General features: G+C 45.7%; 2 protein-coding genes across 2 annotated transcripts; both read left to right on the forward strand.

Moving 5' to 3' along the window:
* Positions 1-43,795: 43,795 nt before the first annotated feature.
* LOC147701105 (chemerin-like receptor 1) lies at positions 43,796-44,872 on the forward strand. The gene has a single exon (XM_086928575.1). It carries the CDS (start codon positions 43,796-43,798, stop codon positions 44,870-44,872), a length of 1,077 nt encoding a protein of 358 aa, XP_086784701.1.
* A 15,934-nt stretch (positions 44,873-60,806) lies between these two features.
* On the forward strand, positions 60,807-61,658 carry LOC147701106 (chemerin-like receptor 1). The gene has a single exon (XM_086929305.1). It carries the CDS (start codon positions 60,807-60,809, stop codon positions 61,656-61,658), a length of 852 nt encoding a protein of 283 aa, XP_086785431.1.
* The last annotated feature ends 10,431 nt before the right edge of the window (positions 61,659-72,089 follow it).

A 72,089-nucleotide genomic window follows, 5' to 3' on the forward strand; every position in this document is an offset into this window, starting at 1 on the left:
TTGCTATGTTAAAAACATATTTAGATTTATTTTGGGAGTTTAAGATTTTTGCTGAAAAATAGTCCGTTTTGTTTTTTAAAATAATCTTTGAAGTCCTCATCTTAGGTAAATCCCCCTCTGCATGGGACGACTCCTGGTGGCCGGAAGCCCTCGGAAATGCACCCATCCCGACAGACCACGCACGGAACCTTGGCGTCATCCTGGATTCTTCACTCTCAATGAACAAACAAGTCAGCGCCGTATCCTCTTCCTGCTTTAACATTCTTCGCATGCTCAGAAAAACATTTCGCTGGATCCCCTCCGAAACAAGGAAAACAGTTACCCACGCTCTAGTCACGAGCCGACTGGACTACGGAAACACCCTCTACGCAGGTACCACCGCTAAACTCCAGAAGAAACTACAACGAATCCAAAACGCTTCAGCCAGGCTCATATTAGACATCCCACGCAACGAACACATCTCTGGTCACCTTAAAGACCTCCACTGGCTACCCGTCAATAAGAGGATTACTTTCCGACTGCTTACCCACGCACACAAATCACTCTACGACATCGGACCAGATTGCCTCAACTCTCGACTGTCCTTTTACACCCCCTCCCGACAACTTCGCTCTTCCAGCCAAGCCTTCGCCACTGTACCTCGCATCAACAAGACCACCATGGGAGGCAGATCCTTCTCATACCTGGCTGCCAAAACATGGAACTCACTCCCCGCTTACCTTCGCCTCACCCAGAATCACCTAGCGTTCAGAAAGCAGCTTAAAACGTGGATATTTGACAAATAATCCTCCTCCCCTTCCTAAGCGCCTTGAAACCCTCTGGGTATGTAGTGCGCTATATAAATGTTATGACTTGACTGACTTGACTTGACTTGGTAATTACTTCGAGCCAAGATAAATTCCTCCTTATCTTGTGGTAAGCATTTAGTTCTCCACTTTCTTTCTTTTTGTCGAAGTTCAAGTTTTAGGTTCTTTAAATATGGGGTAAACCATTTTTGGGCATCCCTGCTACGTGTACGTGAACATTTCACTTAATGTGAATAGTTATCTGTGGATTTTAAAAGCCATTCCGAGATCCTCTCTTCCATAAGATCTACATCTCTACATATTATCGGCGGATTAGCTGCCAAAGTATGAAGGAAGTCTGGGGTGTCAATAGCTTTCCACTTTCTTTTTTCTCCACCAGCTTGAGATGATGATTTGATATGGCCATTTATGGTGATTGTAAACTGTATTATAAAGTGATCAGGCCAGATGCAGGGTGTGATAGAAGGGGGGGACAGTGAAAGATTATGAGACCAAATTTGGTCCAGGCTGTGACCTTTTTCATGCGTGGGGGATTGGATGTGCTGAGTCAAATTGATGTTTAATAAAAGGTCTTGAAGTTCCAAAGCCTTAGTATCGCTAGCAGTGTTGTCAAACCAATAATTTAAATCACCTATTAAAAGTATTTTCGAAAAATCCGTCACCAGTGCAGCTAACTGTTCTGTCAAAGATATCGGGAATGTGCTCATGGTATGAGGAGGATGGTAGAGCAGGACGAATACTAGAGCCCCGCTATTGGAGTCGATCTTAATGACTATGTTCTCAGTGTCAGTTAAGGTCAATGAGGGAAGTCTCAGAAACTTATGATCTTTATGAATGATAGCTGCTACCCCCGCCCATTCTGCTAGTAGGGTGGTTAGCTGCAATTATATAGTATTCAGAATATCTGGTAGTGAGTCTTGGGTGAGCCAAGATTCCGTGACCATAAGTATATCCGGTTTTTCCATGGCAAGTAATAGAAATATGCAAATTTGTAGTTTGGTCAGAGAGCGAGTGTTCGGGTATATGCAGCGTAATATCCGTTGGGACCTATTTGAGGGTAGATAGTGGGGGGTATGATGTTGCTATGTGCAGCAGTTTGATCTGGTGGTGTGTCATGAGCAATACCATGTATTGCAATACGCCTTAAGACGTGAGGGGCCAGTGTAGGAGAAAGATAGTTAGGGGTGCGCAAAGCAAGTAGCCTATCCATCAAATAATTCCTATTTTGACCAGGTTCTGTGGCCCCTGGTCCCGGTAGGGCGCGGACGGGCGCAGAGGGGCTTGCCTTTGGCGCGCCTTCGGTGCGCCACCAGTGCGCCCGCTGCGCGTACAAGTCATGTTATTTTTGTAGGTAAATGCTAGAGACCACTAGATCGCCACCCTGCCACAATGGCCGCTCTTCGTGTCCGCACCAGGAAGTGAGTAAATGGATGCCTCCCTCCACACAAACAGCACGAGGTTGCTGCGGTGGAACGGGGATGGCAAACAAATAATTACAAAACAGAGAATGCCCAAAGTTAAAAGAACAGTTTACAGTTATTTGAAAATCATACACAGCGAGTATCCGGCCAAGGGAGCTAGCGCGAGGAGATGTATTTTATGAGCCTCAAGCGCGTCAGCCCGGCTAAGCCTTTTATCCCCTGTGGGTGGAAACCACTAGAGCGCCACCCTGCCACAATAGCCACTCTTTGTGGACGCACCAGGAAGTGAGTAAATGGATGCCTCCCTCCACACAAACAGCACGAGGTTGCTGCGGTGGAACGGAGATGGCAAACAAATAATTACAAAACAGAGAATCCCCAAAGTTAAAAGAACAGTTTACAGTTATTTAAAAATCATACACAGCGAGTATCCGGCCAAGGGAGCTAGTGCGAGGAGATGTATTTTATGAGCCTCAAGAGCGTCAGCCCGGCTAAGCCTTTTATCCCCTGTGGGTGGAAAACACTGGAGCGCCACCCTGCCACAATGGCCGCTCTTCGTGGCCGCACCAGGAAGTGAGTAAATGGATGCCTCCCTCCACACAAACAGCACGAGGTTGCTGCGGTGGAACGGGGATAGCAAACAAATAAGTACAAAACAGAGAATGCCCAAAGTTAAAAGAACAGTTTACATTTATTTGAAAATCATACACAGCGAGTTTACGGCCAAGGGAGCTAGCGCGAGGAGATGTATTTTATGAGCCTCAAGCGTGTCAGCCCGTCTAAGCCTTTTATCCCCTGTGGGTGCAAACCACTAGAGCGCCACCCTGCCACAATGGCTGCTCTTCGTGGCCGCACCAGGAAGTGAGTAAATGTATGCCTCCCTCTACACAAACAGCACGAGGTTGCTGCGGTGGAACGGGGATGGCAAACAAATAATTACAAAACAGAGAATGCCAAAAGTTAAAAGAACAGTTTACAGTTAATTAAAAATCATACACTGCGAGTATCCAGCCAAGGGAGCTAGCGCGAGGTGATGTATTTTATGAGCCTCAAGCTCGTCAGGCTAAGCCTTTTATCCCCTGTGGTTGGAAACCACTAGAGCGCCACCCTGCCACAATGGCCGCTCTTCGTGGCCGCACCAGGAAGTGAGTAAATGGATGCCTCCCTCCACACAAACAGCATGAGGTTGCTCCGGTGGAATGGGGATAGCAAACAAATAATTACAAAACGGAGAATGCCCAAAGTTAAAAGAACAGTTTACAGTTATTTAAAAATCATATACAGCGAGTATCCGTCCAAGGGAGCTAGCGCAAGGAGATGTATTTTATGAGCCTAGGGTTAGGGATACATCTTGCATATCATAACCATTTAGAGAATGAGGTAGGTAGGTATAAAGTTATGTAGTAAAACGATTCATAATGATATGCGGTGGGTAAGTATACGATTGTAAAGCATTTTATCATAACAATGTACAATGGCGCAGTGTTGGACCTGCGATGGGCAAGCCCAGCACAAAGGGGGTAGCTTGGCTCAAGTGTCAAGGCAAGTGAAGGCTATCGTGTTAAGCCGGCTTTGACCCAATAATATCTCCTTGTACAACCACCAAAAAGAAGGACACCACACCACTGTTGTAGAAAAATACGATTCCTTTATGTAAAAATTCTCTGTTGTGAATGGGGATCAATTAGGAAAGCACATACACATTTATTTTGGCCACAATTTGCTGGGTTTCGATTCCGGGTTAAATACAATAAATGAGCTCAGGAATAAATATCATCAATAAATAGAATAAATATCAGGAATAAATATCATCAATAAATAGAATAGATATCACTTCTTGTTTAGCAGAATAAATTCTAGTTCATTTAAATAAACAAACACATGTTCATTCTGGTATCGCTGCCACCAATTAAATACTTCAGGAACATTAACTTGCAATACGTTTCAGGATGGAAAGATTACTCTTACAGTTTATGATGACTTCACTGATAATGAATACAGGCTTCTCTGTGCACAAAAGGAGTGTTGGGACTCTTTAAGAATCACTCGGGGGATATGTGCGTGTATCTAAAAGGCAAGGAAACACAGTGAACACTTCATTTACACTCGGCTGCCACCGGGTTGAGATCTCTGTTTGCCGGTGGGGTCTAAGCGCGCCTAGGGGCTTTATCACCGCTAGCACTCAGGCGGCACCAGTTCAAAGTCTTTAGACTGATGAACGGGGCTGCCGAAGAGGTCACACAATCTTCGCACTCAGTCAAATAAATGCCGGTTCACAGTTCCTTTATATCACCGCTTCCCACCTGAAGAAACGGGCCCACCTCACATTGGCTGCAATCGAAAAGCGATTCAGTTGGGTTCAGCACTTCTCTCGCCAGCGACGGGTTTTCAGGGGATCCACGGACCTCCCTCCGACTTCCTCAAACAGGGATGGCTCCCGCCCACAGCTACAGCCGCTGATTCACTGGGGAGGGGCAGAGACAGTAGTCCCGCCCAACGAAGGCCGGCCTTTCTCCGCCCCGGCGCACCACCTCACCTCAGTCTGCGCAGGAACCACTCTACGCCGGTGGAGCTCGGAGACGTCCGAGCTCCTCGCTGGAGGCGCTAGTCACAAAAGGGGCACAGAAGACGCTCGCGGTCGCGGCGAACTTGCTCTCGTCTTGCGACCCGAGTCTGTCGTAATTCACCACCGGGGGGCGGGGAAGGCACACGAAAACGGCCACAGTCTCTTGGGGGCGACGACCACTCGCTGGGCAGGAGCTGTAGGCGCGAGGTCACCGCACACACAGCTGACTGGAACGCCAGTCAGGATCCACGCCAGTGACCCTTGCTTGCTCTACTGCCCGCGCTACCAGCCGCCTCAGGGGTCAACAGGGCAGGTGTCAATCTGGTGTCAAGTCTGCAATCTCCTTCTTTACCTAGATCTGGAACATCATTATCCTATCTAGTCTTCTGGTCATCTAAAATGGCCGCCAGGGACTGGCCCTGAGGTGCTGGCTCATGCCTGTAGGTTCTAGAACCTTCTTTGGGCTAGGCCAATGACATGGCACTTCTGAGAGGTATTTGGGACCCTAACAGCCACCATACTGGGGTTCTAGAGCAGCCATTTTGTGTACCTGAGGAAAATAAAGTAATTCCTGTCAGGAATGCGCGCCAAGTAAAAGGGCGCCAAAACCTTGAAAGGTCAAGGCTCATGGAGGCTCCAAGGGGAGTCACTCACATGAGGAAAAGGGACGGCCACCATTTAGAGGTCATTCATACAGGTTGCCAATCCCAGTCTATAATGTCACAGATTTCGCCAGGTGCCTTGTAAATAGGTGCCCAAAACCTTGTGAACAACTGGGCGTCAGGGAACATCTAGCCCCATGAAACAGCACACAAAAGGTCCTGGTAGACAAAGAAAAGCGACAAATTTTGGGAGGTACAGGGGAACAAAAGAAATCATAGTGGTGAGGGGACACTCAGAAGCAGACGGGTCTAAAACGCAGTATATTAAACTACAACTTGCCATCCGCATGTGCATATTCCAATATAATTTCAGCCGGTGTCTGTCATCAAGGTTATCATACATGATATTCTATTTGCCTACAGTACTGTAAATTGTAGTACAATAACAATGGGACCACTAGTCTTTATCTGTGCATTTTTCCTTCAGATTCTGGGTAAGTATAGCGCCTCTAGGTATTTCCCAGTGCGATTAGAGACTTTCTATTTACTTCCCTTTGTAGTTCTGCTTTGGCCCAACAATGTCGCGGCAGCTATGATGTCTCTTCTTGCCTAAGTGAGGAACTTACTCATTAGGAAAATCTTAGCTTCCCTCTTAAAATGTTGCTGTGTTAGTAATTTTCCTAACATTTGGAGGGAGTGAGTTCCAGATTCTAGGCGCTGCCCCTGAAAAAGCACAGTGCCATCCACGCCGAGATAGAAAAGGACAAAGTCTTTTGCCATTTCTACAGCAAAGTCTTTAAGCATAGAACTAGCACCGGGCTGTCCTTGCCGAGCTGTAAAATTACAAAAGCCATTTATCACTTCAGGCACAATATTAAAGCTTTGAATTGGTAAAATAGCAACTCAAGCCAACCTGAAATGAGTTAAAGCAACCCCTGACACAGTGTTTCGCTCTAATTAGAGCTCTACAGAGAGGTATAGCTTTGTCCAGACACAAGGGAGCACCCAGTATAAGTCAAAACAAAACCCATTCAGGCATAGAGTGATGCATAAATTATGCAAATAAGGAGAGAGCTTTGGGTAGTTTTTGAGTTTAGGTGGAAAGCAGCTCCTGTTAGAGCACTCGCAACACCAGCGACCCTCTAGTTCTGCTCAGCTCAAATGTCTGTTTTTCTATGAAAGTCTTTAAGCATAGGATTAGCACAGTGCCATCCACACCGAGATACAAAAGGACAAAGTCTTTTGCCATTTCTACAGCAAAGTCTCTAAGCATTGGACAAGGACAGTGCTATCCTTGCCGAGCTGTAAAATGACAAAAGCCATTTATCACGCCAGGCACAATATTACAACTGTGAATTGGTAAAATACCAACTATTGCCAACCTGAAATGACTAGAAGCAACCCTTAACACAGTGTTTCACTCTAATTAGAGCTCTTCAGAGAGGTATAGCTTTGTCCAGACACAACGGAGCATCCAGTATAAGTCAAAACAAAACCAATCCAGGCATAGAGTGACACAAAAATTATGAAAAAAATAAGAAAACTCTGGGTAGTACTCGAGTTTAGGTGGAAAGCAGCTCCTGTTAGAGCACTCTCAACACCATCGACACTCTAGATATGTTCACCTCAAATGTCTGCTTTTCTATCCAAGTCTTTAAGAATAGGATTAGCACAGTTCCATCCACGCCGAGATAGAAAAGGACAAAGTCTTTTGCCATTTCTACAGCAAAGTCTTTAAGCATAGGACTAGCACAGTGTTGTCCTTGCTGAGCTGTAAAATGACAAAAGTCATTAATCACTCCAAGCTAAGCATGGGCGAATTTAGCGGAATGGTTACTAATGATGAGTTTGAACTTTTGCACTTGCTGAGTGCTTTCAGTTTTGCAAAACTCGTTTTTCTGCAGAAAAGCAACTGTAATGCCCCAAACAAACATAGGCAACTGAACTCTGGAGGGGCCCCTCAGGAAGTACTACAGGGAATGGTTACTAATGATGAGTGAACTTTTGCACCTGCTGAGTGCTTTCAGTTATGCAAAACTCGTTTTTCTGCAGAACAGCAACTGTAATGCCCCAAACAAACTTACTTGTGAAAGTTGATTTCTAATCCAAAAGTGATCCAAAGAAAGTCAAAAGGCCTCAAATCCAAAAAAGTGCAGGCAAATTTCAACCTGAGGAGTTATTCTGATAAAAATCATCATTTTCAGAAGGTCTATGCTGCTTGCTAGTGGATTTCTTGTGCAGAATTGCAAATTTTGTAATTTCGCGAGTGCGAGATTGTTGCTGCCCGCCGCACCTACATGTTCGCAATTGCGAACTCTCGCGATGCGTCGCCAAACTCCCGCGGGATCCCGCAGCAAGATCCAAAATGGTGCAGCACTCGCAAAATATCGAGAAAAACAACTCGGCAAACGCTGAATGACGGTAAGTGAACGCCGCATGCCTCAAAATTGTATCACCAAGAAAAAAAAATCTGCTGCGTGCGAATTTGCGGATTTTCAGTAAATTCGCGAGCGTTCGCGGATTGCGAATTTACCAAAAATCTGCAAAATCCGCGAGCGGAACGGATTTTCCGCCCATGTTTACTCCAGGCACAATATTCCAGCTTTGAACTGGTAAAATACCAACTCAAGCCAACCTGAAATGACTAAAAGCAACCCCTGACACAGTGTTTTGCTCTAATTAGAGCTCTTTAGAGAAGTATAGCTTTGTCCAGACACAATAAATCAAAACAAAACCCTTTCAGGCATAGAGTGACGTATAAATTATGCAAAAAAGAAGGATAGAACTATGGGTAGTTTTCAAGTGTACGTGGAAAGCAGATCCTGTTAGAGCACTCTCAACACCAGCTACACTCTAGATCTGCTCACCTCAAAAGTCTGTTTTTCTATCAAAGTCTTTAAGCATAGGATTAGCACAGTGCCATCCACACCGGGATAGGAAAGGACAAAGTCTTTTGCCATTTCTACAGCAAAGTCCTTAAGCATAGGACTAGCACCGTGCTGTCCTTGCCGAGCTGTAAAATGACAAAAAGGAAGCATATTTACAAGTCCAATGAAACCATTACACTATCTCTATACAAGCATTGAATCCAAGCATGAAAAACAATTTAAAAAGAAGTCTACCATAGAAGCTAAAAGATACAAACTGTAAGCACACACAGCTAACATTATGGAAAAAGATGAAAATATAATTCCTTAATTCACATACACACACAGTGTGACCCTTGTGAAAAATATTATAGCCACACATTTCAGCAAAAATCATTTTGCATGGTAAATCGATTTAGACACAGAACGCAGCCCATTTCAATATGCACTACATTACATTGCTGAAACCTAACTCAATTCAAAATGTCATTTCTAATATGCACCATTCATCTTTTGAATGACTAGGCTTGTAAATATGCCTCTCTTTTTTGTATATTCTATCTCAATTTATGCCATTAGTAAAATCCTTTACACATCTCTCACAGCATTTCATATTCTTGTCTGTGTGCCAATTTTATTACTCTGCATGCATGTTCTGCTTGCACCCATGTAAAACATTGCGCAAGAGGCTTGTAAACATGCCTCTCTTTTTTGTATATTCTATCTCAATTTATACCAGTAGTAAAATCCTTTACGCATCTCTCACAGCATTTCATATTCTTGTCTGCGTGCCAATTTTTTTACTCTGCATGCATTTTCTGCTTGCACCCATTTCAAACATTGTGCAAGGGGCTTGTAAATATGCCTCTCTTTTTTGTATATTCTATCTCAATTTATGCCATTAGTAAAATCCTTTACGCATCTCTCACAGCATTTCATATTCTTGTCTATGTGCCAATTTTATTACTCTGCATGCATTGTCTGCTTGCACCCATGTCAAACAATGCACAAGGGGCTTGTAAATATGCCTCCCTTTTTTGTATATTCTATCTCAATTTATGCCATTAGTAAAAGCCTATACGCATCTCTCACAGCATTTCATATTGTTTTCTATCTGCTATTCCTATCCCTCTCCATACATTCACTGCTTGCACCCATGATAAAGGTTGCACAGGGCGCTTCTAAATAAGGAGCACATTTACAAGTCCAATGAAACCATTACACTATCTCTATACCAGCATTGAATCCAAGCATGAAAAACAATTTAAAAAGAAGTCTACTCTATTAGCTAAAAGATAACAAACTGTAAGCACACACATCTAACATTATGGAAAAAGATGAAAATATAATTCCTTAATTCACATAAACACACAGTAGGACGCTTGTGAAAAATATTATAGCCACACATTTCAGCAAAAATCATTTAGCATGGTAAATCGATTTAGACACAGACCACAGCCCATTTCAATATGCACTACATTACATTGCTGAAACCTAACTCATTTCAAAATGTCATTTCTAATATGCACCATTCATCTTTTGAATGACTAGGCTTGTAAATATGCCTCTCTTTTTTGTATATTCTATCTCTATTTATGCCATTAGTAAAATCCTTTACACATCTCTCACAGCATTTCATACTCTTGTCTGTGTGCCAATTTTATTACTCTGCATGCATTTTCTGCTAGCACCCATTTCAAACATTGTGCAAGGGGCTTGTAAATATGCCTCTCTTTTTTGTATATTCTATCTCAATTTATACCATTAGTAAAATCCTTTACGCATCTCTCACTGCATTTCATATTCTTGTCTGCGTGCCAATTTTATTACTCTGCATGCATTTCCTGCCTGCACCCATGTCAAACATTGCGCAAGGGGCTTGTAAATATGCCCCTCTTTTTTGTATATTCTATCTCAATTTATACAATTAGTAAAATCCTTTACGCATCTCTCACAGCATTTCATATTCTTATCTGCGTGCCAATGTTTTTACTTTGCATGCATTTTCTGCTTGCACCCATGTCAAACATTGTGCAAGGGACTTGTAAATATGCCTCTCTTTTTTGTATATTCTATCTCAATTTATGCCATTAGTAAAATCCTTTACGCATCTCTCACAGCATTTCATATTCTTGTCTATGTGCCAATTCTATTACTCTTCATGCATTTTCTGCTTGCACCCATGTCAAACATTGCACAAGGGGCTTGTAAATATGCCTCCTTTTTTGTATATTCTATCTCAATTTATGCCATTAGTATAAGCCTATACGCATCTCTCACAGCATTTCATATTGTTTTCTATCTGCTATTCCTATCCCTCTCCATACATTCACTGCTTGCACCCATGTTAAAGGTTGCACAAGGCGCTTCTAAATAAGGGGCATGTTTACAAGTCCAATGAAACCATTACACTATCTCTATACCAGCATTGAATCCAAGCATGAAAAACAATTTAAAAATAACTCTACCCTATAAGCTAAAAGATAACAAACTGTAAGCACACACAGCTAACATTATGGAAAAAGATGAAAATATAATTCCTTAATTCACATACACACACAGTGTGACCCTTGTGAAAAATATTATAGCCACACATTTCAGCAAAAATCATTTTGCATGGTAAATCGATTTAGACACAGAACGCAGCCCATTTCAATATGCACTACATTACATTGCTGAAACCTAACTCAATTCAAAATGTCATTTCTAATATGCACCATTCATCTTTTGAATGACTAGGCTTGTAAATATGCCTCTCTTTTTTGTATATTCTATCTCAATTTATGCCATTAGTAAAATCCTTTACACATCTCTCACAGCATTTCATATTCTTGTCTGTGTGCCAATTTTATTACTCTGCATGCATGTTCTGCTTGCACCCATGTAAAACATTGCGCAAGAGGCTTGTAAATATGCCTCTCTTTTTGTATATTCTATCTCAATTTATACCAGTAGTAAAATCCTTTACGCATCTCTCACAGCATTTCATATTCTTGTCTGCGTGCCAATTTTTTTACTCTGCATGCATTTTCTGCTTGCACCCATTTCAAAGATTGTGCAAGGGGCTTGTAAATATGCCTCTCTTTTTTGTATATTCTATCTCAATTTATGCCATTAGTAAAATCCTTTACGCATCTCTCACAGCATTTCATATTCTTGTCTATGTGCCAATTTTATTACTCTGCATGCATTGTCTGCTTGCACCCATGTCAAACAATGCACAAGGGGCTTGTAAATATGCCTCCCTTTTTTGTATATTCTATCTCAATTTATGCCATTAGTAAAAGCCTATACGCATCTCTCACAGCATTTCATATTGTTTTCTATCTGCTATTCCTATCCCTCTCCATACATTCACTGCTTGCACCCATGATAAAGGTTGCACAGGGCGCTTCTAAATAAGGAGCACATTTACAAGTCCAATGAAACCATTACACTATCTCTATACCAGCATTGAATCCAAGCATGAAAAACAATTTAAAAAGAAGTCTACCCTATTAGCTAAAAGATAACAAACTGTAAGCACACACATCTAACATTATGGAAAAAGATGAAAATATAATTCCTTAATTCACATAAACACACAGTAGGACCCTTGTGAAAAATATTATAGCCACACATTTCAGCAAAAATCATTTAGCATGGTAAATCGATTTAGACACAGACCACAGCCCATTTCAATATGCACTACATTACATTGCTGAAACCTAACTCATTTCAAAATGTCATTTCTAATATGCACCATTCATCTTTTGAATGACTAGGCTTGTAAATATGCCTCTCTTTTTTGTATATTCTATCTCTATTTATGCCATTAGTAAAATCCTTTACACATCTCTCAAAGCATTTCATATTCTAGTCTGTGTGCCAATTTTATTACTCTGCATGCATTTTCTGCTAGCACCCATTTCAAACATTGTGCAAGGGGCTTGTAAATACGCCTCTCTTTTTTGTATATTCTATCTCAATTTATACCATTAGTAAAATCCTTTACGCATCTCTCACTGCATTTCATATTCTTGTCTGCGTGCCAATTTTATTACTCTGCATGCATTTCCTGCCTGCACCCATGTCAAACATTGCGCAAGGGGCTTGTAAATATGCCCCTCTTTTTTGTATATTCTATCTCAATTTATACAATTAGTAAAATACTTTACGCATCTCTCACAGCATTTCATATTCTTATCTGCGTGCCAATGTTTTTACTTTGCATGCATTTTCTGCTTGCACCCATGTCAAACATTGTGCAAGGGACTTGTAAATATGCCTCTCTTTTTTGTATATTCTATCTCAATTTATGCCATTAGTAAAATCCTTTACGCATCTCTCACAGCATTTCATATTCTTGTCTATGTGCCAATTCTATTACTCTTCATGCATTTTCTGCTTGCACCCATGTCAAACATTGCACAAGGGGCTTGTAAATATGCCTCCTTTTTTGTATATTCTATCTCAATTTATGCCATTAGTATAAGCCTACACGCATCTCTCACAGCATTTCATATGGTTTTCTATCTGCTATTCCTATCCCTCTCCATACATTCACTGCTTGCACCCATGTTAAAGGTTGCACAAGGCGCTTCTAAATAAGGAGCATGTTAACAAGTCCAATGAAACCATTACACTATCTCTATACCAGCATTGAATCCAAGCATGAAAAACAATTTAAAAATAACTCTACCCTATAAGCTAAAAGATAACAAACTGTAAGCACACACAGCTAACATTATGGAAAACGATGAAAATATAATTCCTTAATTCACATAAACACACAGTAGGACCCTTGTGAAAAATATTATAGCCACACATTTCAGCAAAAATCCTTTAGCATGGTAAATCGATTTAGACACAGAACACAGCCCATTTCAATGTGCACTACATTACATTGCTGAAACCTAACTCATTTCAAAATGTCATTTCTAATATGCACCATTCATCTTTTGAATGACTAGGCTTGAAAATATGCCTCTCAATTTTTGTATATTCCATCTCAATTTATACCATTAGTAAAATCCTTTACGCATCTCTCACTGCATTTCATATTCTTGCCTGCGTGCCAATTTTATTACTCTGCATGCATTTTGTGCTTGCACCCATGTCAAACATTGCGCAAGGGGCTTGTAAATATGCCTCTCTTTTTTGTATATTCTATCTCAATTTATGCCATTAGTAAAATCCTTTACGCATCTCTCACAGCATTTCATATTCTTGTCTATGAGCCAATTTTATTACTCTGCATGCCTTTTCTGCTTGCACCCATGTCAAACATTGCACAAGGAGCCTGTAAATATGCCTCTCTTTTTTGTAAATTCTATCTCAATTTATGCCATTAGTAAAATCCTTTACGCATCTCTCATACCAATTCATATTCTTATCAGTGTGCCAATTTTATTACTCTGCATGCATTTTCTGCTTGCACCCATATCAAACATTGCGCAAGGTGCTTGTAAATATGCCTCTCTTTTTTGTATATTCTATCTCAATTGATGCCATTAGTAAAATACTTTATGCATCTCTCACAGCATTTCATATTCTTGTCTGTGTGCCAATTTTATTACTCTGCATGCATTTTCTGCTTGCACCCATGTCAAACATTGCGCAAGGGGCTTGTAAATATGCCCCTCTTTATCTTATATTCCATCTCAATTGAAGCCATTAGTGAAATCCTTTATGCATCTCCCACACCATTTCATATTGTTTTCTATCTGCTATTCCTATCCCTCTCCATACATTCACTGCTTGCACCCATGTTAAAGGTTGCGCAAGGCGCTTCTAAAAAAGGAGCATATTTACAAGTCCAATGAAACCATTACACTATCTCTATACCAGCATTGGAATCCAAGCATGAAAAACAATTTAAAAAGAAGTCTACCCTATAAGCTAAAAGATACAAACTGTAAGCACACACAGCTAACATTATGGAAAAAAATAAAAATATAATTCCTTAATTCACATACACACACAGTGTGACCCTTGTGAAAAATATTATAGCCACACATTTCAGCAAAAATCATTTAGCATGGTAAATCGATTTAGACACAGAACACATCCCATTTCAATATGCAATACATTACATTGCTCAAACCTAACTCATTTCAAAATGTCATTTCTAATATGCACCATTAATTTTTCCCAGCATTACATACTAACATAAGACACAATCCAAATTAAAACAATACCCTATAAGCTAAGAGATGCAAACTGTCAGAAAATACAGTTAACATTATGGAAAAAGGTGAAAATATATTTCCTTAATTCACACAAACACTCACTGTGATCCTTGTCAAAAATCTTTAAGCCACACATTTTATCAAAAAGCTAATCATGTGCAATGTTCCTTTCAATGACCTTTTCTGAACCATTAGAATTGCTTCCTTAAAAAACAAAACTATGCACCCTAATATGCTGTGCTGCATTTTCAAAAAGCACCAATCATTTCTTAAATTTCAAGTGCAGTGAATATCATCCTCTTTTTTTTCTAAACTGCAAGCTTTACAAATGCCATTTCATTTACAGCCCTCATCTGAGTACAACCAGATCTACCTTAGTACTCCTTACAAATTAACAACTCACCTTCTAGAAAACTGTTGAACTGAAAATTCTGTGTCAATCTCATACCTCAGAAGTATACCTCAAACACTAAAATCTCAACATGACTGTGTTTCCCTCTCATTTCTCATACATATTCACATACTAAGCCAATCACATTTTATCACACACAAAATCAAAACCAAAGTAACATTTTAATTGGTTCAAATTATCAACACTTTCAAACTAACATAATCTTCAACCTACCCCCAATGCTCTCTACCAATTACCATACTAACTCTCCACAAAACACCTACCTAAACCCAAAGGTGAAAGAGTCATCACTCAATGTTGCACTCAACCAACATCTTACCACTGAAACTTGTTATTTTAATGTATTTCTTTTTTGTTTTTTGAGCCGAAGTCCGCACAAGGACCCCGCTATTTTTTATATTTTTTTTTAAAAAAATGTCAACCTTCGGGGTCCTTTACAGACCCCATGACAAAACCTAGGGGTCTCAGGAATCTCTACCCTGCCTCCTTGTCAACTATTACACTTCTGTTTACAACCACTATCATCTGCCACAAAAACAAGATGGCAGACAACACTTCATCATTTCCACTGACTGGAATGTTGACAGACGTCCAACAACCAATCAGAATTAGGCGCGCACACGCTAAGGTCCGCGCACGTGCAAGAACAGTGTAAGGACGGTGCAAGCACCTGGTCGCACAGTGTCCCGCCTATAGATATATAATTTGAAAAAAGTCGATTTTATCAACAATTACTGAAAGGATTTTCACTAAATATACAAAAAGCACTTCTGCATACCAGGCTCTACTATTTTGCCAAGTTTGCAGTAATTCCATTCAGCCGTTCGGGCTGTAGCTGTGTCTAAAGGTCCTATGGAAAATAGCATTGGACTCAATTTCAAAGTCAATTTTCTCCAAAACTACTGGAGGGATTTACACCAAACATACAAAAAGCACTGCTGCATACCAGTCCCTACCATTTTGCCAAATCTGGTGTAATTCCGTTCAGCCGTTCGAGCTGTAGCCTTGTCAGAATGTCCCTATGGAAATGAACATGGGGAAAACAAGTTTTGGGACCCCCCTTTTCTCTCGGCCCCTGCTTGACGAATCCCCCCGAAACTTTCGGGGAAGGAGCGGAGCGCAGCGAGGCAAATTTAAGGAAAAGTACAGGCAGATCCCTCAATCGGCGCCAAAGTTATTCCCAATAGAATGTCCAGAATTTCCTATGGTAACTAGGTCCTAACTATATATACCTACTGGCGACCGCCAGTAGGTGATAAATAAATATATATATATAATAACAAATCCTGTCGGCAAACTCCAATAGCCCACATGGGGCGAGGAAAGGTACAGGTACGGACGACAGCAGCTTGAAGAATAAGGTGCGTTTATTTTCAATTAGACCACCATAGCATGATGCGTTTCGACCGGGTCGCCCCGGTCTTGATCACATGACGTGCTTGTCGCAGGCGTGTCATTAACTAGTGATTAACATGATGCCACACCCAATGATAAAGTAGTTATCTACAACATACTTTTAAATAAGATTCAGTGCAAAAGGTTATGCAAGTAAATATTGACAAGTCCTAGCATACAATTAATAGCTCTAAAATCCAACCCAATATTAAACCAGACTATTCATGTATAATACAACACAACAGAATAGTGTTATATACATAATTTAAAATACAAAAAACATTCTAGAATAAATTAAAACATTAAACAATTAAAACATAATTTAACTTAAAATGCCCAATACAATCAATGCAACAGTTAGTGTTGGATAGCAAAATAATTACATTTTCTATTCCAACTCCAGTGAGTTCAACAGTAGGGAAAATGTTGAATAGCAGAGGGGTCAAAATTACTATTCCCACTCCCAAGTTTGCAACAGTAGGATAAGTGCTGGATAGCGGAGGGGTGAAAATTACTATTCACACTCCAGTGAGTGTAACAGTAGGATAAGTGTTGGATAGCGGAGAGGTAAAAGTTACTATTCCCACTCCAGTGAGTGCAACAGTAGGGAAAGTGCTGGATAGCAGAGGGGTAAAAATGACTGTTCCAACTCCAGTGAGTGCAACAGTAGGGAAAATGTTGGGTAGCGGAGGGGTCAAATATACTATTCCCACTCTAGGGAGAGCAACAGTAGGGAAAGAGTTGGAAAGCAGAGGTGCAAACATTACAATTACCACTCCAAAGAATGCAACAGTAGGGAAAATATTGGATAGTGGAGGGATTACTATTCTGACTCCAGAGAGTCCAACAGTTGGGAAATTGTTGGATAGCGGAAAGGTAAAACTTACTATTTCAAAAGTGCAGGATACAATAAAAAAAAAATGTATTTATTACCCACCCTTTACCCCTTTTAAAGTTAAAACAACAGACACAAAAAATGAACATTTACCCAAAATACATTTCAAATAATTAACATGAATTAACAACAATATATTAATTACTTAACCACAAATTATTTCCTATCCATTACTCTTATAAGCATCACAACACACACCTAAAGTTAAGTACACAATTACCATAATTAAATATCAATTATTTAAAATAATTAACAACCAATTATTAATTAATCAATAAACAATTAATTACTTCCCACCCTTTACACCTATAAAAACTACAACACACAAATAACATTAATTAAACAATTACCAAAATGTACTACAAATTAATTAATTAAAATCAATTAACAACCAATTATTAATTCATAAATTAAAAATAAATGTCTTCCCACCATTTACACCTATAAACACCACAACATACACCTAAAATGTATAACTCAATAGCCATAATTAGTTACTAATTAATTACTTAAAAATAATTAGCAACCAATTATTAATTTATTAAAAATGACTCTACACATTTAACACAATAACATCTCAATAAATGTAATATAATTAAAGTACTTCCCACCCTATTTCCCTATAAACCCACAACCCGCTACAAAACTAAAAGCGCAAAATAAACAAATTTAAAAAATTTAACACATATATTAGATATACAACCAAATCTGATACAAAAACAAACATCACATACATATAATATATATACTAAAATACATCACAATAATAAAAAACTATATTTTTAACAACTATGGGGCTAATTACAATGGCAGCGAAACTGCCACCAGCAGCCTGCCAGTGGGGTTTTCACCGCCATCGCTAAGCACTTCTCCTCCTGCGCGGGCAGTGTGCTGGTGGACGCAAAATCTGTCCGCCATGGGTCAGCCACAGGCAATCAGAATGATTGCCTGGCAGACCTGGCCAGCATACCTAGAATAGTGGCGGTGCCTGGCAGGCACCATACGCCACATTAGGATGCTGCTTCAAGCCAGCCTTACAATGGCTGTTCAACCAGCATTCAAAGGCTGGCGGAGATGTGCTTTGGAGGCCCATTGTGGGCCCCCCTTGTGCAGAGGCATGGGGATTGTGCCCTCAGGGGGCACCTATGGTGCCCCGCTACAGTTCCCTGCTCAGGGTGGCAGGCACCGCGTGGTGCCAGCCACGTAGTGCAGGGAAATACACAAATTGCCTTTTTGTCATTGAGGCAGGTGCTGCAGCTAGCAGCACCCGCTGCAATGGTAAACATGCCCAAAGCAACTGCCACAATGGTGGTTACATCATAATTGCATATGACCCCACCGAACTCAAAAACTACCGCCCTATCTCACTCCTTCCATTCCCGGCCAAAGTCATCGAGAAAGCGGTCAACAACCAGCTCGCCGCATTCCTCGAAACCAACAAATCCCTCGACTCCTCACAATCCGGCTTCCGAGCCAAGCACAGCACTGAAACCGCCCTCATCGCAGCAACAGACGACATTCAAACTCTACTGGACAATGGAGACACAGTCGCCCTCATCCTCCTCGACCTCTCCGCAGCCTTCGACACGGTATGTCATAGCACCCTTTTACAACGCCTCAGAAACGTCGGAATCCAAGGGAAAGCACTGGAATGGATCACTTCGTTCCTCACCGGAAGAACCCAGAAAGTCCGCTTTCCACCATTCAAGTCAGAGGCCACTGAAGTCATCTGCGGCGTACCACAAGGATCTTCACTCAGCCCCACCCTCTTCAACGTTTACATGAGCCCCCTCGCGGTCATCGCACGCCAAAACAACCTCAACATCATCTCCTACGCCGATGACACTCAACTGATCCTATCTCTCACCAGAGACCCTAACACTGCCAAAACCAACCTGCATGAAGGAATGAAAGAAGTAGCCGACTGGATGAAGCACAGCCGTCTGAAACTGAACTCAGACAAAACAGAAGTCCTCATCCTAGGCACCTCCCCCTCCGCCTGGGATGACTCTTGGTGGCCGGAGGCCCTTGGAAAAGCACCCATCCCGACGGACCACGCACGGAACCTGGGCGTCATCCTGGATTCCTCACTCTCGATGAACAGACAAGTCAACGCCGTTTCTTCATCTTGCTTCAACATTCTTCGCATGCTCAAAAAAACATTTCGTTGGATCCCCACCGAAACTAGAAAAACGGTCACCCACGCTCTGGTCACGAGCCGACTGGACTACGGAAACACCCTCTACGCCGGTACCACAGCAAAACTCCAGAAAAAACTCCAACGCATCCAGAACGCTTCAGCCAGGCTCATATTAGACATCCCGCGTAAAGAACACATCTCTGGTCACCTGAAAAACCTCCACTGGCTCCCCGTCAATAAGAGGATTACTTTCCGGCTCCTAACCCACGCACACAAAGCACTCTACGAAATCGGACCCGAATGCCTCAACACACGACTGTCCTTCTACACCCCCTCCCGCCAGCTACGATCCTCCAACCAAGCCCTTGCCACTGTACCTCGCATCAACAAAACCACCATGGTAGGTAGATCCTTTTCCTACCTGGCAGCTAAAACCTGGAACTCACTTCCCACTTACCATCGCCTTACTCAGAACCACCTAGCATTCAGAAAGCAGCTTAAAACGTGGATATTTGACAAGTAATTCCCCACCCTCTTCAAGCGCCTTGAGACCCTCTGGGTATGTAGCGCGCTATATAAATTTACTGACTTCACTTGACTTGACTTGCAGTCCCGATTCCCGGGATGGTGGGGGATGGTCTTAAGTATGTCCACCATCACAATCACCCCCTATATTTTTGCAAACAATATTAAACACTTCAATATTTTTAAAATCAATATTATTTACCTTAATTCAATATTCTTGACCATGATATTCTTGCTGTCGATATTTCTGACCCACGATACTAATGAATCAATATTTGTGCAACTCAATACATTGTACTCGATATTCTGTCTCTGCAGCGGTTGGTGCTGTTAAATGCTTTAGCTAAGTTCCTTTGTCAAGCCTTGTTGCTCGAAGTCATAGCTACCCAAGGTTGAGCTTAAGGTTTACAAATGAGCCTGACTGGACCTAGACAGTTTTTGCGAGTATACTACACGATAAGGACCCCCAGCCATATCATGGAATACACTCACATCTTCCCAGTTAGGTAATCTGGCCGTTAGTCTTTTTTTTGGGAAGTTGAAAGTCTCCAGTGGGATAGAGCTAGAGGCTGTAGATAACAAGAGTTCCAGGAGGCCAGATACCCTTCTGCCAAAAGATTGCTGAACAGGATTTGCGGCTGCAAAGAAGATCGTAGCTGTAGCAGCAGTAAAGTCAGGCTGACGGGCGATGCACCTTGTGTGGATAGACAAGTAAGTTGGTCCCAGTCTAATAGAGCAGTTTTTAGCCCAAAAATGTTTATGGACTGGATAGAAACCACCTGGGGGGTTAAAACTCACTCAGGCTCCAAGCTGGCTATATTAACAATGAAAGCGTGACAAGTCCTTTGAGTGAAAGTAGAGCCGAGCCTATTCAGTTGCAAACAGTTGCAGCTCCTCCGATAAGGCGGAGGAGCATCTACCCACTTGCAAAAAGGGAAAATAAAATTATAATAATGCAATCTTTTTAGTGCTGGGTGGGGTGGGGCTGGACTGCATCATTGGGAGAAGGGGTTAATACGCTATAAGTGGGCATGTTCGTTTGGCCAACTGTCTTGGGCCAGCCATACCATCATGTGGACTTAAGTATTTCTCCACTCTGCTGTGTTGTCCAGCAAGTTGGTGAATTGTCCCAGGCTCCTTGTCCCTTTCCGAGCTTAAAACCAGGCTGCTTAGAACAATCACAGAGCTGCTGTCAGGCTGGTGCCAGCAGGGTCGTGATTGGCTAGGGGAGTCTGTGAGCCTGTGTGCTTCCTGCTTTCATGTGTCATGGACAGGAGGACGGGGGAGAGGCGACCTCGGGGAGGTAAGTGAAATTGTATTTTTTTAATCCCCCATGCCTCTCTCCACCCATGGTAGTCAGTAGCAGCCACCACGGGTTGCAAGTGGTGGGGCTGTGCCCAGCACCACATCCACATCCTGCCAGTTGATGGACCATCCAAGCCCACCTGATCCCTCTGTTGTATGGCTGTCTGGGAGTAATAAACAAAGTCCAAGTCTCGGCTACACCCAGGCATGTGTCCAGGAGCAAGCCGCAGGCACCAAATAGTTAGGGCAGGAGAATGTAAATTTTCTAATAGTGGCATTTTCAAAATTGTAACTTAAAATATGGCTTTAGCATTAAAGAGAATTTTTAATTATTATTTGTCAGTCATCAAACGGGAAAAGCCTTCCTGTTTCCAATCAAACATTAGGATTTATTAAATGTAATAAGGCGTACCAATGTGCTCCTTTGAGAGATGTAGGCCTCACAGTAGTAAAAAACTAATTTAGGATTTTCTCACTACCAGAACAAATAAAACTTAAGAGTATATTTTTAACTGTTTAATTACAATGTACCCTGCCCAATTGGGCTACCTTTGTGGGGCACTGAAAGGGAATTTAAAGCTTGGCAAGGCAGTTATATTGATAAGTCAAATTTTCAATTTCAAAGCGCTTATAGGTTGCAATAAGGGGGTACTTAAGCGGGTGGCACAATGAGTAGGTGCTACAAAAGTTAGATGGAATGCTGAATGATTCAAACATTCTCCATCAGTCAAGATGTCTGGGTTAAATCCATCATTCTTTTGCCCACTACGCCAACCCAGTTTGGACCCAGCCATATACAAATCAGTCTTGATCCTGTGCCTCATAGGAAGAGCCCAGACAGAACTGCCAAGCCAGGTCCTCTCTGGACTAGAAACAAGCATCCCGGGACTGGTTTCAGGGTATGTCACCCTTCATCAGCCAGCCTAGGTTGAATTAAGTTGCACAGTGAGCAATGGACCCACGTCTGGGTATACCCATTCCACTTAGGGCGAAAAGTGTAACTGCAACAAATGATGGACATTGCATAGATAAAGTGTTTAAAACTTACTCAAGTCTGTGGTTATTTATAAAGGTAAATGTTACTATCTACCTATTATTCTAACTTCCTAGATCCCTAGGACTTAGAGTACAGGTGACAAGGATTTGGTAAGTCATGGTGTACAGGTATAAGTCCTAAAAGTATATACCTTCCTATATTACACAAACATAGTCCATGTACCGCCAGAAGTGTCTAACATGGGAATCCCTAACATTTTTGTGAAATGCCCTGAGGACAGGATCCTCCCACCAGCCCACATGAAGACATGCGTAGCTAGGGGAGAAGCTTGTCCCTATCGCCACCCCTCTTAATTGCTAGTTGACCTCTCTATTGACAGAATTTTTTTTTTGTTAAGGCACAGTAAATCATCTTTGGGATCATATAGTTGTGTTCATATAAATGAATTCATTTTGCCTCAAGAAAGTGTTTAGCAGCAGCCATTCCATCAATATGATGGATACTTGTGTAAAGCAATGTAATGCCCATTACAATCAACAGATTGTCTTGATACCACTTAACTTCGCAGATTTTTCTTATGAAGTCATTGATAAAGGAAGGTAACCTGGGTACATGTTCTTGCAGAAAATAGCCCACATATTTAGACATGGATTCCATGATGCTTTTTCTCACTGAGATGATAGGTCTACCGGGAATGGGTGAAACATTTTTGTGCACTTTAGGTATAAGTAAGGGACAGGAGTGATAGGATGTTCAATCTTTAGGAAGTTAAATTAATTTTTTCTTAACAATCGTTTCTGTCTCCATTGTGAAAGATGTTGAAACACATTGTCCTTTACTTTCTTAAGATCTTGTACTGAGGCTTTCCTATAACATGTAGTATCAGACAAATGTATGTTGTTGGCCCCCTTTAGGTACTGTTTTTTTGGCCACAAAATGTTTTTACCGCCCTTGGATATCGGACATAAAGTACTGCTGGCAGCTTTGCCGATGTTGATGCCCACCTCAGATAGATCTTGCTGTGTGAAATTTAGGGAATCATTTTCATCGTAAGCTATTGAAAATGTAGATGTAAAAGCCTGAGAGTGGTGATATCTTCAGCCTGTAAAATACTGTCAACCTCTCCAGATGTACTGTTGTCACCAGAACTCGTAGTGTTGTTGAGTTGATAGAATTTCATACACTTTAATTTGTGAATAAATTTGAAAACCGCTATTCTGGATTGATTATATGCGCCCCCACTGCTAGGCTTGTGCTCCTCTGTAGATGTTGCTGCTTGTTTTTCCTCCTGCTCGCACTCCTGCATTTGTTCCTCCTTCGCCTTGTTTTGTTTGAGGATTCCGGGGGCGCAAGTTCTGCCTCCGGTCCTGACGTAAAAAATGAAGGGGCATATTATCAAGGACCGGTGTTAAAATTATCGCTGTTTTATCGGCAGGAAACTGCTGATAAAACAGCAATAATGGGCTTGATAATACGCCCTTATTAATTCCCACAGAAGCCCATGTTGTGGTGTTAACATGGGCTGATAAAACAGCTATAATTTTTCTACACAAACCGCTGACGGAAGCACACGTGTCTCGAGCCACTGAGTGATAAAACGCGGGTGCTGTACCTTTAACTGACGTCACTCCCGTTGAACACAAACATCTGAATCATAGAGTGGAGAGTGAAAAAGAGCGAAAAGTTTGTAGCCATCCTCTTTTCTCATGCAAGCGAAACGGAGGATTGGCTACAAACCACACCTACAATGGAGGCAGGCTCCCGAATAAGCCCGTTTGTATTTGACACTGGTGCAACTAACCAACCTATAGATCGTTTTTCTTTCCCTTTTGGAAAACCATCACTTAGCAAAGGTGATTAACTATAGTAGCAACAACGCATTGTAGTGGCGAAATGAAGGAGAACGCTTGAAGTTCCCTTTTTAAAACCGGCGAGAATTAGATGAAGGTAGAAGCGAGATAGGAGCAGTGAATACTGTTAAAACAGATATCACATGCCTACTCCAAATACTGAAGGAAAGGTGCCTCACTCCCTTCATCAGCTTATCTGAATGGTTTATATCAAAATTTGTTTTTAGAAAAAGTGGCTGAATATTCATTTGTCCTGATGAAGACAAAAGACATTGTCGAAACGCGTTGACATACACAGCCCAATTCTTCATAATCAGAGATAATGTTTTATCGTTAATTGTTACGATTTCTTATGATGTGTTAAAGAAAGGTCACACTAAGAATCAATAGCTTTTATTGTGTATATCTTTTATAGAGATCTATGTGTATTTATTCATTTTTTAATATCGGAATAAAAAATTATTTTTGATATCATTACAGTCCATTGCACTAATTTCTTGATTGATGTTTATATAATGTGTTTTCTTAATAGCCAGTTTCTTGTGTTGTAAGTCTGCCTGGGCATATACCTTTACATAAAAAAGGTACTGTTTTTTTGGCCACAAAATGTTTTTACCGCCCTTGGATATCGGACGTAAAGTACTGCTGGCAGCTTTGCCGATGTTGATGCCCACCTCAGATAGATCTTGCTGTGTGGAATTTAGGGAATCATTTTCATCGTAAGCTATTGAAAATGTAGATGTAAAAGCCTGAGAGTGGTGATATCTTTAGCCTGTAAAATACTGTCAACCTCTCCAGATGTACTGTTGTCACCAGAACTCGTAGTGTTGTTGAGTTGATAGAATTTCATACACTTTAATTTGTGAATAAATTTGAAAACCGCTATTCTGGATTGATTATATGCAAAATTACTCTCAGGACAGTATGTCAGGCCTAAGGATAAAAATTGTGATTCTGCAGTCGTTATCTGTGCACTATCTGCCAAATTGATTACGGTGTTATCATTTGGTTTGTTAGCGCCCCCACTGCTTGGCTTGTGCTCCTCTGTAGATGTTGCTGCTTGTTTTTCCTCCTGCTCGCACTCCTGCATTTGTTCCTCCTTCGCCTTGTTTTGTTTGAGTATTCCGGGGGCGCAAGTTCTGCCTCCGGTCCTGACGTAAAAAATGAAGGGGCATATTATCAAGGACCGGTGTTAAAATTATCGCTGTTTTATCGGCAGGAAACTGCTGATAAAACAGCAATAATGGGCTTGATAATACGCCCTTGTTAATTCCAATAGAAGCCCATGTTGTGGTGTTAACATGGGCTGATAAAACAGCTATAATTCTAACACCGGTCCTTGATAATATGCCCCCAAGTTCTTCCGCAGGTGTTAAATTAATTGCCCCCAATTCTTGTAGACCTGATGTTGTTGGTCTATAGTCATCAGGATCACTATTAGTGGTGAATGAACTCGCATAAGAACCCCCTATTGGCTGTGGCATTGCCTCCTAGTGATGTGGGTTGGACTTCATTTTTTTAATTTTTTAAACCTTTTGTATTTCAGCATGTGAGTCCTCAGACTTTGATCACAGGTTGTTCTGCAATCATCACTGTCAATGCATTTGTTTTCTGTCACCACCCATTTTTGCTAATTTCGGAAAGTGTGCTGGTTATTGTAGTCCAATTTGAATTTACACTTTTTTAGAGCAAAAAGTACAATTTGTATCAAGATACCAATTAATGATTCTGTAATAGCGATTTTTAAGAAATCGCTATTTCAGAATCGCTAATTGGTATGTATCAAGAAAATCGCAATATTTTAGCGATTTCTTGATATTCCTTAATTGTGAATTCGCAGATTGCGAATTCACAATTAAGGAATACTTTCTCATTTATTTCTATAGGCCTCCTGGCCCATAGGAAGGGATGGGAATTCGCAATTTGCTAATCACAAATTTAGAATAATTTCAAGGGTGCAGGGATGTTCAAAGGACACCCTGTTGCACCCCTGAAATAAGTATGGGTGCACATGTGGTGCACATACATTCCATAAGGGCATGTATGTGCGTCACATGGCACTTTGAAAAATGCTGCAATGTGCATTTTTCAAATCGCAACTTACCACCAACTAGAAGTTGGTGGTAATTTGCGATTCCTTAAGGGCATTTTGGAATTTTTTTTTGCTTAATACATTGCATTTAAGGAATCGCAAAATTTGCGATTCCTTAAATGCAATCGCAAAAAAAGGATTCAGAAATTTTGCGATTCCTTATTTTGCACCCAAATTCTTTCATACATACCATTTTGCAAAAATGAGTTCGGAAACGCTGAAATTCTGCGAATTTCGGCGTTTGCGAACCCATTTGGCCTTGATACATATGGCCCAAAGTGCCTATTATTGCAACTGCACAAAATGCTTATAATTTAATATAAAGAGTGCAAATTTCATTAAAATTGGGAGGAATAAATATCCTTGTGTTTCAAACATTTCTTTCTTGCAATTTTCATTTTTTTGATTCTTTGATCAGTTATTTGCATTTTGAATCAGAGCGTGTTCTTTCATGGGCGCTAGTGGGCAACCTTCATCAGTCCTGGCTCATCCTCTCTTGACACAAACAAATCAGTTTTAATTGAGGGTTGTTATGCTTCTCAAAGTTTTTGTTTTATGTACTCTGATTCATTTACCTTTACTCTCCAATTGTTCCACTCATCATTTAATGATTGGTTGTTATTCGCAGATTGTTTGATGTTCAGATTTTTCTTTATGATAGTTGTATTCTCTAGCATTTAAGATGCACATAAAGCTTTTCATAATGGTTCAGACCCATCAGATTTAAAGTTCTTAATGCCAGAATGTTTTTCGATTCCCTTTGTCGTAACAATTTATATAAGGCTTTACCATAGATCCAATTTTTGAGAAGGCGCTTAACTACAATATTTCGAAGGCCACACTAAGGCCCATGATAATTGCTTTTTATTGGCATTAATCGCACAGCTTTGATTAAAGCAAACATCAAAATGTAGATTCTGAGGGGGCACTAAAGAGCTGGCAAGAGCTGGCAAGCAAGATGGCCACACTTGAGTGAGGCTCCTGCTGCCTGGCATAATCCTGCATCGGCGGTGCCCCCAGTTGCCAAAAATGACACGCCTGTTGTTCCTGATATGCTCTGCAGTAACAGCTGCGACGGGAGGCTACTGGAGGAGTGTACAGATGGATAGGGTGAAAGGGTGAATGGCTGGATAATGGATGGATAAGTGAAAGGGTGGGTTGATGAGTGAAATGATAGATGGAAGGATACATGATGGATAGATTTGCACAAGGTTGAATATGTGTGAATATGGATGGGCTTACTTATAAATACTATTGCACAATCTCCTCTCAAGTGTCTGTAAAATGTGCACCAATGCCAGTTGGTCACCCTACTCACTACCATCAATTACCAATGCCCCTCAAGTCTCCTTAACCGGTTTCACAAATTCATTTATTTTTATAGCGCCTCTCATACGAGTGAGAGGTGTCGGAGCACTTTACATCATACACATATTTGACGGAGACAATTACACGTGTAAATCAGTGTTTAGGAAATGTTACATAAGACAGAGGATTACAAGATGTAAGAGTCACATTTCATCCATACTGGTAGGCTGTGTAGTTTAAGAGTCCTTGGTCTGGAAAAGCACAAATTTAGAATTTAAAAAATAACACTAATTGTTAGGGGTTCTCTTTAATAACAATAATAATAATTTCTACCCAAATGAACCCTTTTTGCAAGATTAGGTTAAGGATAGACCAGGCAAAAAAACATTTAGGTGTTATATACGCCTGCAGTTTGCATGCAGCTCTTTGATGACAGTTAATAGCTCATTGTTCTATATTAGGATTTTAACTTATAAACTGCAAGTAAAAAAAAGATCTCTCTGACAAAAACAGTAACCCTTTGACCTATTAACATTATATACACTATGTGATCTGCATGGCACACGTTCTCAGCAGCAGCCATAATAAGCCTCTGAGCTACTTTATGATGAGTCAAACTTTCACTAGACAAAACGCTGTTTCTCTCCAGGAAGAACATTAATCACCAGAGTTATCCTGATGTTTTTATTGATGTCGGAAAATTGCTGGAAGCAAGGAACTGGTAGCAGGTGATTCTCAAGCTATAATATGTTTGCAAACATGGTGCCCCCGCCCCAAGTCTATGCCTGGTCCGGTGGCACCGATCGCACCGCCCTAGAGTCGGCCCTGGGCGCGCTGGTTGCGGGCCTCTTACCAGATACTGTGGCCGGTCGGGGGAGCTTGCTGCACTGGCGCCATGGGCGTCCGCAGGGGAGGGCAAGGGGGGGCACTTGCCCCCCCCTGGAACACCGGTCCGTCACTATTGACAGCCCCGACAGTGGTGTTTGTCTGCAGGGCCGTCAATTTTAAAAGCGTGAGAAAACGCTTAATGACTGCCCTGCTAGATGAGCGGGAAAACTACTGCTGATGGGCAAGAGAGGAGGTCCAGGCCTGGCTGCTCCTACAGCTTGAAGCAGAGGCCACCTAGAGTCAAATTTCGGGGGGGGGGGGGGTCACATTTTGCAAGCTAAGGCAGAGTGGAGCTGCAGCCAGGGGCCCTAGGAAGGGGTGAAAACCATCAAAGCCTCATTAGCGCTGGCACAGAATTACACAATTCGCCCAGAGATGCAATGGGTGTGTCTGCCTGTTTTTTTGCGAGATCAATTGGAAAGTCCTTTTGTGCACTCGTGATTTATTCGTACTCAAGCTATTTTGTTGGTGCTACTACATCCTGGTACCTAGTCTTTAGGTGCCCTTTCGTATACCATATCGTGTGTGGTGCAGACACTTCTGTTCCGATGGATGTGTGCACTTTTCAGAACATTAAAGTTTCATCAATTTCTTTTCCATGGTAATAATCAGTTTTAACTCTTTTTCAGTTGTCAACAAAATATTTTAATTCATATTTTGGTTTCCATTATTTCTAAAATAAAATAATGGATATATTGAAAAACATTTAACAGTGGAAACCAAAATATGAATTAAAATATTTTGTTGACAACTGAAAAAGAGTTAAAACTGAACAGAAGTGTCTGCACCACACACGATAGCCTGTTTTTTTGCACCATAAGCACTAGTATTACAGAAGGGTCTGCAGATGAGATGGATTAAAGAGGTTACGCCTTGAGCTCCAAAGGGGAAGTCCCTCATGTTCATTGCAGCATGGAGTGTAGCCCCTGGACATCTGTCTGTACTCACTGTCGCCTGCCATGATTCACGAAGGGAAAGCTGCCCCACAGAGACAACTTTTCTTTTCTGAATCATGTACCAACTGCCGCTCAGTGTTGGTATCAGATCAAAGGTTTGCGACTGCCATTGCGTTTGAAATCCATGGATATATGTCATTGTAAGTTGCAATTTGAAGATAGCACCCTTTCCACTGCCCCTCCAAATTCCAATATGGAGTAAGATGCTGAACCCCTTTTGTCAATCATGAAGGTTATACACAACTCTAAAAAGGGGGTTTGGAGTAGCAACCACTGTGATGCTGCAAATTGTAAGCTTTATGACCACAACATCCTTTTGTATTTGAGGGCCCTAGTTATTTAGGTAAAGCTGGATGTGCAATGAAAGGAATGACGTAACAAATGAGTAGTGCCTTTAATGCTCTGGAAATCTCTCTCTACCTTTCTCTCTACCTCTACCTCTCTGTCTACCTCTCTACCTCTCTCTCTCTACCTCTCTCCCTACGTCTTTCTCTCTACGTCTCTCTTTACCTCTACCTCTACCTACCTCTCTACACCTCTCTACCTCTTGCTATCTCTTCCTCTCTCTCTCTCTACCTCTCTCTCTACCTCTCTCTCTCTCTACCTCTCTCTCTCTACCTCTCCCTCTCTACCTCTCCCTCTCTATGTTCTCTCACTCTCTACCTCTCTCTCTACCTCTCTACCTCTACCTCTCTACCTATACCTCTCTCTCTCTCTCTCTCTCTACCTCTCTCTCCCTACCTCTCTCTCTCTCTACCTCTACCTCTCTCTCTACCTCTCTCTCTACCTCTCTCACTACCTCTCTCTCTCCCTACCTCTACCTCTCTCTCTCTACCTCTCTCTCTACCACTCTCTCTCTCTACCGCTCTCGCTCTCGTTCTCTCTCTCTCAACCTCTACCTCTCTACCTCTCTCTCAACCTCTACCTCTCTACCTCTCTCTCTACCTCTCTCTCTCTACCTCTCTCTCTACCTCTCTCTCTACCTCTCTCTCTACTTCTACCTCTCTCTCTACTTCTACCTCTCTACCTCTCTCTCTACCTCTCTCTCTACTTCTACCTCTCTCTCTACCTCTCTCTCTACCTCTCTCTCTACCTCTCTCTCTCTACCTCTCTCTCTCTACCTCTCTCTCTCTACCTCTCTCTCTCTCTCTCTCTCTCTCTCTCTCTCTCTCTCTACCTCTCTCTCTACCTCTCTCTCTACCTCTCTCTCTACCTCTCTCTCTACCTCTCTCTCTACCTCTCTCTCTCTACCTCTCTCTCTACCTCTCTCTCTACCTCTCTCTCTACCTCTCTCTCTACCTCTCTCTCTCTCCCTACCTCTCTCTCTACCTCTCTCTCTCTCCCTACCTCTCTCTCTCTACCGCTCTCTCTACCGCTCTCTCTCTCGACCTCTCTACCGCTCTCTCGACCTCTCTACCTCTCTCTCTACCTCTCTACCTCTCTCTCTACCGCTCTCTCTCTTGCTACCTCTCTCTCTCTCTGCCTCTCTCTCTCTCTACCTCTCTCTCTCTCTACCTCTCTCTCTCTCTACCTCTCTCTCTCTCTACCTCTCTCTCTCTATCTCTCTCAACCTCTCACTCTACCCCTCTCTACTTTTCTCTACCTTTCTCTCTTCCTCTCTCTCTCTACCTCTCTTTCTACCTCTCTCTCTACTGCTACCTCTCTACCTCTCTCTCTACCTCTCTCTCTACTTCTACCTCTCTCTCTACTTCTACCTCTCTACCTCTCTCTCTACCTCTCTCTCTACTTCTACCTCTCTCTCTACCTCTCTCTCTACCTCTCTCTCTAACTCTCTCTCTAACTCTCTCTCTCTACCTCTCTCTCTCTGCCTCTCTCTATCTCTCTACCTCTCTCTCTCTCTCTCTACCTCTCTCTACCTCTCTCTACCTCTCTCTCTCTACCTCTCTCTCTACCTCTCTCTCTACCTCTCTCTCTACCTCTCTCTCTCTACCTCTCTCTCTCTCTCTACCTCTCTCTACCTCTCTCTCTCTACCTCTCTCTCTACCTCTCTCTCTCTCTCTCTCTCTCTCTCTCTACCTCTCTCTCTACCTCTCTCTACCTCTCTCTCTCTCCCTACCTCTCTCTCTACCTCTCTCTCTCTCCCTACCTCTCTCTCTCTACCGCTCTCTCCTGACCTCTATCTCTCTCTCTCTACCGCTCTCTCTACCGCTCTCTCTCTCGACCTCTCTACCGCTCTCTCGACCTCTCTACCTCTCTCTCTACCTCTCTACCTCTCTCTCTACCGCTCTCTCTCTTGCTACCTCTCTCTCTCTCTGCCTCTCTCTCTCTCTACCTCTCTCTCTCTCTACCTCTCTCTCTCTCTACCTCTCTCTCTCTCTACCTCTCTCTCTCTATCTCTCTCAACCTCTCACTCTACCCCTCTCTACTTTTCTCTACCTTTCTCTCTTCTTCTCTCTCTCTACCTCTCTCTTTCTACCTCTCTCTCTACTGCTACCTCTCTACCTCTCTCTCTACCTCTCTCTCTACTTCTACCTCTCTCTCTACTTCTACCTCTCTACCTCTCTCTCTACCTCTCTCTCTACTTCTACCTCTCTCTCTACCTCTCTCTCTACCTCTCTCTCTACCTCTCTCTCTAACTCTCTCTCTACCTCTCTCTCTCTACCTCTCTCTCTCTACCTCTCTCTATCTCTCTACCTCTCTCTCTCTCTCTACCTCTCTCTACCTCTCTCTCTCTACCTCTCTCTCTACCTCTCTCTCTACCTCTCTCTCTACCTCTCTCTCTCTACCTCTCTCTCTCTCTCTCTCTACCTCTCTCTCTACCTCTCTCTCTACCTCTCTCTCTCTCTCCCTACCTCTCTCTCTACCTCTCTCTCTCTCCCTACCTCTCTCTCTCTACCGCTCTCTCCCGACCTCTATCTCTCTCTCTCTACCGCTCTCTCTACCGCTCTCTCTCTCGACCTCTCTACCGCTCTCTCGACATCTCTACCTCTCTCTCTACCTCTCTACCTCTCTCTCTACCGCTCTCTCTCTTGCTACCTCTCTCTCTCTCTGCCTCTCTCTCTCTCTACCTCTCTCTCTCTCTACCTCTCTCTCTCTCTACCTCTCTCTCTCTCTACCTCTCTCTCTCTATCTCTCTCAACCTCTCACTCTACCCCTCTCTACTTTTCTCTACCTTTCTCTCTTCCTCTCTCTCTCTACCTCTCTCTTTCTACCTCTCTCTCTACTGCTACCTCTCTACCTCTACCTCTCTATCTACCTCTCTCCCTCTACCTCTCTCTCTCCCTCTCTCTACCTTTCTCTCTCTACCTCTCCCTCTACCTTTACACCTCTACCTCTCTCTCTACCTCTCGCTCTCCCCCTACCTCTACCTCTTTCTACCTACCTCTACCTCTCTACCTCTCTCTCTCTCTACCTCTCTCTCTCTCTACCTCTCTCTCTACCTCTATCTACCTCTGTCTCTCTACCTCTCCTCACCTCTCTCTCCACCTCTCTCTACCTCTCTACACCTGTCCACTTCTCAACCAGTTGAATTCCGGGACGCCCAAACCATCAGTATTTCAAATCTGCGCATGAAACGTGGGTAGGATGAGCCGTGCAGCTCAGAAAGAGATGTTCTTTTTACATAATTTGTATTTAATAGAATTGGGAAGCAGGAGAGCAGTCTCACAGTTGAGATAGGGATTAACATACACTGGTGACAGCTTTTGAATTGGCTTTAAAACCATTCAAAGATGGCTGCAGCATCTACGTGGGATGTGGTGGACTAAGTGGCAGCCAGAGCCATATAGCACTGCTTGTCATTTAAAAAAAAAACACCATTGACATAGCCAATAAGTCTCCCCTTTGGGACCTTATAAGTGTTTAGTTGTCTAGGACAATATCCTTGGTGCAACAACATCAAGTGTTGCATGGCTAAACACGTATAAGGTCCCAAAGGCGAGACCTATTGGCTATGCCAATGCTTGTTTGTTTTTTTCCTCTGTTTCATTGTGGTTGCCAGGTAATCTGCTGTGAAGCCTCACATGATTTTCCTCCCACCCCATGGGTTTCTTTTTTTATTTAAGCTCTTTGTCTTATTAGATTTTTTATTTGTTTATTTAATACTTGTGCTCAATCATGTCGGAGGATGGTGATTAAGTAAAAATGTTGCCCCCCCCTGGAAAAATTTCTGCGGACGCCCATGACTGGCGCAGTTTTCTTGCAGAGTACCGGGCTTCTGAAGACACTGCGCTGATGAGAGCGCCACCACCCCATTCTGCATAGACCCGCAGTGAGTATGCCAACACTCCTGGCAGTGGGTATGCCAGCACGAGGCAAAGCGTGGCCGTACCGGCAGCGGGGATGCCAATCACACGTCTTCTACCATACAGTTGCATAAATAACCCCTGGCCTACACCTGGACTTTTATAGAACCCACTGCAGATTTATTAAACAGGGGCCACCCGCCGGGTGTGCTGCAGGCACATTGAGGACTCCATACATTCACCACGGGACCCCATTGCTCTACAGAAAAGCAAGCCCCCTCATTGATGGTTCTGATGTGAGGAAAGCTGCTGAAGGATAAATACCAGCATCGGAGTCAGAGCAGAAGGGAGTAGGCTCCTTTTTTCTATTGCAGCAACTACCGCAGATGCTGCAAATTGTGGGTCTCAACCTGCCCTATCTTTCACCTACAGCAGGGCACAAGTCCTAAAAAAGAAGTGGGGGGTGCCGACGTCACAATAGGAAGTGACGTCACGAAAGGTAGCGTGCACTCAGTTGAAGTTTATAGTTATCGAGCTCCCGGTAAAAAAAGTGGGGGACACCGTCTACCTGCCTGGTACCCCGACTCGAGCCCTGACCTACAGGGAACCCACCCTGCCGAACTGAGGCAACTGGTGGCTGGAAGCTCCTCTCACGCGACTCAGCTGGGACAATGGACATGATGGAAGCGAACAGGCTAAGCTGTCCTCCAAACCATAAAAGTCTGCACGAGCCAGGTCGGGGATACAGAACCCAACATGACAGAGGGGCATAAATTGACAACACAACCTGAAGACACAGACATGAGATCTCTGTTACTAGCCATGCGCCAAAGCCTAACATATATTGAGGCCAAAATGGACTCCATGAGTATACCTATGGATTTTATAATGCATCGCCTAGAGAAATACATTGGTCATATGAGTAAGGATGAGCACAGAATATCGAACCTGGAGGATCAGTCCTGAACAGGAGAGGAGCGAATGCAAATTTTGAAGCGTCTGCTGAAAGTCATCTCTAAAAGCATTTGTGATTTGGAGGCACAATCGCGCAGAAATAATATACAAATCCTAGGAATTCTTGAATTTACAGCTGTGGGCGCATGGAGGATTATGTGGAGCGTATGTTGATAGAGCTGTGTGGGGTCACATCCCTCTCCAAACTACTGGTGGTGGAAAGGGGTCACCAATCATTAGCCTTCAGGCCCCATCCAGGTGCCTCTCCCAGACCCATCATTGATCGTCTTCTTAACTACCAAGATCGGGATGCAGCCTTGTGTCTGTCAACCGAAAAGCATGATCTAGACTTTGAGGGGACCTCTGATTTTACTTTGGCAGTGCAAGAGGCAGGCAAGATAGTTGTTCCTGTGAAAAGAAAGCTACAACAAGCGAACATTCCTGAAGCAATGTTGTACCCCGCCAGACTCCACATGTCCTATCAAAAAAAGTCACACATATTAAACGCTCCACAACAAGCCCAGGACTTTTTGAAAAAAATATCCCGCTGCACACCCCAAACTGGCGAAGCTGACCGCAGCCCTAGATCACCATCTCCACTCTCAGAGGTGAGGTAGAGTGGGTATCCGCAGTCCTTACAACCTTAAGCGGCCAGCATTCAACAGTCCTGCACTACCAGAGCGAGATCACTTGCTAGAGCAGACCACAAGGCCAGACTTTGCCTCCTCTCCCCTTGGCTTATTTTTCTATCCTAGGTTCCTACTGATACCAGAGCTGACGCCGGCTTCCATCCTGCTCCTGGGTACCCTCGTTCATGCAAGGTGAACTGTCAGACTCAACGACGTACACCCCCCACGGCAATTCCCTGGACAATGTCATGGTTTGAGTTGTTATTTTTGTCTTTCTCTTCTACCTACCCTTGGCATCTATCTTATCTTGCTCTTTACTAAATTCCCCTTTTCATTCCCACCCCTTCCACAAAGTCACTTTCTCTCTTTTCCTTGTACTGTAGTCTGTTCCGCGTATTAATATAGCTGGTGCCCACCACTTCACAGGATGCATCGTTTGCTACTCTCTGAAAAGTGTTTAGTTTGTTCTTGTCATTGTTGGGCACTATGAGCGGCAGGCATTCCCCTATGGGATTGGGCCTTGGGTGAGGGTGGGGGAGCAGGGAAGATTCTGTTGTTGGTTACGGTAGCACAACACATCGTTGTTCACAGATATGCAAATACATGACTATCCAAAAGCACCAGATTAAATTCCTTAGGATGCATACAAACATTGAGAAGATGCCACCGAATAAGCATACACATTGGCACGTCTAAGCCCACAAACGGCTCTACCTGGAATGTGCACGGCCTGCATGGTCTCAGGCACCGAGTGCATGATTACGATGCCTCTGCTATCAGCGCTGCCAAAACTGATTTCTGTTGCATGATTAATATGCTCTTTTAAAATCGCCGCTTTTTAAAATACCTTACTGTCAATTATATTGCGCTTTCAAACTTTTTACTTGTTTACTCGCCTCCTTACCTGCTCAGCGCTTCCTCTGCCCAGTGCCCCGTTCCACCGCGGGTGTTCCCGTTTGTGTGGAGGGGGCGTCGGCAAACAGCTGGTGTCCCCGCTCCCATTGGTTGCACTAGGTCAGGCGGGGCTCCAAACTTGGGCTCAACCCTATTTAGGTGGGGCGACTAGAATTCTCTGTTGGTCTCAGGCACCGAGTGCATGATTACGATGCCTCTGCTATTAGCGCTGCCAAAACTGATTTCTGTTGCATGATTAATATGCTCTTTTAACCCCTTCACTGCGGCAGCTATTCCACCGCAGTGCTAAGGGGGGCGGGGTGGAAATGCTGTGGGCGCATGCTGGTGACGGAACCGCTCCGTCACCAGCGTCGGTTGCGCTGTGCTTATGAAGGAGCGGTTCCGTCATGGCCCCGCCCGCTCAATAGAACGCTCAGCGCAGGCGTGGAATTCGCGCCGCGCATGAGCATTAGGCGGGACATGACGGAACCGCTCCGTCATCAGCACAGCGCCACCGCGGCTGATGATGGAGCGGTTCCGTCATCAGCAGGGGAGGGGTTAAAATCGCCGCTTTTTAAAATACCTTACTGTCAATTATATTGTGCTTTCAGACTTTTTACTTGTTTACTCACCTCCTTACCTGCTCGCCGCTTCCTCTGCCCAGTGCCCCGTTCCACCGCAGGTGTTCCCGTTTGTGTGGAGGGAGCGTCGGCAAACAGCTGGTGTTTCCTGCTCCCATTGGTTGCACTAGGTCAGGCGGGGCTCCAGACTTGGGCTCAACCCTATTTAGGTGGGATGACTTTCTCTGCGCACAGCGGTCGCGCACAGCGTGAGCGCGCCGAAGTGGCGCCAAAGTTAAGCACGTCTGCGCCCGTCAGCGCTGAGTGCGCACCAGGGGCCAGGTGGGCTGGGCCTCGCTACTCCCTTCAGGCTGACCGTGAGTTGTATTCCCTTTCTACCCTGCTCTCCGTACGAACTCCTCCTAAGTTATGTCATCATACCATAGCTCCCGACAATCTTCTAACCATGCATTGCTGTAGGGGTGCTTTAAGACCAGTTCGGATTCGGCACTTCATAAGAAACCGGGCTCGTCCTGGGCTAGTTAAGTCCACTGAAAATCTTATAAAGGAGGCTGGCCTACTTAAAAACGCCAGATCATTGGTCAGAAATAATGTGGCCTTTAGTGACCTTGTTTTGCAAAGGAAACCCACATGGGTTTTTATAACTGAAACCTGGGGATCGGATTCCTCAGGCCCGGATCTGGTGGATGCCAGGATGGACAGAACCGGTCGCAGGGGTGGTGGGCTGGGAATTCTATTCAGAGATTCCTTTCTCTGCCGCACTGAGCCCCTCTCTTCTCCCTCTGATAATTTTGAGGCAATGTACTTCTCGATAAATTTTACCCCCACAGCCTCCTTTTTAGGCATTCTCTGCTATAGACCCCCTGGCCCTAGAACCACTTTTCCCCAAGACATGATGAAACTTTTAGAACCTTTTATTAATAGGCCCAATCTAACCCTTCTTGGCGACTTCAATTTTCATTTAGAGGTCGCAGATGCTCGAGATACGGTGTCATTAGTAGAAGGCCTGACTGCATGCGGTCTAATCCAACTGGTTGTGGGCCCCACGCATTCAGCTGGCCACACGCTGGATGGCATCTTTTCTAACGATGCCAGACTAACGACCGGAATACCCATCCTGCTGACCTGGTCTGACCATCGAGCTGTACCTTTTTATTTGAATGCTACTTCCACTGTCCCCAACCAATCCAAGAGTAATCAATGGGAAACCAGAAGGAATTACAAAAAGGTCAAAAGTTCGACTCTTGCACCTTTTATGGATGCCCTTAGCTCTCTCTCTCTGTCAGACCCTAACACAGCAGCACTAAGTCTGTCTAACACTCTAACCAATGCGATAAACACACTAGCACCTGCCAAGCAACACTACTCTGCCCGGAAAAGTCCCTTGTTGCCCTGGTACTCCGACCGTCTTAGGCTTCTAGGACAGAAGTGTAGACAAAAGGAAAGGTCCTGGCACGCCCATCCTGATTCCCTGGGAAAAACCCAACACAAATTATTGTTGAGGGACTACAAGAAAGCTATAGTGGAGGAAAAAAGAGCTACTATACTAATCTTACCGCCTCTTTAAAATCCTCTAGAGACCTCTTTAAAATCATTGACACGTTATTGGCACCCAAATCAGCTGACCCTACAGTCGAGACACAGGAGCTCTGCGACGACATCGCAAACCTTTTTCACTCAAAAATTGCTGATATCCATAGCTCACTTGAAACTCTCAAATTGGAGCTGAAGACTAACTCTGCATCCTTATCTCCTCTGCCCTCTCCTTCTCAGGATGAGGCTCTCGAACCCAGCTCTAAACCGTGCTTCACTGGTTTCCCTCACCTGACCCTGGAAGAACTAAATCGCCTTCTTGATGATACCAAGTCATGCTCGCCTCTGGACCCCTGTACTTTGAAAATTCTGAAGGTCTGTAGAGAAGTGGCTCTCCCCCCTCTACTAGAGGTTATGAACCTGGCTATCACGGAGGGGATTTTTCCCCTATCCTTGAAAACAGCAGTTGTTAAACCACTGCTCAAGAAGGCTTCTTTAGACCCGGGAGTTCTAAAGAATTACCGTCCTATTTTAATTCTTCCAGCCCCGGCCGAGATACTTGAGACCCATCTCAATCGTCATTTGTCCACTTTCCTGGAGAGATCTAACTTGTTGGACACTTCCCAACACGGGTTTCGGGCCGCACACAGTACAGAGTATTCCCTTACGGTTGTGATCAACAACATCCGTTCTGAGGTTGATAGGGGACACACTACTCTGCTGGTGTTGCTGGATCTTACGGCAGCCTTTGACACCCTGTCCCCGTCGATCCTGGTCTCCAGGCTCGAGGGGATTGGGGTGGATGGCATCGCCCTCAGGTTACTTGCCTCTTGCCTTCACCAAAGAGAGCAGAGAGTTAAGATGGGCAACTTTCTCTCCTCCTTCCAGTCAGTGCAATGTGGGGTACCGCAGGGCTCTTCATTAAGCCTGCTCTTATTCAACATCTATGTTACCCCACTTGCTAAAGTGGTGAGATCGTTTGGATTTGAGGTACTACTGTTGTATGCCGACGATACCCAGATCATGGTCTTCATCACTCAGTTGGTTAACGGCTCAGCCCTCAAATTCAGAGCGTGCATGGAGGCAGTATCGCAGTGGATTGTACGGAACTTCTTAAAGTTAAACGGGGAAAAGACTGAGGTCATGATTTTCGGAGGAAATCAGGATATGTGGTCTGAGGACTGGTGGCCGCCCTCTTTGGGGGACTGCCCTCACCCTACCTACTCCGCCAGGAATCTGGGAGTACTGATTGGCTCAGCCCTATCATTCGATCCCCAGGTCAATAGAACGGTGTCCACCTGTTGCGCCATCATTAGGAATCTGAAAAAGATCGCCCCCTATCTGTCCCCCGCTGCTTGGAAACAGGCAACAGTTACCCTGGTCTCCTCCAGGCTTGATTATTGCAATGCCCTTTACAGCGGCATAAACAAGAGCTCTGTCCAATGCCTCCAGATGGTGCAGAATGCCGCTGCCAGGATGGTCCTGAACCTTCCCAGGCTGGCTTCGGCTACCCAGGCTCCCATTGGCTCCCAATACACTCTAGGATTTCCTTCAAACTCCTCTGTATGGCCCAGAGAGCTGTATTTGGCTCAGGCTCCAAAAGCGTCAGGTCTCTTGTCGCTGCCTATATCCCCAGGAGAACTCAGCGTTCTGCCTCCAGAAATCTGCTTTCGGTTCCCAAATTCATGAGGGCTAGGTGGGGAGGAAGAGCCTTTTCCACCTTGGCTCCCAAATTATGGAACTCCCTCCGCCCTGAATTTTCTAGTCAGCCTTCTCTTGTGGCCTTCCGTAGACTTTTGAAAACGTATAAAAATAATATTAATAATAATCCACATTTGTAAAGCGCGACCCATCACCCGTTAGGGTCTCCAGGCGCTGGGGGCCGTCAGGAAGATTAAGTCACATGGTGCTGGGCTAATCTGCTGCCGGCCCCGGGGATCAAACCAGATTCCGGAGTCAGTCACCCTGGCCGCGGCGCCACACCTCTCCCTTTTGGCTCTTCTCTCAAGCTTATTAGTGGTCCTGTATTCGGTACTCTGAGACTGTATGTCTGTCTGTCCCTGCGCCTTGATGCCCTTGAGCTAAGTTCGTGCATTACAAATTTCCCGTTCATTCCTTCATTCATGGCCCTCACAAACGCAGACACATACTTGGTTACCTGGACAGCTGCAACATCCAAGTAGCTATGTTGCAAGAAACACATCTTGACCCCAAGACAATGCCTGCCCTTGCTTGGAAATGGGCAGCCCACATATGTTTTGCCTCATATACAACATATGCCAGGGGAACTGCGATTTTGATTAAATCTTAGGTCCAATACTGCTGAGCTGTCTGTCACCCTAGTAAACTGTTATGGCTCCAATGTAGATGACGCTTCCTTCATTGATAAGTTTTGGCGACTCATACTGGACATTGGTTCCACACTTCTAATATGGAAGGACGATTTTAATGTCACATTGAACCCAAGCATGGATCACTCACACGACACACTAGGCCTATGTGCCAAGGCTGGAAAACATCTGGCAGACATCATGACTGATCATCAAATATTCGATGCCTGGAGAACCCTGCACCCTACACAAACAGATGGCACTTACTATTCGAGTGTGCACTTCAGCTGGTCCCGCATTGATCACTGGCTACTATCGCGGAGTTGGGCACTTGGCTGTGGGGAGCAAAGCACCTCGAGTGAACATACTTCAATCACTCCCCGGTGCTGCTGCAATTGCACCCTCTGGGAAACACTGCCCTGTTTTGATCGTGGAGGCTCCAGCCCACTGCACTGCTATATGGTAGCTTCTGCGTAGAGATAGGGCAGGAAACACATGACTTTTTTCCCAGAAATTTAGACTAAGTCCCAACCTTAACCTAAGTCTGGGAGGTCTTTAAAGATACCATACAGAGAATGTGCACTGCAAAAAGAGGGGGGGGGGGTCAGGGGTAATCCTGCAGGACAATAAGGGATTGCTAAGTAAACTCGAAGCAGACATCAAGGAAGCAGGACCCACATCGCAGATGCCCCAGATTGCCAGAGGCAGGCACAATTCTGGGAATTGATAACAGTATACCTAGCCACGTAAGAACACCTCTTCCGTTCCAAGTATCACCGGGCCCGCCAGTTTGGGAAAGGGGTTAGCTGAGACGGTACAAATACCCAGATTTTCCAATAAAAATGTTAGGGTAGTTGACACAGCACGCTCCTAACAAACAGATTCCATAGGCATTCTCAGTACTTTTACTGAATACTATTCCAACCTCAATGCCACACGTAAAAAACATCAAATTGTCATGTTATCCCACTTTGAAGGCATTGTCCTTGGCTGGCTCAGTGATCCCCAGAGGGAATTTCTATCAGCGGACGTTGAGGAGGATGAATTCTGTACGACCATAATGCAATTATGCTCTGACAAGGCCCCAGGCCCAGATGGGCTGCCGACCGACTTCGACGCAGGAACGTTAGTTCCCATCCTGAAAAAAGTCCATGAGGAAGTAAAACAAATGGGAACTCGCCCACTGACCATGCGAGAAGCGATGAATATAACGCTGCTCAAGTCGGGAAAAGATGCTACCACTTTTGAGGTCTACAGTCCCCTATCCTTAGTCAACTGCGATGCAAAAATATTGGCTAAAGAATTGGTCAATAGGCTGAACTTGCTCATGAAGGGCCTAGTTCTACCAAATCAGGCAGGCTTCATACCTGGGAGAACCACTTTCCATAATTTGCGCACTCTATTTGCAATATAGCAGGATGTTGTTCCTGAACCGGGTTTTCCCCCTTCCGTCTTATCTTGGGTCGCAATGCTCTACAGCTGGCCACAAACTACAGTCTAGATCAATGGAGAGCACTCCAAATAATTTCCCATTTTGTGCGACACTAGGCAGGGGTGTGCCGTCTCACCCCTTTTTTTTGCACTAGCAATAGAGCCACTTGCGGCCAAGCTCCAACAACATCACAGAGAATATGCAGTACATTATTCTTCCCAGCATTTATTAGTGTTCCTATACGCCGACAATGTTACTCCCTACATTAGAAACCCACAAACCAGCTTGAACCCCATTCTTAGGGAGTTCATTCGCTTTGGCAAAATATCCTGCGTAAACATTAACTGGGGAAAATCCCAGGTGTTTCCCCCTCATCCCCAACACCCCTGAATTCGCACTGGATTTGGGAGTAGTGATTTCCTGGGAAAGGGAAGAGACGCTGTGTGGGAATTACGGAGACATCATCACCTCGATCACAAGCTCAGTAACCACAGATCTCGCTGCCCTTTTCGCTGACATGGTGGATCTACTTAGTGAAAATGGTAATGTTACCTACACTACTCTATTTATTCCTTAACATACCATACCACCCTGGGCATCCATTTTTTCACACACTCCAATCTCAGCTAGTCAGATTAGCATGGGGAGGCAGGCAATGCAGAGTGAGCTGGACTTCGCTCAGGAGCCCTCCACACTAGACGTCCTACACATCCTACTACTAGGGGTGGCAGGGCCAGCACATGCAGTGTCCAGACTTTACTGTGCCGCTCTACTAGAATGGCCGACATGCAAAATGGTGCCAGAGTGGGGTATAATAAAGAGTTAGAGACTCCGCTGACTGATAATCAGTGGCCACACTGTTGCACACAAACAGGCATGACAATGGCCAGCAGCCACCTACGTATCATACACTTTAAATTCATACATCGGGGTACAATACACAAGCGAGACTACACAGATATAAATAAATTGCAACAGATGCCGACAGGAAGGGGTGGGCTTCCAGCATCTAGAGTGGCAATGTGAGACAATACACAGATACTGGGTAGAGTTGATTGCTTCTTTGTCCAAAATGGTTTGGCACCCCCATTCCCGTCTCCCAGGTTACTGCACTTTTGGGTTACATTGAGGAACTGCATGTCACACACAGGAAACTCATCTCACTGGGACTGCTCCTTGGAAAGTGAATGGAGGAATTCAGATGGAGCCTAGGGCGGTCCCCTAACTTCGAGGAGTGGCTTACGGATCTCATATATTCTAAGGGCCAAGTAACAACTATTGCTGGCCAATTCCCGCACCAGAGGACATTGGGAATCCCCTGCTGAAACCTACTTGGGATAATGCTGAGACTGACGGTTCACATAGAGGGTTTGTAGGCTCTTGTCACCTACACTTGAACTGCAAAGCGAAAATGTCACAAGGGCGGCGAGGACAATCCATACATATTGGGTATAAGGGAATGCGTCGGAGTATCTGTCTGATCTCACACTCCGCAACCCCATATTGCGAAGGGCCCACAACAGAAGCTTCAGATACAATCCAATGATCATGTGCTAAATACCAAGGGAACTTATATTAAGTTCCTATGCAAATGTCCAAACAATGTTATTTCTTGACCCATATGCGCTGGGGTAAGGCACAACTCAGTTATGTACAATTAACTGTAACAATCAACGAATTGTGAGTGCACTACTGTATCTTGTTGGAAAACATCTATAAAATATTTTTTTTTAATGTAGATTCTGAAGACCAATTCACAAAAGGAAAACAACTTTTTAAGTATATACAAATGTTCTGTATGATGCTGGCCCTGCATCTTCTTTAAAGTTTTTTCATTTGTGCTATGATTTTCTGTTCCAAGATTCATGATTAACTATATCAAAATGATAACTGTTAAACATATAATCTTTTTATTCCTTTTTTATAAATCTTTACATTCAATTTGTAGTTTCCTGTAATTTTTGTTTGATTCTGTTTGCTTTAGAGCAGATAGTTGACAAAAATATTCATTGGCCTTTTTAATTTCAGGTAAACAACGTCAGATGGTCATGGAGAACGTCACTGAAAGGTTGCCTCTACTATGGTCAAACTCAACAACTGTAGAGACAGCTACACTGGCCTCTGAGTACACTTTATTTTATTACATACAATTGTTCTCCATTGTGTCTTATTCAATAACCTGCCTTCTGGGAACGTCAGGCAATGGGTTGGTGATAGGTATCTGTACCTTCAAGATGACCAAGACTGTGAACGTCATCTGGTTCCTTAATTTGGCCCTTGCAGACTTTATCTTTGATATTTTCCTCCCTCTTCACATTGTGTCAGAAGCAATGTATACAAATTGGCTCTTTGGTGGATTTTTGTGTAAGATCAAAAACATGGTGTTATATCTAAACATGATGGCAAGCATCTCCTTCCTCGTGGTGATCAGCATAGACCGATGCATTTTGGTGCTGCATCCATTCTGGTCCCGAAGACACAGAAAACCCAACCTGGCGTACAAGGTTGCATTTGTCACATGGGTGTTCTCAGTTATAGTCACCTCTCCATATCCAGCATTTTATGACACCGTAGCTGAGTGGGAGTACAATACAACAATTTGCTTCAGGAGTTATGCTGTTCCTTTTGAGGATTTTTCTGAAAAAGCCTTTAGTATCATGGAGATGCGTCACAAGATCATGATCATAACTCGATTTGTAACCATGTTTGTAGTCCCCTTCACCATCATCATTATCTGCTATGGAGCGATTGCTGTGAAGATCCGGCAACGAACATGCCTCAGAACATCCAGCCGGCCCTTCAGGATAATCATCACTATCTTGGTCCTGTTCTTCATCTGTTGGTTTCCATTCCATTTCCTACCCTTGCTTGATTCAACAGAATATACACTTTGGCCTTACGATGTCCATTTGATAGCTGAAGCTCTTGCAAGCTGCTTGGCCTACTTTAGCAGCTGCCTCAATCCTATCTTGTACGTCTTCTTGGGAAGAGACTTCAAAGATATGCTCAGACGCCCTATTTTATCAGTGTTTGAAAGAGCTTTCAATGAGGAACAAACTCCTGCTACGTTGGACAGCAGGAGCCCACCTTCAAATGAAGTGGAATCTTGTATGCTCTGAACCTTTCTTGAGCGGCCTGCATAGAAAATGTGTTCCCATATGTGTTTATGTCATGCTTAAGTTCAGAGTTTTATCAGTATAACTGTGTTGCTGTGAATCATTCTTGTTTTAAAACCACTGTGTGCTCTTCGCTCAAAAATGCCAGAGAAGGTTTTCAAATTTCTGTATGTGGTCCACGCTGTGGAGTCACAGGGCCTCATCTACAAGAAATGATGCAGCATGGCTCAACAAGCCATTTATGTATCTTCAAAGCACAGGAATGCGTCATATTTACAACAAAATACACCCATGTGCTTTCCCCTGTGTTGGCGCACAATTGGCTGCTGTGCCGCAGTGCAGATCCTCTTGTCTCATGTTGCAAGGACTTGTTAATAAGCCCCACAGTTTATAGTGAGCCATATATCACCCTGCACAAAATTGTCTTTCTTTGTTTTTTATATTGATACCTGAATTCTGATTCCAAAATATGTCGGAACAATTATTTTTTTCCTGAGAAGGGCTTGTCTTGATTCCCAATAAATAAATATTTGTTTTGAGGTTTTGTCTACATCTCCTGTTTCCAGAAACGTTTTATGTTGATAAGGTTATGCAATATCTACCTTTATAGTATCTACTGTGCTAGAGATTGAGTGACAAACTTCATCATCAAGATGTGATGCAATAAAAGCAAGACAGTTGCAATTGGAAACTTCTTTTTGTCTCTAAATTCATCATAATTTTGTTTTAATTAAGTATAATATTTCTTTCCGCAGCCAAAGAATTATTAGCTATAAAATTTGCCGATTATGTTTGGAATGCCAGGTGATCTATTTTTAAACTATCAAATAAGGAAATGCATAAAGGTGACAGAATATCCTGGTATCACCTCCAATGTGCTGCTATTGACATCAAATCTTATTTCTGCCCTGAGCCTGAGGGTCAAAGCCTCCTCAGCTCTTTAACAGCTAAAGGCACCTTTGGGGCCCGATTCCGATTCTGGATAAAAAAACGTTGTACGATTCGTATTCGTAGCTGTGTCCGTACGAATTTAAAAAGACCGTCCGAATTGCGTAGTATGATCCGTATCCCGAAAATACGTCCGCATATCAGCGAACCGTACAAACCATAATGGAAGACCCATACGAAATGGCGTTGTAACCCAAACCGTACGATTTGTAAACATGCCGTACGAACTAATAAGTACGATCCACACCAGGGACCAAGTATGCGATTTGTACGGGCAAACGTAGTCGCGCATGATTGATGATTCGTACGGAAAATATCGCGAATAAGCGAACCGCACCAACATATACGACCCGCACACCCCTCAATCAAGCGTACATGAACCCCCCCTCATCGGACCGTAACAGCCAGCCGGACTAGTAAATACGACACACACACCCCTCAATCAAGCGTACACGTACCCCCCCTCCAAGCGGGCCGTAACAGCCAGCCGCAACAACAAATACGACACGCACACCCCTCAATCAAGCATACACGAACCACCACTTGGAAAACGGACCGTAACAGCCAGCCGCACCAGTAAATACGACACGCACACCCCTCAATCAAGCGTACAAGAACCCCCCCCAACGGACCGTAACAGCCAGCCGCAACAACAAATACGACACGCACACCCCTCAATCAAGCATACACGAACCCCCCCAACGGACCGTAACAGCCAGCCGCACCAACAAATACGACACGCACACTCCTCAATCAAGCGTACACGAACCCCCACCCGGAAAACGGATCGTAACAGCCAGCCGCACCATTAAATACGACCCGCCCATCACTCAATAAAGCATACGCGAACACCCCAAAAACGTCCCTTATGAGCCAGCAACAACAACAAAAACAAACTGCACACCCCCCCACTAATAAAGCACACCCAAACCCCGAAACCAGCACAAGGAGGATGCAAGGGAGTCGCACAACCCCACAAAACATGTCTCCTTTGCATACACCATAGGAAAACAATGTCCTGGCCACATGCAAACAGAGGGCCCAAGTCACACCCACCCCTTATAACACACCCAGTAAACATTCTACAAAAGCCACACCCACAAATGGACAAATGAAAGGGCTCACACATACAACCCATCATCCTTTGCAACATACCTATTTACGCAAAGACACTGATAGCACACCAACAACTGCAGCCATACACCTTCACACATACACCCTATCTCATTCACACACACACCACCACCTTCACAATCAGACCCACACACTCTCATCTATACACACCATCACCCCCCCATTCACAGACACCCCACACCATAACCACACCAAAGAATCCAAAGTTCACTAACCCGTAGATGGAGATCCTTACAGATTTAATCATCGGAGTTGAGCCACAGCTGTTTGGCGCATTGGTCAGCCAGACCAGCATAGTGGACAAAACACGCCTGTGGGTGAGAATAGTTGATAAGGTCAATGCTGTTGCACCCATCAAGCGCACCAGGCAGGAATGCCAGGTCAGGTGGTACGATCTGCGGAGGATGGTTAAGTAGAAGATGGACCAAGACTACGCCAATGCACACCACACTGGAGGTGGTGTTCCCCGCAGACCTCCACAATACCATCCCTGGGAGGAGAAAGTTATGGCCCTGCTACCACTGGTGGGAGTACACGGAATCCAAGGAGCAGTGGAGCCTGGAGAGTATTCAAACAATTCATGTAACATGTGGGGACTCCCAGAAGTGCCTTACAGTACGGGGGTGGTGTTGGGGGGTGTGGCCATGACTCCCAGCAGTGTCTAACAATATGGGGGGTGTGGCCATGACTCCCAGCAGTACCTAACAGTATGGAGGGTGTGGGGGTGTGTGGCCATGACTCCCAGCAGTGCCTAACAGTATGGGGGTGTGGCCATGACTCCCAGCAGTGCCTAACAGCATGGCGGGTGTGGGGGTGTGGCCATGACTCCCAGCAGTGCCTAACAGTATGGGGGGATGTGGTGGGTGACCATGACTCCCAGCAGTGCCTAACAGTGTGGGGGGTGTGGCCATGACTCCCAGCAGTGCTTAACAGTATGGGGGTGGTGTGGGGGTGTGGCCATGACTCCCAACAGTGCCTAACAGTATGGGGGGCGGGGGGTGGCCATGACTCCCAGAAGTGCCTAACAGTATGGGGGGTGTGGGGGTGTGTGGCCATGACTCCCAGTAGTGCCTAACAGTATGGGGGGTATGGGGGGTGCGGCCAGGACTCTCAGCAGTGCCTAATAGTATGGGGGTGTGGCCATGTCTCCCAGCAGTGCCTAACAGTAAGGGTGTGGTGTGGGGTGTGTGGCCATGACTCCCAGCAGTGCCTAACAGTATGAAGAGGTTGTGAGGGGTGTGGTCATGACTCCCAGCAGTGCCTAACCGTATGGGGGGGTGGGGAGGGTGTGGCCATGTCTACCAGCAGTGCTTAACAGTATGGGGGGTGTGGACATGACTCCCAGCAGTGCCTAACAGTATGAAGGGGTTGTGAGCGGTGTGGCCATGACTCCCAGCAGTGCCTAACAATATGGGGGTGGTGTGAGGGGGTGTGGCCATGACTCCCAGCAGTGCCTAACAGTATGGGGGTGTGGGGGAGTGTGGCCATGACTCCCAGTAGTGCCTAACAGTATGGGGGGTGTGGCCATAAATCCCAGCAGTGCCTAACAGTATTTGGGTAGTGTGGCCATGACTCCCGGCAGTGCCTAACAGTATGGTGGTGTGGCCATGACTCCCAGAAGTGCCTAACAGTAAGGGGGCGGTGTGGGGGGGTGTGGCCATGACTCCCAACAGTGCCTAACAGTATGGGGGGTGGGGCCATGACTCCCAGCAGTGCCCAGCAGTATGGGGTGGTGTGGGAGGGTGTGGCCATGACTCCCAGCAGTGCCGAACATTATGGTGGTGGTGTGGGGGAGTGTGGCCTTGACTCCCAGCAGTGCCTAACAGTATGGGGGAGTGTGGGGGGGTGTGGCCATGACTCCCAGCAGTGCCCAACAATATGGGGGTGGGTGCAAGGTGAGTGTCAGAAGCCTGCAAGGGGGAGGGGGAGAGGGTGCAAGGTGTAGGGTAGAAGGCTACACTCAACCCATATGGCCCAGGTACACACCCATGCACCATGCTCAATGCACATGGACTGCGAAAGTACTGACAAGATATCGGACACTGGGCCCTGGTGTAGGCAGCACAAGGGCCTCCTGTGACCAGTGCAAACACCAACACCAGGGCAAGGTCAGGTATCCTGCTCAGGAACTCACAACCACTAGCATGGCAGCATGCTTCATGGGGGGACAGACACACCACGAGGGATGCCCACTTGCAGATCACACTCAAACTACAAGCATACTACAAGCATGGGGTGTGACACACACCCCTTACAGGAACTGATCCCCTGGGGACAGGCAATGGAGTGCACCACTGTCACAATCGTCATGTAATACAACATTAAAAATACTGATCTGATGACGCATCCAAGCAAAAAAAGCACAGTGCTGAATCACAAGTCCTTTGCGTCACTCACACAATGCTGTTGCCACAGTTTTGTGATCCTGTGGATGCACTCAAGTAGCACCATGGACCTGGGTATTGACAAGGTAATGCATCTTGGAGAAGTGACACGTTCTAAAGCCCTCTGCCAGAAGTAGGTGTACTGGTCCTTGGGGGTTGGCAGTGGGTGGCTGTCACGGCACAGCAACACCTCTCAAAAGTTACTGAATGAAATCCGCAAAATTCCACTCAGTCCACATCATAAACAGGCTGCATTACATCCCTGTGCATGCTTGAACCAGGCATTAGGATTGACGCTGCATTGTGCAGATTAGCCCACACAGAGCACAGCTGGATCTGTGTGGTGGTTGCGACACAAGCCACAGCAATGGCTCTGCCAGTCACCGTAAACAGTACCCAACATGTAAAGCATCCCTGAGCACATATCAATCTCATCCCACAACATACCCATACACATGTGAACAATTACAACAATCCAAAGCAGGTGGAACAGTGCTAATGGCAATGGTTATTACAATTGGATGTTGCATGATAGTGCTTTAACAGTATTTGTCTCTCACACCCACAGGAGAATGTGTGGAAACTATCCCCAACCAGGGGGGAAATGGATCCCTGTCCCAGGCTCAGCAGGACCCTGACCCCACCGACAGCAACGCCTCTCAACACACCGTGGCTGACCCCAACCAACCAGGCCCCTCTGGATCCCAAACCCATGCAGCAGCTGGATCGGATACATCTGTGCCAACCACCACACCCATTCCCACCACATCCCAGCAGACATCTGGGAGCCCTGACCTTCATTCACAACAGAGCCAGTCTGACAATGAGGGACAAGGTTCGCCGGGCACCCATAAGGTGGCAGATGACACCACCACTGCCAGCACTCCTGGGTCCCGTCGACCTGATGTGCCCACAAACGCAGATCGTGCTCGTGTGGCCATGGGTGGTGGGAGTGGCGCAAAGCGGAGGCAAGAACCTGACTAGCCAGCTGCAGGGCCCAGTATCAGAACTCAGAGACATCATGGATGTATACCGGCGGGACACCAGGCAGTTCAGCCTGGTAGTGGAGGCCCTCAACAAAATGACAGATCAGCAGGCCCAGCTACATGCCAGCCAAGAACAACACCAGGGACGGATGGAGGCAAGACTGGATAAGCTCATGACTTTGCATAGGGAAATAAACCAATCACTCCGTCTGATCGCTGCCAACATGCAGCACCCTCCCTGTGTCACAAGGCCAGAAAGATCGAGGCAAAGACCAACAACAGGCACAGGGAGGGAGGAGGAGGAGGATTTGTCAGACAGAGCATCCAACGCATCGTCAAGGCCTGCACGTGAGGGTCCCCCAAGGAAGGTGGGTCGTCCACGGATTATGAGAGGCATAGGGCCATGCACATCTCCCAGGCCACCTGGTCTGGCATCTTTCCTTGTTGTGCAACAGCATCACCTTATTGACTTACTGACTCACGCACATGGACTTGCTGGTTGCAGTGTGCCAAATGATGCCAAGCACTGTTGCCTGGACTCTGTTGACTCAACCTGTAAGGCATCACATCTCCAGCTGTGAACTTTGGATTCCCCCCTTTTTGTACAGCACCTACTCACTACTCACGCACAGGATCTGAAAATAAATGTAAATAACATAATATGCAGTGGTGTAGACGTTTTGTCCAGATGCAAAAACATATGTGTGGGGACATGGAAAAAATACAAGAGTTTTGAACAAACTGCAGCCATCCACACACTGGGATCTGAGTCCGGTAGAGGACACACATAGGTCACAATATTCCAACAACTACATACATGGATAGCAATTCACACCTGTGATGGTTACAAAATGCAGAAGGGGGGTTGGCTTGCAATACTGCAATTACAGACCGGTACAGAAGAGTCACTTGGAGGTGTACAGATCATGGGTAATATGTAGGTGTCCATGGAGGGAGTACCAGGATCTGTTTACAGAGGTATGAGAACTATCACCTGCATGCAGTGGTACTGTGGATGTCATGAATGGTGTCCAGGCCAAGGGTGGCAGGACGGACTGCAGGCAACTGGGTGCCCGCAGTCCGTCCATATTAGTGTATTGGCCTGGGCCTGTGGAGTGCCTACTGAGTGTGGCTGAGGATTATGAAGGAGAACCTGCAGTTGACTGTGGGACTATTGTAGGTATCTCAGGTGGCCGGTCATGTGGCAGTAGCAAGGGATGTTGAGGATGAGGTGTGTGCATGCACCCTGGAGTTGAACAAGCACTCCTGGAGTCTGGTACTTGTACCTGTGTAGAGGTTCATGCTGTAGTTGGGCTGCCTGGTGTCGTTGACGGCGACCAGGCTGAACACCCCCTCGTCAACAGACATCGGCATAGCCATCCCAGAAGACCATAAGATCTCCCGCAGACAACGCACCAACTGAGTGGGAGGGGGATTCACCATCATCCACATGAACACTCCCAGAGTCACTACCAACACCAACAACACACTCCACACCGCCTAGCACATGCAGTTACAGATACACACTTACGCCAAAAACACCCTCAGAGGAACACTCATCGACAGACCACCTGGACCACGACCACGATCCATCAACAAAATCCCTGACCTCATCTGCATGCACGGCCTTGGCTACACGGATTCCATACTCCTTGGGGACATGAACTTCCAGCGTGAGAACAACAACAACACATGCTCCACTGCCATGATCGACAACCTCGTCAACCTCTGATTAAAAGTACTCATGACAACACCCACCCACACCGCTGGACACATACAGGACCCCATCTTCTTTGCAACTCAACACGTCTCCTTCAACCACACCACCTTACACAACTGGACAGATCACAGATGCCACCACTTAATCTTCGGTAGACCCACCACACCACCCCGCACACAGTACATGCCACTCCGCTGTTGGTGCAAGGCCACCGTGGACTAAGTGACCGCCACCCTCGCCCTGGGACCACCCGCTGACCACACCTACCCCGACTCTGCTGCCATCAACCTCAAACAGTGGATCAACAACTGCGCCGACATACTCGCCACACTCAAGGCCTCCACCACCTATCACAACAACAAGATAGCCGCCTGGTTCACCAAGGACCTCAGGACCTACACGTGCACCTGTTGGAAGCTGTAGAGGATCTAGCTCCGCAACCAAACACCATACAGCTACACTACACACAAGAGCGCCACATTGAGACACCACCAACTCATCAGGACTGCCAACAGGACAGCCTAGACAGCAACGCGCATAATAGCAAACAGTACTTCAACATCGTGATTGAACTCAAAACTCCCACCTACAACACCAATGACATAGCACCATCACAAGACCTGTGTGACTCACTGTCCATCTTCTGACCCTGTAAGATCATCCACATCCACAACAGCTTCTACTCCGCTACCCCCCCACAAACGAGTGCACCCCCCTTAGACCAGTATCCACAAAAATACCCTGACAGCCCGGGACTACGTCAGCAATAAAGACACCATCAGGACCATGGACTCCATCCACTCCGGATCCTCACCTGGCACATGGCTTCTCAACATTTCAAAGAAATCCAGCTAAGCCAGCACACCTCTTTTCCCAAAAACAATCCACATCACCTTCCAGACAGCTACCTTCAGTGGGAGCTGGGAGAATGCTGAGCTCAACGTCTCAGTGAATATACAAAATGCAGACCACAAATACCTCAAGAACTTGTGGCCCATCTCCCCCTCACAGAAAAGGTCACATAGAAGATCGTCAATAGACTGCTGACCCGCTACCTCGAAGACAACAACATCATGGGACCATCCCAGTCTGGATTCCGCTGCTACCACAGCACGGACACCGCCCTCATCACCGCCAACAACGACATCAGCATCCTCATGGACAAAGGAGAAACAGCCGCCCTCATACTTCTGGACCTCTCACCAGCCTTCCACATGGTCTGCCAAGACACCCTAACAGCACGCATCCATGACGCCGTAACCCTAGAGATAGCCCTGGACTGGGCCACATCCTTCCTCTCCCACAGAGCCCAGAGCGTCTGCCTCCCACACTTCCATTCTAAGACCACTGAGACCATCCGAAGCGTCCCACAGGGGTCATCCCTCTGCCCGACGTTGATCAATATCCACATGGCAACACTCACCCATGTTGCACTACAACATATCCTCACCATCATCTCCTACGCCAATTACACACAGCTGATCATATCCCTCCCCAAAGAACCACAGACTGCCAAAGGAAACCTCCACAGAGGAATGAAGGCCGTTGCCAAATGAAGGACAGCAGGCTGAGGCACAATTCTGACTAAACGGGGGACCTCATCCGCGGCCCCACCACCTCAGCCTGTGATGACTCGTGTTAGCCAACATCGCTAGGAACTGCCCCAGAACCCACCAACCACGCACGCAACCTGTGGGTCATCCTCAAATCCTCCATCACCATGAACATGCAGGACAACGCCATCTCATCTTCCTGCCTCAACACCCTCTGCATGCCCCGTACGATCTTGAAATGGATCACCTCAAACTCTTGATAAACAGTCATCTGGGCCCTCTCTACGAGCTCACTGGTTTACGGGAACGCACCCTATGCAGCTACACCAACCAAACACATGAAACGGCTGCAACACATCCAGAATGCCTCGTCACGTATGATCGTCCATTTCCCCAACATGGACACATCACACTACACCTGAGAGGCCTGCGCTGGCTCCCTGTCAACAACAGGATCACCTCCAGACTCATCATCCATGCACACAAAGCTCCTAACCACGCCAGACCAGCATACCATTACAACCGACTCCGCTTATACACACCCACCCGCAGCCTCCGCTCTGCAAACCTCGCACTTGCCACAGTCTCTCACTTCCAGAAAACCACCATCAGTGACAGATCCTCCTCCTACCTTGCCTCAAAGACCTGGAAGATACTCCCTACAAGGCTACAACTGACCCAGAACCTGCTGGCCTTCAGAAGACTTCACCAGACTGGGATTTTTGATCTGTAGCAGCCCCCCCACCAGCGCCTTGAGACCCTCATGTGTAGGTAGGGCGCTTACTAATAGAATAGATTGATTGTTGGAAATATGGCTTAGCCTAATTGTGTGTGTAGGATTGGAGAGCTGTAGATGATAGTCACAATGAGGGTGGACAGGCAGTTGGTGTGATCCCGGATGTGCAGATGTTTGACAATGCAGAGTGTGTCCTTGGTGTTGTATGTGACTCTGAGGGTGTACCTCCTTAAGTTGGACCAATCATAATCCTGGTTTTGGGCTGTCGTCCCTGTGGGTTTTGTACTATCCATCTATGATGGGTATGTAGAAGCGGTGTTCTGATGTTGTGTACTACCACGTTACAGTAATGAAAGCGATGTGTGGTGAAGTAGTGTTGACGAGGTAACACAGTACAATGTGGTGCTGCTGGAAGTTGTGTGTGTGCTGTACGAGGCCCATATCCTGGTTGCACGTAGACACACTGTTAGGTGGGGCTGCATCGTGTTGCCAGTATGAGTTGCACAGACAGACTGAGAAGCTGTCATGGGTGTGTATGTGGTAGCGTGACACCAGGTGGATGATTGTCTGGTGTTCACTGTGTGGAGGGTGGCTGGAACAAGAGTCTGTTGAGTCACATGAGTCATGAAAAGAGGTGAGCGTCTTGCAGTGTGCTTGTTGCTGGTGCTGACGGACCTGCCTTTCTCATGGAGGTTGTGCAACAGTGGCACAGACAAGCCGCGGCATGCTTTAGGAATAGATGGATGGAGGAGTGTCTTGTAGGTGTGTGTGGTGCAGGATCTGGCCACTCGGTTCTGCGTTGTGGCTGGGGATGCAGCAGCACAAATGAGCGAACACATGACGGAAGAAGAGGTGTGACAACATGCTAAACAAGTACACAAATCCAAGGATTCTAGCAGGGCACAAACTGACATGTGTATGTGAAGGCTGGAGTGTCTGGTCACCCATGGCTCAATGCGAGCTAAATGTCTGAACAGTCGCCAAAGATCATGGGCACAGGATTAGGCAGCCTAAGGCCAAGCGGGGCACAGGACACACAGCGTCAGCAGGTGTAGCATGCACGTCGTGTGTAGCAAGCTAAACAACACATACACAACCATGTACATCAGGCACTATATATGGTACATTTGCCATTCCCAACAGCATGCATGTTGTCTCTGTACACGTAATCTCATGTGAACAACCATCGTAAACAAGGCCATATTTAACGCATGCAGACTGGCAAGAGATGTGAGTTGACAGCAATGAGGCACAATGTACTGTGTTAAACACACTTACTACACAATAGGATAACGTTGTTTGTGAGGCCATGCTGCATTAGCCATTGTACATGCCCAGTGGCATTGCTCTGAAGACATTAACAGTCCATCTCCAAATAGCTCCTTGGTCTGAGTACAAATGACAGACACAAAAGGGAGATCAGGTGAGGGAAGGAGAGGATGGGAACTGCATGGAGGGAGATCTGAAACAAAGTTAAACATGCATAAGGATTCAATATGTTTGTCACTGAATCGCAGAATACCTTTGCACCTACACTGTTCCCTATGTGTGATCACAGATTTAGCAATGAGACTAGATCAGATGCTTCAACACCAACAGATAAATAGGTAGTACAGTTTCTCACCTGAACAAAGCAAGTGTAACGCTCACAAGGCTGCTACTATGCAATTAGATCCATGCGGCCATCAAATATTTCACAGTGTATGATTGAGGGTCCTAATCTCAGAAAATGTAATGTATAGCAGTGCTACTGACACAAGGTAAACAATTCGTATGTAGCCCTGTGATTCTTTAAGGGCCATGACAGGATAGTAGACATCACCCGCAAGAGCCATTAGCAGCTCCTCAAATGATGAAAGGAATGACCTAAACACAAGGAAGCCCTCTTGCAACTGTGCCCCACTATGCTAAACATGACAAGCAGGTGTGACCGCAACAGCGAGTAATGAGGAACAAAGCCACTAAAATAAGCCAACCGTGAACATTAGATGCTGCACGGCACAAGATAATCCTGTGAATTACCTCACTCGACTGGTGCCACAGACATGTAACATTTGCTACAGCCTAACGTAGTGATGACATCAGCGCAACATACCTGGCATCATGGGAATGGTAAGTGAACATCAACTCACCGAGAAGGCTAGCAAAGCAGTGTTCTCCACCGGCACTGAGGTAAGGACATGACAGTGACACTAGGGTAAATGCATCCATGCAAACAGACTCACAGGACAGTTGGCAGAACATGTGGGACATACACTGGCCCACACCGACACAAGCGTCAGGTCTCTTGTCGCAGCCTATATCCCCAGGAGAACTCAGCGTTCTGCCTCCAGAAATCTGCTTTCGGTTCCCAAATTCATGAGGGCTAGGTGGGGAGGAAGAGCCTTTTCCACCTTGGCTCCCAAATTATGGAACTCCCTCCGCCCTGAATTTTCTAGTCAGCCTTCTCTTGTGGCCTTCCGTAGACTTTTGAAAACGTATAAAAATAATATTAATAATAATCCACATTTGTAAAGCGCGACCCATCACCCGTTAGGGTCTCCAGGCGCTGGGGGCCGTCAGGAAGATTAAGTCACATGGTGCTGGGCTAATCTGCTGCCGGCCCCGGGGATCAAACCAGATTCCGGAGCCAGTCACCCTGGCCGCGGCGCCACACCTCTCCCTTTTGGCTCTTCTCTCAAGCTTATTAGTGGTCCTGTATTCGGTACTCTGAGACTGTATGTCTGTCTGTCCCTGCGCCTTGATGCCCTTGAGCTAAGTTCGTGCATTACAAATTTCCCATTCATTCCTTCATTCATGGCCCTCACAAACGCAGACACATACTTGGTTACCTGGACAGCTGCAACATCCAAGTAGCTATGTTGCAAGAAACACATCTTGACCCCAAGACAATGCCTGCCCTTGCTTGGAAATGGGCAGCCCACATATGTTTTGCCTCATATACAACATATGCCAGGGGAACTGCGATTTTGATTAAATCTTAGGTCCAATACTGCTGAGTTGTCTGTCACCCTAGTAAACTGTTATGGCTCCAATGTAGATGACACTTCCTTCATTGATAAGTTTTGGCGACTCATACTGGACATTGGTTCCACACTTCTAATATGGAAGGACGATTTTAATGTCACATTGAACCCAAGCATGGATCACTCACACGACACACTAGGCCTATGTGCCAAGGCTGGAAAACATCTGGCAGACATCATGACTGATCATCAAATATTCGATGCCTGGAGAACCCTGCACCCTACACAAACAGATGGCACTTACTATTCGAGTGTGCACTTCAGCTGGTCCCGCATTGATCACTGGCTACTATCGCGGAGTTGGGCACTTGGCTGTGGGGAGCAAAGCACCTCGAGTGAACATACTTCAATCACTCCCCGGTGCTGCTGCAATTGCACCCTCTGGGAAACACTGCCCTGTTTTGATCGTGGAGGCTCCAGCCCACTGCACTGCTATATGGTAGCTTCTGCGTAGAGATAGGGCAGGAAACACATGACTTTTTTTCCCAGAAATTTAGACTAAGTCCCAACCTTATCCTAAGTCTGGGAGGTCTTTAAAGATACCATACAGAGAATGTGCACTGCAAAAGAGGGGGGGGGTCAGGGGTAATCCTGCAGGACAATAAGGGATTGCTAAGTAAACTCGAAGCAGACATCAAGGAAGCAGGACCCACATCGCAGATGCCCCAGATTGCCAGAGGCAGGCACAATTCTGGGAATTGATAACAGTATACCTAGCCACGTAAGAACACCTCTTCCGTTCCAAGTATCACCGGGCCCGCCAGTTTGGGAAAGGGGTTAGCTGAGACGGTACAAATACCCAGATTTTCCAATAAAAATGTTAGGGTAGTTGACACAGCACGCTCCTAACAAACAGATTCCATAGGCATTCTCAGTACTTTTACTGAATACTATTCCAACCTCAATGCCACACGTAAAAAACATCAAATTGTCATGTTATCCCACTTTGAAGGCATTGTCCTTGGCTGGCTCAGTGATCCCCAGAGGGAATTTCTATCAGCGGACGTTGAGGAGGATGAATTCTGTACGACCATAATGCAATTATGCTCTGACAAGGCCCCAGGCCCAGATGGGCTGCCGACCGACTTCGACGCAGGAACGTTAGTTCCCATCCTGAAAAAAGTCCATGAGGAAGTAAAACAAATGGGAACTCGCCCACTGACCATGCGAGAAGCGATGAATATAACGCTGCTCAAGTCGGGAAAAGATGCTACCACTTTTGAGGTCTACAGTCCCCTATCCTTAGTCAACTGCGATGCAAAAATATTGGCTAAAGAATTGGTCAATAGGCTGAACTTGCTCATGAAGGGCCTAGTTCTACCAAATCAGGCAGGCTTCATACCTGGGAGAACCACTTTCCATAATTTGCGCACTCTATTTGCACTATAGCAGGATGTTGTTCCTGAACCGGGTTTTCCCCCTTCCGTCTTATCTTGGGTCGCAATGCTCTACAGCTGGCCACAAACTACAGTCTAGATCAATGGAGCGCACTCCAAATAATTTCCCATTTTGTGCGACACTAGGCAGGGGTGTGCCGTCTCACCCCTCTTTTTTTGCACTAGCAATAGAGCCACTTGCGGCCAAGCTCCAACAACATCACAGAGAATATGCAGTACATTATTCTTCCCAGCATTTATTAGTGTTCCTATACGCCGACAATGTTACTCCCTACATTAGAAACCCACAAACCAGCTTGAACCCCATTCTTAGGGAGTTCATTCGCTTTGGCAAAATATCCTGCGTAAACATTAACTGGGGAAAATCCCAGGTGTTTCCCCCTCATCCCCAACACCCCTGAATTCGCACTGGATTTGGGAGTAGTGATTTCCTGGGAAAGGGAAGAGACGCTGTGGGGGAATTACGGAGACATCATCACCTCGATCACAAGCTCAGTAACCACAGATCTCGCTGCCCTTTTCGCTGACATGGTGGATCTACTTAGTGAAAATGGTAATGTTACCTACACTACTCTATTTATTCCTTAACATACCATACCACCCTGGGCATCCATTTTTTCACACACTCCAATCTCAGCTAGTCAGATTAGCATGGGGAGGCAGGCAATGCAGAGTGAGCTGGACTTCGCTCAGGAGCCCTCCACACTAGACGTCCTACACATCCTACTACTAGGGGTGGCAGGGCCAGCACATGCAGTGTCCAGACTTTACTGTGCCGCTCTACTAGAATGGCCGACATGCAAAATGGTGCCAGAGTGGGGTATAATAAAGAGTTAGAGACTCCGCTGACTGATAATCAGTGGCCACACTGTTGCACACAAACAGGCATGACAATGGCCAGCAGCCACCTACGTATCATACACTTTAAATTCATACATCGGGGTACAATACACAAGCGAGACTACACAGATATAAATAAATTGCAACAGATGCCAACAGGAAGGGGTGGGCTTCCAGCATCTAGAGTGGCAATGTGAGACAATACACAGATACTGGGTAGAGTTGATTGCTTCTTTGTCCAAAATGGTTTGGCACCCCCATTCCCGTCTCCCAGGTTACTGCACTTTTGGGTTACATTGAGGAACTGCATGTCACACACAGGAAACTCATCTCACTGGGACTGCTCCTTGGAAAGTGAATGGTGGAATTCAGATGGAGCCTAGGGCGGTCCCCTAACTTCGAGGAGTGGCTTACGGATCTCATATATTCTAAGGGCCAAGTAACAACTATTGCTGGCCAATTCCCGCACCAGAGGACATTGGGAATCCCCTGCTGAAACCAACTTGGGATAATGCTGAGACTGACGGTTCACATAGAGGGTTTGTAGGCTCTTGTCACCTACACTTGAACTGCAAAGCGAAAATGTCACAAGGGCGGCGAGGACAATCCATACATATTGGGTATAAGGGAATGCGTCGGAGTATCTGTCTGATCTCACACTCCGCAACCCCATATTGCGAAGGGCCCACAACAGAAGCTTCAGATACAATCCAATGATCATGTGCTAAATACCAAGGGAACTTATATTAAGTTCCTATGCAAATGTCCAAACAATGTTATTTCTTGACCCATATGCGCTGGGGTAAGGCACAACTCAGTTATGTACAATTAACTGTAACAATCAACGAATTGTGAGTGCACTACTGTATCTTGTTGGAAAACATCTATAAAATATTTTTTTTTAATGTAGATTCTGAAGACCAATTCACAAAAGGAAAACAACTTTTTAAGTATATACAAATGTTCTGTATGATGCTGGCCCTGCATCTTCTTTAAAGTTTTTTCATTTGTGCTATGATTTTCTGTTCCAAGATTCATGATTAACTATATCAAAATGATAACTGTTAAACATATAATCTTTTTATTCCTTTTTTATAAATCTTTACATTCAATTTGTAGTTTCCTGTAATTTTTGTTTGATTCTGTTTGCTTTAGAGCAGATAGTTGATAAAAATATTCATTGGCCTTTTTAATTTCAGGTAAACAACGTCAGATGATCATGGAGAACGTCACTGAAAGGTTGCCTCTACTATGGTCAAACTCAACAACTGTAGAGACAGCTACACTGGCCTCTGAGTACACTTTATTTTATTACATACAATTGTTCTCCATTGTGTCTTATTCAATAACCTGCCTTCTGGGAACGTCAGGCAATGGGTTGGTCATAGGTATCTGTACCTTCAAGATGACCAAGACTGTGAACGTCATCTGGTTCCTTAATTTGGCCCTTGCAGACTTTATCTTTGATATTTTCCTCCCTCTTCACATTGTGTCAGAAGCAATGTATACAAATTGGCTCTTTGGTGGATTTTTGTGTAAGATCAAAAACATGGTGTTATATCTAAACATGATGGCAAGCATCTCCTTCCTCGTGGTGATCAGCATAGACCGATGCATTTTGGTGCTGCATCCATTCTGGTCCCGAAGACACAGAAAACCCAACCTGGCGTACAAGGTTGCATTTGTCACATGGGTGTTCTCAGTTATAGTCACCTCTCCATATCCAGCATTTTATGACACCGTAGCTGAGTGGGAGTACAATACAACAATTTGCTTCAGGAGTTATGCTGTTCCTTTTGAGGATTTTTCTGAAAAAGCCTTTAGTATCATGGAGATGCGTCACAAGATCATGATCATAACTCGATTTGTAACCATGTTTGTAGTCCCCTTCACCATCATCATTATCTGCTATGGAGCGATTGCTGTGAAGATCCGGCAACGAACATGCCTCAGAACATCCAGCCGGCCCTTCAGGATAATCATCACTATCTTGGTCCTGTTCTTCATCTGTTGGTTTCCATTCCATTTCCTACCCTTGCTTGATTCAACAGAATATAATGACTAGCCAGCTGCAGGGCCCAGTATCAGAACTCAGAGACATCATGGATGTATACCGGCGGGACACCAGGCAGTTCAGCCTGGTAGTGGAGGCCCTCAACAAAATGACAGATCAGCAGGCCCAGCTACATGCCAGCCAAGAACAACACCAGGGACGGATGGAGGCAAGACTGGATAAGCTCATGACTTTGCATTGGGAAATAAACCAATCACTCCGTCTGATCGCTGCCAACATGCAGCACCCTCCCTGTGTCACAAGGCCAGAAAGATCGAGGCAAAGACCAACAACAGGCACAGGGAGGGAGGAGGAGGAGGATTTGTCAGACAGAGCATCCAACGCATCGTCAAGGCCTGCACGTGAGGGTCCCCCAAGGAAGGTGGGTCATCCACGGATTATGAGAGGCATAGGGCCATGCACATCTCCCAGGCCACCTGGTCTGGCATCTTTCCTTGTTATGCAACAGCATCACCTTATTGACTTACTGACTCACGCACATGGACTTGCTGGTTGCAGTGTGCCCAATGATGCCAAGCACTGTGGCCTGGACTCTGTTGACTCAACCTGTAAGGCATCACATCTCCAGCTGTGAACTTTGGATTCCCCCCTTTTTGTACAGCACCTACTCACTACTCACGCACAGGATCTGAAAATAAATGTAAATAACGTAATATGCAGTGGTGTAGACGTTTTGTCCAGATGCAAAAACATATGTGTGGGGACATGGAAAAAATACAAGAGTTTTGAACAAACTGCAGCCATCCACACACTGGGATCTGAGTCCGGTAGAGGACACACATAGGTCACAATATTCCAACAACTACATACATGGATAGCAATTCACACCTGTGATGGTTACAAAATGCAGAAGGGGGGTTGGCTTGCAATACTGCAATTACAGACCGGTACAGAAGAGTCACTTGGAGGTGTACAGATCATGGGTAATATGTAGGTGTCCATGGAGGGAGTACCAGGATCTGTTTACAGAGGTATGAGAACTATCACCTGCATGCAGTGGTACTGTGGATGTCATGAATGGTGTCCAGGCCAAGGGTGGCAGGACGGACTGCAGGCAACTGGGTGCCCGCAGTCCGTCCATATTAGTGTATTGGCCTGGGCCTGTGGAGTGCCTACTGAGTGTGGCTGAGGATTATGAAGGAGAACCTGCAGTTGACTGTGGGACTATTGTAGGTATCTCAGGTGGCCGGTCATGTGGCAGTAGCAAGGGATGTTGAGGATGAGGTGTGTGCATGCACCCTGGAGTTGAACAAGCACTCCTGGAGTCTGGTACTTGTACCTGTGTAGAGGTTCATGCTGTAGTTGGGCTGCCTGGTGTCGTTGACGGCGACCAGGCTGAACACCCCCTCGTCAACAGACATCGGCATAGCCATCCCAGAAGACCATAAGATCTCCCGCAGACAACGCACCAACTGAGTGGGAGGGGGATTCACCATCATCCACATGAACACTCCCAGAGTCACTACCAACACCAACAACACACTCCACACCGCCTAGCACATGCAGTTACAGATACACACTGACGCCAAAAACACCCTCAGAGGAACACTCATCGACAGACCACCTGGACCACGACCACGATCCATCAACAAAATCCCTGACCTCATCTGCATGCACGGCCTTGGCTACACGGATTCCATACTCCTTGGGGACATGAACTTCCAGCGTGAGAACAACAACAACACATGCTCCACTGCCATGACCGACAACCTCGTCAACCTCTGATTAAAAGTACTCATGACAACACCCACCCACACCGCTGGACACATACAGGACCCCATCTTCTTTGCAACTCAACACGTCTCCTTCAACCACACCACCTTACACAACTGGACAGATCACAGATGCCACCACTTAATCTTCGGTAGACCCACCACACCACCCCGCACACAGTACATGCCACTCCGCTGTTGGTGCAAGGCCACCGTGGACTAAGTGACCGCCACCCTCGCCCTGGGACCACCCGCTGACCACACCTACCCCGACTCTGCTGCCATCAACCTCAAACAGTGGATCAGCAACTGCGCCGACATACTCGCCACACTCAAGGCCTCCACCACCTATCACAACAACAAGATAGCCGCCTGGTTCACCAAGGACCTCAGGACCTACACGTGCACCTGTTGGAAGCTGTAGAGGATCTAGCTCTGCAACCAAACACCATACAGCTACACTACACACAAGAGCGCCACATTGAGACACCACCAACTCATCAGGACTGCCAACAGGACAGCCTAGACAGCAACGCGCATAATAGCAAACAGTACTTCAACATCGTGATTGAACTCAAAACTCCCACCTACAACACCAATGACATAGCACCATCACAAGACCTGTGTGACTCACTGTCCATCTTCTGACCCTGTAAGATCATCCACATCCACAACAGCTTCTACTCCGCTACCCCCCCACAAACGAGTGCACCCCCCTTAGACCAGTATCCACAAAAATACCCTGACAGCCCGGGACTACGTCAGCAATAAAGACACCATCAGGACCATGGACTCCATCCACTCCGGATCCTCACCTGGCACATGGCTTCTCAACATTTCAAACAAATCCAGCTAAGCCAGCACACCTCTTTTCCCAAAAACAATCCACATCACCTTCCAGACAGCTACCTTCAGTGGGAGCTGGGAGAATGCTGAGCTCAACGTCTCAGTGAATATACAAAATGCAGACCACAAATACCTCAAGAACTTGTGGCCCATCTCCCCCTCACAGAAAAGGTCACATAGAAGATCGTCAATAGACTGCTGACCCGCTACCTCGAAGACAACAACATCATGGGACCATCCCAGTCTGGATTCCGCTGCTACCACAGCACGGACACCGCCCTCATCACCGCCAACAACGACATCAGCATCCTCATGGACAAAGGAGAAACAGCCGCCCTCATACTTCTGGACCTCTCACCAGCCTTCCACATGGTCTGCCAAGACACCCTAACAGCACGCATCCATGACGCCGTAACCCTAGAGATAGCATCCTTCCTCTCCCACAGAGCCCAGAGCGTCTGCCTCCCACACTTCCATTCTAAGACCACTGAGACCATCCGAAGCGTCCCACAGGGGTCATCCCTCTGCCCGACGTTGATCAATATCCACATGGCAACACTCACCCATGTTGCACTACAACATATCCTCACCATCATCTCCTACGCCAATTACACACAGCTGATCATATCCCTCCCCAAAGAACCACAGACTGCCAAAGGAAACCTCCACAGAGGAATGAAGGCCGTTGCCAAATGAAGGACAGCAGGCTGAGGCACAATTCTGACTAAACGGGGGACCTCATCCGCGGCCCCACCACCTCAGCCTGTGATGACTCGTGTTAGCCAACATCGCTAGGAACTGCCCCAGAACCCACCAACCACGCACGCAACCTGTGGGTCATCCTCAAATCCTCCATCACCATGAACATGCAGGACAACGCCATCTCATCTTCCTGCCTCAACACCCTCTGCATGCCCCGTACGATCTTGAAATGGATCACCTCAAACTCTTGATAAACAGTCATCTGGGCCCTCTCCACGAGCTCACTGGTTTACGGGAACGCACCCTATGCAGCTACACCAACCAAACACATGAAACGGCTGCAACACATCCAGAACGCCTCGTCACGTATGATCGTCCATTTCCCCAACATGGCCACATCACACTACACCTGAGAGGCCTGCGCTGGCTCCCTGTCAACAACAGGATCACCTCCAGACTCATCATCCATGCACACAAAGCTCCTAACCACGCCAGACCAGCATACCATTATAACCGACTCCGCTTATACACACCCACCCGCAGCCTCCGCTCTGCAAACCTCGCACTTGCCACAGTCTCTCACTTCCAGAAAACCACCATCAGTGACAGATCCTCCTCCTACCTTGCCTCAAAGACCTGGAAGATACTCCCTACAAGGCTACAACTGACCCAGAACCTGCTGGCCTTCAGAAGACTTCACCAGACTGGGATTTTCGATCTGTAGCAGCCCCCCCACCAGCGCATTGAGACCCTCATGTGTAGGTAGGGCGCTTACTAATAGAATAGATTGATTGTTGGAAATATGGCTTAGCCTAATTGTGTGTGTAGGATTGAAGAGCTGTAGATGATAGTCACAATGAGGGTGGACAGGCAGTTGGTGTGATCCCGGATGTGCAGATGTTTGACAATGCAGAGTGTGTCCTTGGTGTTGTATGTGACTCTGAGGGTGTACCTCCTTAAGTTGGACCAATCATAATCCTGGTTTTGGGCTGTCGTCCCTGTGGGTTTTGTACTATCCATCTATGATGGCTATGTAGAAGCGGTGTTCTGATGTTGTGTACTACCACGTTACAGTAATGAAAGCGATGTGTGGTGAAGTAGTGTTGACGAGGTAACACAGTACAATGTGGTGCTGCTGGAAGTTGTGTGTGTGCTGTACGAGGCCCATATCCTGGTTGCACGTAGACACACTGTTAGGTGGGGCTGCATCGTGTTGCCAGTATGAGTTGCACAGACAGACTGAGAAGCTGTCATGGGTGTGTATGTGGTAGCGTGACACCAGGTGGATGATTGTCTGGTGTTCACTTTGTGGAGGGTGGCTGGAACAAGAGTCTGTTGAGTCACATGAGTCATGAAAAGAGGTGAGCGTCTTGCAGTGTGCTTGTTGCCGGTGCTGACGGACCTGCCTTTCTCATGGAGGTTGTGCAACAGTGGCACAGACAAGCCGCGGCATGCTTTAGGAATAGATGGATGGAGGAGTGTCTTGTAGGTGTGTGTGGTGCAGGATCTGGCCACTCGGTTCTGCGTTGTGGCTGGGGATGCAGCAGCACAAATGAGCGAACACATGACGGAAGAAGAGGTGTGACAACATGCTAAACAAGCACACAAATCCAAGGATTCTAGCAGGGCACAAAGTGACATGTGTATGTGAAGGCTGGAGTGTCTGGTCACCCATGGCTCAATGCGAGCTAAATGTCTGAACAGTCGCCAAAGATCATGGGCACAGGATTAGGCAGCCTAAGGCCAAGCGGGGCACAGGACACACAGCGTCAGCAGGTGTAGCATGCACGTCGTGTGTAGCAAGCTAAACAACACATACACAACCATGTACATCAGGCACTATATATGGTACATTTGCCATTCCCAACAGCATGCATGTTGTCTCTGTACACGTAATCTCATGTGAACAACCATCGTAAACAAGGCCATATTTAACGCATGCAGACTGGCAAGAGATGTGAGTTGACAGCAATGAGGCACAATGTACTGTGTTAAACACACTTACTACACAATAGGATAACGTTGTTTGTGAGGCCATGCTGCATTAGCCATTGTACATGCCCAGTGGCATTGCTCTGAAGACATTAACAGTCCATCTCCAAATAGCTCCTTGGTCTGAGTACAAATGACAGACACAAAAGGGAGATCAGGTGAGGGAAGGAGAGGATGGGAACTGCATGGAGGGAGATCTGAAACAAAATTAAACATGCATAAGGATTCAATATGTTTGTCACTGAATCGCAGAATACCTTTGCACCTACACTGTTCCCTATGTGTGATCACAGATTTAGCAATGAGACTAGATCAGATGCTTCAACACCAACAGATAAATAGGTAGTACAGTTTCTCACCTGAACAAAGCAAGTGTAACGCTCACAAGGCTGCTACTATGCAATTAGATCCATGCGGCCATCAAATATTTCACAGTGTATGATTGAGGGTCCTAATCTCAGAAAATGTAATGTATAGCAGTGCTACTGACACAAGGTAAACAATTCGTATGTAGCCCTGTGATTCTGTAAGGGCCATGACAGGATAGTAGACATCACCCGCAAGAGCCATTAGCAGCTCCTCAAATGATGAAAGGAATGACCTAAACACAAGGAAGCCCTCTTGCAACTGTGCCCCACTATGCTAAACATGACAAGCAGGTGTGACCGCAACAGCAAGTAATGAGGAACAAAGCCACTAAAATAAGCCAACCGTGAACATTAGATGCTGCACGGCACAAGATAATCCTGTGAATTACCTCACTCGACTGGTGCCACGGACATGTAACATTTGCTACAGCCTAACGTAGTGATGACATCAGCGCAACATACCTGGCATCATGGGAATGGTAAGTGAACATCAACTCACCGAGAAGGCTAGCAAAGCAGTGTTCTCCACCGGCACTGAGGTAAGGACATGACAGTGACACTAGGGGAAATGCATCCATGCAAACAGACTCACAGGACAGTTGGCAGAACATGTGGGACATACACTGGCCCACACCGACACAACATTGTCATCTGGAAATCAAACTGTACTGGCCCACAAGGTTGAGTGGATGATTGGGACACATCATGCTGCACACAGTGAGGCTGCAATTCTCCACGGAGCCTGTGTTTGTGATGTCACACACAATGGCAAGCCGTGTTATCTGCAATGTGTCAGGCTCAATGTTACCACATATTGATGCATTCACCAAAGTCAATACTCAACTACAGAGGACTGTCAAGAAAGGTGAGTGTCTTGTCATGGGAATGGCGCAACATGAAAATTATACATGGTAACATGACAATGTATGTATGGGCCTACAACATGCACATGAACAGTTTCCACACATTTATGAACCATACCAACAATAAACTTTGTGTTTGTAATCCTTACCCAAACTGACATTTCCACATGTCCGTGCAGGGAACGCAGATTCATCCGACGTTGCCATCATCAAGAGGAATTGCAGGAGGACCAAGATGACACAATCAGACAACAGGCAGGGCCCCCTGGAAAGGACAGGCACACAAGGGGTCACCTCCTGCTTATATTAGTTCTGACATGGTCATGTACAGAACACTAACAATGTCGTACACTTGTACATTCAAAGTTCATTCATTGTGCTCATGTGTGTGGCATCACATCGGTACTTGTGTGACACTGCACCACAAACATCAAAGTGACATTGTAGACAGTCTGTCTGCTGGACACACAGTATGCTACACATGTCACTCCATGGTAGTAGCATGAACACTATTTTACTGAATATTTTAAAAAAGTTGTGTATGAGCTGACTCCAGATATCATCATCATCCTCCTCATCGCTAGCATCCTGTCCGAGGCCTTCATCCTCAACGGGTGGATGTTCCTCATGATCAGGATTCAGGATGAGTGGCACGTCCTTCTCCACTGCCATGTTGTGCAGCATGCAGCACACAATGAAGATGTTACACACCTTGAGCGGGGCGTATAGTAGGGATCCGCCTGTCTTGTCGAGACACCTGAACCGACTCTTCAGGAGTCCAAACGTTCGCTCTATCACTCGCCTGGTCTGCCCGTGTGCATTGTTGTACCGCTGGTCTGCAGCAGTTCTGGGGTTGCGTAGTGGAGTCATGAGCCACAGCATGTTTGGATATCCGGCGTCTCCTACAACAATACATCATGGCAATGAGTGTGTAAAGGGAAGCCGTGAGAGAGACAAATCACATTAAGACATACATGAGAAACAGTGTTTACCCACCAACAAGACATGCACGATGGTTGCACAGCTGCAGCATCATCTGTGGTACCCTGCTCCACCTCATGATGAATGCATTGTGGCACAATCCTGGAAAAGGTGCACAAACATGGGAAATCATCATGTTAGCAAGACACACCACCAGGGCACTTATGGAGTGGTAATTTTTCCTGTTGCGGAAGGCCTGCTCCTGTGCCTGTGGTGGCACCAGTCCAACATGTGTCCCATCAATGGACCCAATTACATGTGGCATGTGTCCCAGGGCATATAATTCACCCTTAACATTGGTCAACTCTTCTGGAGTAGGGAACTTAATGAATTCATCAATGTGCTCCAACATAGCAGCTAAGACATCAAGTAGTACATGGCTGAACATGGTCTGGGACATCCCCCCACCTTCAGCTATGGTGAATTGGAATGTACCTGTGGCAAAGAAATGTAGAGCTGCCATCACCTTTGCCTTGGGTGTTAGCGCAGTTGGATACCTGTGTCGCGGTTGGAGATGTGGTCCCAGCCTGTCCGTCAACTTCTGAATCAACTCGCACGTGAATCTGTAGCGGCGTATGCAATCACGTTCCCTCATGGCATCCAAGTCAGGCAACAGCCTTGGCAGAGGGGGTGCCCTGCAGAACATGTTTGGGGAGAAAGGTGTACAACTATCAGCAAACAAAAATGACAATGTACATAGCACAATCAACACTGCTTCAACACATCAAATGTAAAAAGATTGTGCCGTGGGCTATACATCATGGACACTTATGCCAGCTAGTTGGCACTCCTACAACAAAACTGATTCACCTGTTGTCAGTGAAATGAACATGGCATACACTGAAATGTTCAGCTGGTCTGGTCAGAGTTACCAGAACAATGTATCACGTCAGTGACACACGTTACATGACCTGCATGAGAAGGTTGTCAACACATCCAGACAGCTGACTGCAAGGAACACACCCACGTCACATGTGCTATTTTTTTTAATTTCTGTGATATTGTGCCTGATTTGTGCATTTGACTAAACTACACCACACCCATCCTCAGAATGCAGATCTGTATGTCTGTGGACAAATGCGTTATGATGCCATGACACACATGAGCTGTACAAATGCCCCTGTGGCATGGTGTGCGTACATGTGAGACACTTGCAATCATGACACAGACCCATCACAGGTGCACCTAAAGAGAATTTCGTTCACCGGATACAAACAGCATGTCCAATCTGTTACATGGCACACACATTACATTGTCACACAGGGTAATGCTGAGCATCAATTGGTCAAGTGAGACAGTGCCCCTCTCCCTGGCATCATGTGACAGATGCCCGTACTGAAGAGTGTGACATCCCAGTGTTCATGTGAATTACAACATGTTCTTGATGTTACTCATGTGAAAAGTGTGAAGGTAATGTGAACGACATAGTGGCCCATCACAAATGTCATGTCTCCACAGCCCATCACACATCAACTGTGCCACCAGATCACATGCCCTCTGCTATAGAAGTGTGTGCCACACCTAGGGCCTGCTCATGTAAGTATGCCATGCCAACACATACATTGACATCCTCATGATGACCCCACACCCACATCCCTGCCATGTGTTTTCCTGTTCTCACTATAGTAATGGTGCCATGCGTGAGCTTGTTGAATGCAATGTACACATACATTCACTACAGCGTGTGAAAGGCACAGTACCCCAATAGTACGTGCCTGTGTATGGGTCGTTTCCCTATTGCACTGTAGACAGCTTCGAGCACAACAACCCCAATAGTACATGCGTGTGTACGGTTCGTCTACCTATTGCATTGTGAGTGGTGTGGCGCCGCGGCCAGGGTGACTGACTCCGGAATTTGGGGATCACGGTTCAATCCCCGGAGCCGGTGGCAGATTAGCCCAGCACCATGTGACTCCAGGCAATAGCTTGCTTAATCTTCCCAACGGCCCCCAGCGCCTAGAGACCCTAACAGGTAATGGTTCGCGCTTTACAAATGTGGATTATTATTATTATTATTTGTACGGTTCGTCTCCCTATTGCATTGTAGACATATGCGAGCAGAGCGTACCCCAATAGTACGTGCGTGTGTACGGTTCGTCTACCTATTGCATTGTGTACGGTTCGTCTCCCTATCGCATTGTAGACATACGCGAGCAGAGCGTACCCCAATAGTACGTGCGTGTGTAAGGGTCGTTTCCCTATTGCATTGTAGACATATGGGAGCACAGCGTACCCCAATAGGACGTGCGTGTGTACTGGTCATCTCCCTATTGCATTATAGACATACGCGAGCAGAGCCTACCCCAATAGTACGTGCGTGTGTACGGGTCGTGTTCCTATTGCATTGTAGACATATGCGAGCAGAGCGTACCACAATAGTACGTGCGTGTGTACGGTTCGTCTACCTATTGCATTGTGTACGCTTCGTCTCCCTATTGCATTGTAGACATACGCGAGCAGAGCGTACCCCAATAGTACGTGCGTGTGTACGGGTCGTTTCCCTATTGCATTGTAGACATATGCGAGCACAGCGTACCCCAATAGTACGTGCGTGTGTACAGGTCATCTCCCTATTGCATTGTAGACATACGCGAGCAGAGCCTACCCCAATAGTACTTGCGTGTGTACGGGTCGTCTCCCTATTGTATTGTAGACATATGCGAGCAGAGCGTACCCCAATAGTACATGCATGTGTACGGGTCATCTCCCTATTGCATTGTAGACATACGCGAGCAGAGCGTACTCCAATAGTACGTGAGTGTATACGGGTCGTTTCCCTATTTCATTGTAGACATACGCGAGCACAGCGTACCCCAATAGTACGTGCGTGTGTACGGGTCGTCTCCCTAGTGTATTGTAGACATACGCGAGCAGAGTGTACCCCAATAGTACGTGCGTGTGTACGGGTCGTCTCCCTATTGCATTGTAGACATACTCGAGCAGAGCATACCCCAATAG

This window comes from Lissotriton vulgaris, chromosome 7 (genome assembly GCF_964263255.1).
Source record: "Lissotriton vulgaris chromosome 7, aLisVul1.2, whole genome shotgun sequence".
NCBI classification, from domain to species: Eukaryota; Metazoa; Chordata; class Amphibia; order Caudata; family Salamandridae; genus Lissotriton; species Lissotriton vulgaris.

Bases quoted from the DNA above. Each gene is read 5' to 3' on its own strand.
- LOC147701105 (XM_086928575.1), top strand. From the start codon at position 43,796: ATGGTCATGGAGAACGTCACTGAAAGGTTGCCTCTACTATGGTCAAAC.
- LOC147701106 (XM_086929305.1), top strand. From the start codon at position 60,807: ATGATCATGGAGAACGTCACTGAAAGGTTGCCTCTACTATGGTCAAAC.